The 72,089-nt window shown below is 41.6% G+C and overlaps 1 protein-coding gene across 1 annotated transcript; it reads left to right on the top strand.

Annotated features, from left to right (window-relative positions):
• The first annotated feature begins 22,330 nt into the window (after window positions 1–22,330).
• On the top strand, window positions 22,331–49,777 carry LOC111953933 (V-set and transmembrane domain-containing protein 2A). Its single transcript, XM_023973416.2, has 5 exons — window positions 22,331–22,617; window positions 23,769–23,938; window positions 46,492–46,542; window positions 46,827–47,157; window positions 49,613–49,777. The coding sequence occupies exons 1-5, from the start codon at window positions 22,539–22,541 to the stop codon at window positions 49,687–49,689; spliced, it is 708 nt and encodes a 235-aa protein (XP_023829184.1). The 5' UTR covers window positions 22,331–22,538; the 3' UTR covers window positions 49,690–49,777.
• Window positions 49,778–72,089: the final 22,312 nt, after the last annotated feature.

Genomic DNA, 72,089 nt, shown 5'->3' with positions numbered 1-72,089 from the left:
CAAGAACACAGTGGCCTCCAAGACTCTTCCTAGAGCTGGCCGCCCGGCCAAACTGAGCAATCGGGGAAGAAGGGCCTTGGTCAGGGAGGTGACCAAGACCCGATGGTCACTCTGACAGAGCTCTAGAGTTCCTCTGTGGAGATGGGAGAACCTTCCAGAAGGACAACCATCTCTGCAGCACTCCACCAATCAGGCCTTTATGGTAGAGTGGCCAGACAGAAGCCACTCCTCAGTAAAAGGCATGACAGCCTTTTGCAGTTTGCCAAAAGGCACCTAAAGGACTCTCAGACCATGAGAAGCAAGATTCTCTGTTCTGATGAAACCAAGATTGAACTCTGGCCTGAATGTCAGACGTCACGTCTGGAGGAAACAAGGCACCGCTCATCACCTGGCCAAAACCATCCCTACGGTGAAGCATGGTAGTGGCAGCATCATGATGTGGGGTTGTTTTTCAGTGTCAGGGACTGAGAGACTAGTCCGGATCGAGGGAAAGATGGACGGAGGAAAGTACAGAGAGATCCTTGATGAAAACCTGCTCAAGTGCACTCAGGACCTCAGACTGGGGCGAAGGTTCACTTTTCAACAGGACAATGACCCTAAGCACACAGCAAAGACAATGTAGGAGTGGCTTTGGGACAAGTCTCTGAATGTCCTTTAGTGGCCCAGCCAGAGCCTGGACTTGAACATCTCTGGAGAGACCTGAAAATAGCTTTGCAGCAACGCTCTCCATCCACCCTGACAGAGCTTGAGAGGATCTGCAGAGAAGAATGGGAGAAACTCCCAAATACAGGTGTGCCAAGTTTGTAGCATCATACCCAAGAAGACTTGAGGCGGTGATCTCTGCTAAAGGTGCTTCAACAAAGTACTAAGTAAAGGGTCCGAATACTTATGTAAATGTGATATTTCCTTTTTTTTGTGCTTTTTTTTGCTTTGTGATTTTGGGTATTGTGTATAGATTGATGAGAAAAACAACAACAATTTAATACATTTTAGAATAAATCTGTAACGTAACAAAATGTGGAAAAAGTGAAGGGGTCTGAATGTTATTTTCTACTCCCTATACTGTATGTAGCCATGTTATTTTTTACCTGGTATTCTTATTCCTTATTCACTCTGTATTTATTCCTTGTGTCACTATTTCTAAGTAAGTAAGCATTTCACTGTTAGTCTACACCTGTTGTCTGCAATGTGTTTGACAAATAACATTTGATTGAAACAAAGCAGACTCATTTTTAGGCGGCTGAGGTGTGATCGGAGGAGTGCAGTAATACAGTACAGTAGGGGTCGGCAACATTTTTTAATTTTTTTTTTACCGATATTTATTATTGGTCTAAAAAGACTGTAAAATCACCAGGAATTCTGCAAAAAAAAGGAAACCTGTTCCCAAATATTCCCATGAATAAAAAAAGAGACATGATGGTGTCTCAATGTAATCATGGTATGAAATTATTGTCTTTTTCAAATAAGATATATTTTTGTGGTCAATTTGTAGTGTACAAATTATAATTATGTTCCACCCCCCCGACCATCCACTTTGACAAAAATCATGCCTCACCTGAATCTGGTGGCTGCCTCCCCCTGCTTTACACAATGCCAGTGCCTACTCAAGTAGATACACATGGATTTGGATTATAATTTGCATCTGTTTTTCCTCCCATCTGTATTGACTCGTCGTTCAGTCATGAAGGAACGGTATTGTAGTTCAATGAATCAGATAATCACTCCAGTTATCTATCAATGAGGCAAACGAATACAACTCATCCAATTTGTCGCTACTCAAACACAGGTTCAATCCCCTTAACTGTCATGTGGAGTTCACCATGTGCGTTTCAAATCAAATAGAATCCAATTTCTTTTCCAGAGCTTTGGTTTCTTGAAATAATACAACACTCAACTTGAAGGACTAATGACTGTACAACAGTGATGTGGGCCTATGCTGACCCTGTTCATCAACAGTGATGTGGGCCTATGCTGACCCTGTTCATCAACAGTGATGTGGGCCTATGCTGACCCTGTTCATCAACAGTGACTGGAGTCAGGAAAGGCTGTGCGCGTCATTGATTTGAGTGGATTTGAATGGATGGATGGGTAGTAAGGCATGCATACCCTGGCGCCTTTCCTGAGGTATTGATGTAGTTTTAGCAAATTTAGAGATTTTTTGCCTAAAAACCACCAGAATCATTGATAAAAAGACAATATAACAATATTTTTTTATATAATTGTACTTTTTATTTAGCTTTTCACAACAGTTAAATTTTTTTTTTTTTTTTAATAATCACAGGTTAAGCACTGCCTACCCTACCTACTCTGACTGCACGTCACTGCTGTACAGGGAACGCAATTGACCATCTTTGAGTGTGTTGTCCATTTTATTTCTGACGAAGGGCAGAACATGTGGGTGCACCTGCATAGGGGACTTTAGGAAACAAACATTTCATTTCAGCCAAGGACAAGATGGTCCTCAGGCCTTTCAGAGCAGTAACTGAAAGATACTAAAGATCATCCATTCCCTACAGATTCAGCGATAAATTGATTTAACTTGGACATGGAAGTTGACTTGTTGATACGTTTACTCGAGTTAATTTCACTTAACATGTACATGGTATTCAGAGTTCGATTGTATTCTGCCATGTTAATAACTTACTTGAACTTCAACAAAAGATAGAAGGATATTTTATTTTCTAATGAAAATATACTTTACTTTTACAAAGATGTAATTGTATTTTTATTTGCATCAAACCTGGGTCATTTATGTTGTTAGGAAGATGGCTTATTACTGTATGTTTCATGGTGTATCTATAGATTCTGTACTTAATTCACTCTCTATGAGCATGCATTTGAGACCACACAGTAAAAACCCTAGGGAGAATAATAATGACACATTTCCTTTCACTAATTAATGCTATATGTCAAAAAACTGAAATAGCTATCATCATACAGAATATGTAGCCTATGTAGACAGATTGAGACTCTTATTGCATTATGAATTTAAAAACAACACTTTGCTTCCATTTGAGCTTCACTTGATAAAAAAAAAGCAGCATTTACATGATATTCTCTATTAAGACACACCTCTTGTGAAACACTTCACATTGAAATCCGGAGTGGTCCTGATGCAATATTTATAACGGGACTTTGTTTGGCATTCATTTTGATCTTGAAAGACAAATAATAAATAAATATATGTTCCGGAACGGTGCATAATGCATGACAACAAGAGCAGATCAGAGATGGTGGAGGGGCTCAGGCAGTTGCAACTGAAGTGTAATAAAAATACTATATCTCAGCTAAGGCTGCTAAGGCTCCATGGCCTAGTGGGATTCACACAGTGTCTTTAATGCTGCAATGCTTGTACTGGTCTAGTCTTTTGATATAAAGATCAGGTTCTGGCCAATGGATATTACAAAATTGATTATTAAACAAGTCTGCTTTGTGGTCAAGGATGAAAGATTTGGCTTGCACTTGTATTGATATGTCCTACCAGTGACATATCAATTGCTATACTTGAGAGTGAAACCCTGATTTTCAATTACATAACTGTAACTCCATTCTGTCAGGTGGTGTCAGCCGTTTGAATTTGTGTTTGTGTCGTGTGTGTGCGTGTGCGTGCGCGCGTGTGTGTGTGTGTGTGTGTGTGTGCCTGTGCCTACGTGAGTATGTGTGTGTCAATACTAGTCAATTTCAGGTATACAAAAAAGTGCAGAGATTGTGACGTTTATGGTGATACTTCACCAAAGATGGTTTCAAATGAAGATTTCGCATGGAAGCCGTCTTCCATAAAATAAAATGGTTAAAGTTCCGGTCTGTATAAAGGGTAGTTACTAAGCCCCCCTCCCCCATCCCTCCTGACTAGCGACCAGGCATAGCGTGCTACGCGTAGCGTGTTACGCTAGCACAGACCTCACACGAAATAATTTTTCTCCTAATCTCCTCAAATGTCAATTTGGGCTCAAAATGCTCAGAACACTTTGGGTTTGTCATGAAATCTCCCAAAAAGTACTCCAGTTACTGTGTGGGGGGAAAATCTGTAATAGTCGATCAAATCCTATGGCTCTCCCATACGCAACAATGCAATAACAGCTGGATCTGGTCACCTTAATTCCCTCCTCCCTCTCGCCCTGACCCGAAATGCCCGCCTTGCCCACCCGCCCCCAACCAGAATAAACAAGCCTATGAGATGTTTCGCTTTCTATACGTGTCTGACTTTACCAGGCCCCCAGTGTCCGGTCGGGAGCATGAAGTCACAAGCTCTGCTGGTCGGCAACCTAACGGTGCCAAATCAAATCAAATCCAATTTATTTATATAGCTCTTCTTACATCAGCTGATAAGCCCTGGTCTGCCCTAGAAAGCCTATGTAAATTATGATCGCCACAACGGCCGAAGAAGAAAAAATGTGACTGCTGTTTTGGGCTCTAACGTGTTAATTAGTTTGATCCCGAAGGTGAATTATTTTCAAGTTCGCTACAAATCGAGATATTTAGTTAAATAGGGATCCATTCTGACTACTACATTTGTCGTCACACATGCTGGCACAGACCAATCACAGGCCGACAGGCTACGAGTAGGCTCGCGCCCTAATGCCATAGACATTAAGGTTGACTTTCTCAGGCAAGATGAAAAAAGACTAGTCAGGGCCACTTTCACCATGATCCTTTTTGGTGCCATTCAGTGGTGCCATTCAAAAAAAATTGGTGCCATTCAGCCCCATCCAGCAAAATGGTGTGCTTCCAATTCAAATAATTCCGGCTTCATGCCCCATCGGGAGTTTTCCAGAGGAATATGGAAAATACTGGTTTTAATGTCTACCTTGACACTTCCAAGTTTAGCCCTTTATCTCAGCAAAAGCACATTGAATTGTGTTAATGAATTGCATCATGCTGATATCAACATGTCATTCAGCCGTGAGTTACATTCAGAGGTACTTGGTCAAGAGAGCATTTAAAGTGGTTTTTGTGCTCCAAATGACATTTCTGGATCCGTCCAAATGTATTTGGGTCTACAAAAAAGATATGTAAGACTCATATTTTGACATTTATGATTCTATTAAGTGGAAAAATGCTTGATGGCTGTACCATTGCAGAGGCTAAAGCCATTAATTGTTCAAGGTTCACCTTGTGGTAATAGAGCAATGTGGTCACTTAATAGAACTGCAAATGTCACAGCAGTAAAATTGGGAAATTATTTGGGCCAATTAAAATAACTGAATTATTCCTGTCTGTAAATTAGATTGAAATATTGAACCCCGGAGGAGAAGAAGTTTGATTTATTTGTGTGTTAATAGCTTCACGAGCGTAGCCACATGGTAGCAATGATCAATTCTAGTCAGACCTGTGTTACTGGACTTGTTCATTGAAGTCTGCCAAATCCCAGACAGAAGCAATACTGCTTGATCATTTGAATGGTAGATTGATTTGGTGAGTGAAGATTGTGTGAGCAGGCTAGTGTGAGGTAGAATCCAGGTACTCTATAGCTATATTGTAGAATATACCGATTATAGTTAATTGACAGCGAAGGATGTACATTTTTTGGTTTGTTTGTTTTTGTATCACTTTTGCTTCCCAATTCCGTGTATCCAGTTGGTATTTACAGTCTTGTTCCATCGCTGCGTTTCCTGTACGGACTCGGGAGAGGCGAAGGTTGAGAGCCGTGCGTCCTCCGAAACATAACCCAGCCAAGCAGCACTGATTCCTGACACAATGCCTGCTTAACCCAGAAGCCAGCCGCACCAATGTGTCGGAGGAAACACCGTACACCTGGCGACCGTGTCAGTGTGCATTGCGCACGGCCCGCCACAGAAGTCGCTAGTGCGTGATGGGACAAAAACATCCCTGCCGGCCAAACCCTCCCCTAACCCGGACGATGCTGGGCCAATTGTGCACCGCCCCATAGGTCTCCCGGTCGCGGTCTCGAACCAGGATCTGTAGTGGCACAGCTAGCACTGCCTTAGACCACAAAGCCAATCGGAAGGCAGGATGTTTACTTATTAACCAACATTGTAACGTAGACGCGGGGAGTCAGAAAGCAGGTGCAGATGGTGAGTTTAATAATAATGAACATGGAGAGTTACAAAAACAAGAGAAGCGTTTGGACATGAAAACTGAACCAATACTGCCTGAAGAGTGATGCTAGATAAAGGGGGAGTAATCAGGGTAGAGATGGAGTCTAGGTGTGCCTCATGATGGGTAATGTGTGCGTAATGAGGGTTGCCAGGACCGGTGGTTAGTAGACCGGCAACGTTGAGTGCAGGAGAAGGGGAGCGGGAGGAGACAGTACATCCCAAATCCCCCCTCGCCGCCGCGTAGCTCCAGCCGCAGGACGACGTCGGGCCAGGAGGATGGCCCCGGGGGTGAGGAACGGGTCGGTCCGGATGGTGAAGGTGGAATTCTCAGATGATGTTGGGATCTAGAATGTCGTCCACCAGAACCCAGCACCGCTCCTCTGAACCGTGCCCCTCCCAGTCCGCCTGGTACTGGTGCTGACCCCCCTGTGTCGTGGGGTACGGCATCAGCCAGGGTACCAGGAATCACCGGCCTGAGGGAAAGATAAAAAGATGGTGAGATGGGGAGTTGTAGTCTGTAAATTACCTCGTTGACCTTCCGAAGGACCTTGAATGGCTCCACAAACCGGGGACTCAGCTTCTTACAGGGCAGGCGGAGCGGGAGGTTTCTGGTAGATAGCCAGACGCGGTCACCAGAATGGAAAACGGGAGCCTCACTGTGGTGGAGATCCGCCGAATCTTTGACGGCGTACGGCGCGCTGGAGTCTCATGTGGGCATCGTTCCATACCTCTTCTGCATGCCTGAACCACTTGTCCACTGCAGGAGCTGCGGTCTGGCTTGGAGTCCACGGCGCAAGGGCCAGGTGATAACCCAAAACACACTGGAAGGGAGTCAGCCCGGTGGAGGAGTGTCGCAATGAATTCTGGGCGTATTCAGCCCAAGGAAGGAGTCAGGCTCACTTTGCCTGCCAGTCCTGGCAGTGACTCCTCAGAAACCTCCCCAGCTCCTGTTTCATCCCCTCCACCTGCCCGTTAGATCGAGGTTGGTACCCGGAAGTGAGGCTGACCGTGACCCCCAGCTTCTCCATGATAGCCTTCCATACATGTGATGTGAATTGGGGGCCACGATCGGAGAGACGATATCCTCCAGAAGACCATAGTGCTGGAAGACCTGCTGGAACAGTGCCTCAGCGACCTGGAGAGCAGTAGGAAGACCAGAGAAAGGGACGAAACGGCATGATTTTTAGAATCCGTCCACAACCACTAAAATGGCGGTGAAACCATCAAAGGAGGGGAGATAAGTGACGAAATCAAAGGACAGATGAGAACAGGGACGCTGAGGCATGGAAAGGGGAAAGAGTTTAACTGCTGCAGCATGCCAGGGAGATTTAAATTGAGTACATACTGAACATGAGTTGACATAGTGTGCTACATCCTGCGCCAAAGTGGACCACCAGTATTTCTCAGAAAGGGATTGAGTGGTGCGGGTGATACCTGGGTGTCCAGCCACGAGGGATGAGTGCCCCCAGGTCAGCAATTGATCTCTGATCACCGTGGGGATGTAGATGCGCTCCGGAGGGCAGATGGCAGGAGCGGTCCTATCGTCATAGCCTGGCGGATGTCCACATCTACGTCCCAAATCACGGGACAAACGATACGGGAGGCCCGATTGATGGGCTTGCGGACACTCACAAGACCCTCCACCAACGTGGAACCACAGGGTGCAGGAAAGCAGGTCCTCCGACATCAAATCAAATTATATTTGTCACATGCGCAGAATACAAAAGGTATAATAGACCTTACAGTAAAATGCTTACTTACATGCCCTTAACCAATAATGCTTTAAAAGAAGTTAAGAAAAAAATAAAAATCAGTGTTAAATAAAACAATTGAAAATAAAAGTAACAAATAATTAAACGGCAGCAGTAAAATACCAAGTAAGGCTATATACAGGGGGTACCGGTACAGAGTCAATGTGCAGGGGCACTGGTTAGTCGAGGTAATTGAGGTAATATGGACATGGAGTTAGAGTTAAAGTGACTATGCATAGATTTTAAACAGAGCGTAGCAGCAGAGTAAAGGAGGGGTCTAGGTAGCCCTTTAATTAGCTGTTCAGGAGTTTTATGGCTCGGGGGTAGAAACTGTTAAGAAGCCTTTTGGACCTCGACTTGGTGCTCTGGTACAGCTTGCCGTGCGGTAGCAGAGAGACCAGTGTATGACTAGGGTGGCTGGGGTCTTTGACAAATTTTATGGCCTTCCTCTGACACCACCTGATAAAGGTCCTGGATGGCAGGAAGCTTGGCCCCAGTGATGTACTGGGCCGTACGCACGACCCTCTGTAGTGCCTTGTGTTCAGAGGCCGAGCAGTTGCCATACCAGGCAGTGATGCAACCAGTCAGGATGCTCTCGATTGTGCAGCTGAAGAACCTTTTGAGGATCTGATGACCTTGGTCGACACCAAGGAACATGAAGCTCGGCCTACCACTGTTGTGTCATCGGCAAACTTGATGATGGTGTTGTAGTCATGCCTGGCCATGCAGTCATGAGTGAACAGGGAGTACAGGAGGGGACTGCGCACGCAACCCCTGAGGGGCCCCCATGTTGAGGATCAGCGTTGCGGATGTGCTGTTCCCTACCCTTACCACCTGGGGGCGGCCCGTCAGGAAGTCCAGGATGCAGTTGCAGAGGGAGGTGTTTAGTTCTAGGGTCCTTAGCCTATTGATGAGCTTTGAGGGCACTATGGTGTTGAACGCTGAGCTGAAGTCAATGAATAGCATTCTCACATAGGTGTTCCTTTTTTCCAGGCGGGAAAGGGCAGTGTTGAGAGCAATAGAGATTGCATCATCTGTGGATCTGTTGGGGCAGTATGCAAATTGGAGTGGGGCTAGGCTTTGGTGCTGATGTGAGCCATGACCAGCTTTTCAAAGCACTTCATGGCTATAGACGTGAGTGCTATGGGTTGATAGTCATTTAGGCAGGTTACCTTAGTGTTCTTGGGCACAGGGACTATGAGGGTCTGCTTCAGACATTTTGGTATTACAGACTCAGTCAGGGACAGGTTGAAAATGTCAGTGAAGACACTTGGTCAGCGCATGCTCGGTGTACACGTCCTGGTAATCCGTCTGGCCCTTCGGCCTTGTGAATGTTGACCTGTTTAAAGGTCTTACTCACATCGGCTACGGAGAGAGTGATCACACAGTCGTCCGGAACAGCTGGTGCTCTCATGCATGTTTCAGTGTTACTTGCCTCGAAAGGAGTAATTTAGCTCATCTGGTAGGTTCGTGTCACTGGGTGGTGGTGCTTCCCTTTGTAGTCTGTAATAGTTTGCGAGCCCTGCCACATCCGACGAGCGTCAGAGTACGATTCAATCTTAGTCCTGTATTGACGCTTTGTCTGTTTGATGGTTCGTGATTTCTTATAAGCTTCCGGGTTAGAGTCCCGCTCCTTGAAAGCGGCTACTCTACCCTTTAGTTCAGTGAGGATGTTGCCTGTAATCCATGGCTTCTGGTTGGGGTATGTACTGTACGTAAGGTCACTGCGGGGACAACGTCATCGATGCACTTAAAAAATATATATATTTTACCTTTACAAGTCAGTTAAGAATAAATTCTTATTTTCAATGATGGCCTAGGAACAGTGGGTTAACTGCCTGTTCAGTGGCAGAATGACAGATTTGTACAATGTCAGCTTGGCGATTTGAAATTGCAACTTTTCTGTTACTAGTCCAACGCTCTAACCACTAGGCTACCCTGGCACCCCGCTTAATGATGAAGCCAGTGACTGATGTGGTGTACTCCTCAATGCCATCGGAAGAATCCCGGAACATATTCCAGTCTGTGCTAGCAAAGCAGTCCTGTAGCTTAGCATTTGCTTCATCTGACCACTTTCTTATTGACTGAGTCACTGGTGTTACCTGATTTAGTTTTTGTTTGTAAGCAGGAATCAGCGAGATAGAATTATGGTCAGATTTGCCAAATGGAGGGCGAGGGAGAGCTTTGTACGCGTCTCTGTGTGTGGAGTAAAGGTGGTCTAGTTTTTTTCCCTCTGGTTGCTCATTTAACATGCTGATAGAAATGAGGTAAAACTGATTTGAGTTTTCCTACATTAAAGTCCCCGGCCACTAGAAGCGCCGCCTCTGGATGAGCGTTTTCCTGTTTGCTTATGGCCTGGTCCCCAGACAGTAATCCTCCTCTTTGACCAGGAGATGGTTTCCTGTTTCCTATGCTTATCTACACATTTCCTTTCAGACCAGTTCCAAGTTTTTGAAATCCACACTTTAGTCCCGCTTCTGCATATTATTGTGTTACCTTGCCAGGCATTTTGCTTTTAGACGTGCCGGAATTCATACGTAAAGCAAAGCCTCAATCTGCAATGTTTGAAGCTGTGACAAATGGTTGGGCTTTACGAGTGTCTCACCAGGGGTAATTATCAGCCATAGCATAACAATCAGATAGTAGCCGGGGAGCGAATCTGGAGCCAGGAATTAGATATCTGTAAACATATGAGGAATATAAGTAGAGCTGTCACAGACATTATCTGTAATAACCTGTAATTCATACTATCAATCACAGCCTTCCCGGTGTCATAATGATGACATCACCAAAGTCATAAACAGTTATACTCGCTGATTGCTGACTACCTGATCGCTGACTCTTAAGGTGCAAATAAAAAATGTATTCAGTGTCCATATTAGCACAGTCACTTCAGTTACTATGCATGTCACTTTGAAAGAGAAGATCTTACTGTACAACAGCATCATTATGGTCTGTATGACACAGATCCCCCCGGTACTGCTGCTCATTCCGTTCACCAGCTCCGGAGGTCTATGTCACCGGCCTTCTAGGAGTCACTGACCTGGATTCATTACCACCAACCCCGGACTGTCTTGTCTCATTAAGCACACCTGGTTCCTATTCCCCCTGATTACTATATATGTGCCCTCTGTTCCCCTTTGTCCTTGTCGGTTATTGTTCCATGTCAGGTGGTCTTGTGAGTACCTGTGCTCTATTGTATCGGCTTTCATGTTACTGTGTATGTAGTACAGGTCTCGTCCCGTGTACTAGAGGTTTATGCCTCGCTCTTTGTTTGGGTTGCATCCCGTTGTTATATATTATGTGTTTGTTTTGGGCTTTGTCCCTGTCATGATCAATGACGTACTCTATTTTGGGTAGGCAATTTTTTTTTAAACTATTTCGTATTCGTGCGCCTGTCTCCTATCCTTATACAATGTGACACTGTATGTATGGCGATACAGCATCATGGAGGTCTATTCAGTTTTGTAAGCTAGTTGATAGTGTGACAATATTACCCATTGTGGTCCCTCTAATCAGTTTCCCCATCACTACAGAGATAACACTGTTTGCAAAACACTGGACCTCAAAATACAAGTCACTCGGCCTCAAAATAGCAGCTCTGTCCTTACAGTAAGCTGGGTTAATGACGCAGATGAAATGGCCATTCTTGTTCACATAAAGAGTCATAATGTCATGGCCTCTACATAGCCGCCCCCTCAGTCACAAAGCAAGCAATACTAAGTTAGCTTAATTTAAGCTAATTGTGTTGATTTAAGAGGAGACATTTGATTTAATTATGTCTTATCAGGCATTCTATCTTCCAAAAAGTCTATTTAATTCAGTTTTAATCACACGGCCAGCGCCTAGGGTTTTCATCACTGCATTTATCTGCGTGCAAATCTATTTTTCTCCTCTAGCCACAACATGGTGGGCTAATCCCTATTGTAAATCAGGTAATTACCATTAATTAGCCATTTATGCAATCATTTCCATTTTGACATTAATTACTGCATCACTCAAGCCACAAGTGAGTAAAACAACGCATAAAGGCATCCCTTTACTTTATGGCGCCCATTTACTCATCACATCATGTTTTAATGATACCAGGGGCTGCTCTTTCATATAATTTACAACTGGACCTCTTCAGGGATAATACAAAACAACCAATGATCCTCTTGCACTCTCTTGTGTTGTGAATGATGTGCATGCATTGTGTTTTACAGATTCTGTTACCATTGGGATGATGGTAGTGTAATTAGGCCTACTCTCCTGTACGAACACTAACTAACTGTTAGCATAGAAAAAAGCACATTGAACAATGCAGAGAAAGAAAGATCATCAGGGTCTCTCTAATCATGTCTGAAATGTTGAACTACAGAGGGGAACACCATCTTAAGTTGTATTCTATTGACATACCCTAATGTATTTGCCAGAGGTAGCATTAGCCTTTCAGTTCTCTCTTAGTATTTGGAAATGTCCCCCCTCTACCCAGGTGATGGAGCCATGCCGTATACAGGATGCCAGTGAACTCTTCCTCTATTTACTCATACTCATTTTACAGGGCCCACTAATGAGGATTTCTATCCAAATAAAATGATTTCTTCTTGGCGTTGCTCTTGACGCAACCTCCTAGGTAACGATATATAGGGAAACACAGATTATATCTTTCCTTTAAGTCGTCTCTTAGGAAAAATTATTCAATTGAGACTACCCAGCAACCCAAATTGGTTCTTCGTATGTTCCAGGAACATTTGTTAGGTCGCAGTGCATGTTCCCATCATCAAAAACTGTCCAGTCGTGGGGATGATTATAGAATGTTTGTATAAAACATTTGCCCGATGTTGCAAGGACATTCCTAGAACACATGTAATCGATTCTTTAAAGGTTACCAGAATGTTTCATTAGGTTGTGGGAACAGTCTGGTGAGAACATTGTGGGGACAATCACAAAAGATATGTTCCCAAAAGACAAACAGTTGTGTGGATGATTCTACGTTTCTTTTAGGGTACAGAGAACATTCATCTGATGTTGCATGAACGTTCCTAGAACACATTTCATCTGTTCTTTAAAGGTTTACAGAATACTTCATTAGGTTTTTTAAGCCAGGTCTTTAATCCTCTGCGCCACTATGGAAGCTCTCTTAAGTCTTATTTTTTCAGTATATAGCCATGCCAGTATGGTCAATCAGGAATTCCATGCTTCCTTTTTAGCCTTCTTAGACATAACCAACCCAGGGAAATACTGGTAACTGAGTTATTCACCGTCACTTCACCCATCCTCTTTATATGCTGCATACTTCTGGGTCCATATTTACAAAGTATCCAAGACTGTGAGCGCTGATTTAGGATCACTTTTACTTTTCAGATCATGAAAAATAAGACAGGCGGGACCATATGAAGCATCTCAAAGAGGGAATTATATTGGGTGAGTTTTTTTTAAATTTTAGGTTAAAATACCTGGCTTGGGAACCAAACATTGCTGGTTCAAACCCCACATATGCAGGTTGTCAACATATGAAGTGTAAAAAATATGAATCGTTTTTTTATGATTAAATGCTGCATGTTCAAACGTCCTATTAAAAAAATTGAAATGCCATGTGTATTTTTTTAAACTAGGCAAGTCAGTTAAGATCAAACTCTTATTTACAATGATGGCCTACACCAGCCAAACCCGGACAATGCTGGGCCAATTGTGCGCCGCCCTATGGGACTCCCAATCACAGCCGGTTGTGATACAGCCTGGATTCGAACTAAGATGTCTGTAGTGACGCCTCTAGCACTGAGACGCAGTGGCGCAGCAGTCTATATCACCTTGTAGTGGACCTACAATACCGTCCTTAAATGTGAATTGACATTACATAATGGGGATGTATTCCAAAAATCTTTCTTACGATATAAGGAGCACCTTAAATGCAACTTGCCATTATATAACAGGGATGTATCTCAATAGGCTTTCTTATGATTTAAGGAGCTACAAATGTTGTGGTAATATTAGGTAAAAGTTCAATGTTCTTGAAATGTTCTGAGGACCTCCAAGACAAGGTATAATTTATATTGCATGAACATCAATGGAAAATTATGTTAAAACTAAAACAAATGTGCTATGAACGTCATTAAAACGGACTTATTTGGAAACTGTGGAACATTTTGCAATATTGTAGGAATGTTCTGTGCAACCTATGTGAATATCACAATAATATTCTTGCAACACCCCAGATAACTCCCATAACTTAATGAAATACTCTGGGAAGCTTTAACACTAGAACCGCCAAGACAGTCAACCTGACCATTTTGTAATGTCAATAACTTTATTTAAATAAGAACCTTGAACCCATCTGCCCTGACTTTTCATAAATATGCTTATTTTACACTAGCAGTACTTTCAGATATACTGTATTTCATAAAATACAAAAAAAAGCTATTATTATAAATACAAAATAAATAAAAATACCCAAACCGCAAGACACGCGGTCAATGATGTAAATATCAGAAAATATCAGAAGCCTAAATATCAGCATAAGCACCACATGTGCTTGTGAATAGTGAAAATCAGCACAAAAGCAATAATGGCATTATAATGAACATAAGTGTCGATATGACAGTAGTCAAAAATAGTATATTACTGTCAGTTATTGGACACATTATTTGTGACCTCGCTTGTGCTTACAGTAAGTTGTGCATCTATACGCAACAGTTGGATGTCATTTAGCTGTTATCCCTTGTCCTAACAGTCACCACTGTCCCGTTCACAACACTTCATACAAACAAGTCGCTTGCACCTGAAACAGGTGGCATGGATTCTGTTCCGAATGCATCTGCTCACCTTGCAGTTTCTCCTCCCTGGGATCTATGCGCAATTTGGCTCGCACAATCGCTCGTGTGGAATCCTTGCAGCAGCCTTGGCCCTCATACAGTATGTCTCTCACGTAGCCTGTGCCAGACTCATGATGAAGTCTCTCCTGCTTATGATGTTGTTCGTGCAACAACACGTGTGCGTTGATAGAAGCCAAGTCAAGCATGTTGTAGAACACAGCAACAGGCCATCTGCGAGTTCTTCGTTCCACCTAATACAGCCATTCCATCTGATCCGAAAACATTATCAGACACTCGTTCAATTGCTGCCCGATATGGATCCTTTCCCAGATATGGAAAGCTGTTCAGCATGAATCAGAATAATAATCATCAGAGCTGTCATGATCCATTTCTTCCCCGCCATCTGAGTCATTTTTATTCAGATCTTGTAGCATGATCCATTCGTCTTGCTATTGTCTACTCTAGTCTTGCCATTGTAAATTACACACACTCTCCCTGTGTAGCCTACTCCAAGGAGTCCTAGAGTAGACTAATAAAACTGCTTGGATTCGCTGTACTGATATAGGGTACACCGTTTTGAGATCATAATTAGAATAGATAAATAGAATAGAATGGCCCGCCCTGTTCTTCATTCACAATTGGTGATCACATAATTATGCATCTTTCGTTTCCCCTCGCTCATCAACTCACCCATTCTTCCCCTTTCCTCCCTATCATACTATACTTCATTTATTTAATCTGTTGTTATATGTGTGAAATTAGTTTCAGTATAGTTTAGGTTTAGTTTCGAGGCAATTATCGGGGTGATTATCAACTGGGCACAGCACATTTAGCTATCGGGAGAAGGAGAAGAGTAGGCTGGGGGAAACCATTCAAGAAATGACATGCCCTCTGTCGTGACTTACATTAATCTGATGATTTTTATTTATTTAATCCACTATCTATGTTTAATTGTTACCCGATTAAATTAACCATGTAACAATGAACTAATTAGGAATTTGGGGCACCACGGTAGAAGTTGTTTAACGTGTTACCATCTCCCGAATTAAACTATAGAATATATATGTTTGAAGCCCTTTTACACAGACAGCTACAGCATGTTCATGTTTGGTTATAGTCTGGTGAGTTTATCTTCTTCACCCTGTGTTGTTTCAACCATTTCCCACATGTAGCTAATGCTCCACATTTCCTGGTCTGGTAGGGGAGGTTATCTTCTCATCTAGTGTTGAGGTTGAGAGTTTCTGAGTTTCTAACCATTTTAACGTGTTGACCACGGTCTCACGTCTTCTGGTATGATATGTTCATTCTTACCCATATCCTTTTAAGCACTCTGGTCGAAAAGGGCGGTTCCAAAACGCTGACAAGCTCTCTGACCTCATTTGGGGCGTGGCTACTTAACTTCTCCAGGGTATGTGGGACGGTAGCGTCCCACCTCATCAACAGCCAGTTGAAACTGCAGGGCGCCAAATTCAAAACAACAGAAATCCCATAATTTAAATTCCTCCAACATACAAGTATTTTACACCATTTTAAAGCTACACTTGTTGTAAATCCAGCCAAAGTGTCTGATTTCAAAAAGGTTTTACGACGAAAGCACACCAAACGATTATGTTAGGTATGAGCCAAGTCACAGAAAAAGACAGCCATTTTTCCAGCCAAAGAGAGCAGTAACAAAAAGCAGAAATAAAGATAAAATTAATCACTAACCTTTGATGATCTTCATCAGATGACACTCATAGGACTTCATGTTACACAATACATGTATGTTTTGTTCGGTAAAGTTAATATTTATATAAAAGAATCTGAGTTTAGGCGGGACGCTACTGTCTCACTTGACAAAAAGCCTGAGAAAATGCAGAGCGCCATATTCAAATTAATTACTATGAAAATTACTATAAAATCAAACTTTCATTAAATCACACATGAAAGATACCAAATTAAAGCTACACTGGTTGTGCATCCAGCCAACATGTCAGAATTCAAATAGGCTTTTCGGCGAAAGCATACGATGCTATTTTCTGAGGATAGCACCATTGTAAACCAAGAGAGATAAGCATATTCCAACCCTGCAGGCACGACACAAAACGCAGAAATAAAAATATAATTCATGCCTTACCTTTGACGAGCTTCTGTTGTTGGCACTCCAATATGTCCCATAAACATCACAAATGGTGCTTTTTTTCGATTAATTCCGTCGATATATATCCAAAATGTCAATTTATTTGGCGCGTTAGATCCAGAAAAACACAGGTTCCAACTTGCTCAAACATGACGACAAAATATCTCAAAGGTAACTTTGAGATATTTTTTAGTAAACTTTACCCAAAAATGTCAAACTACTTTTGTAATACAACTTTAGTTTTTTTTATCGTTAATAATCGATAAAATTGAAGATGGGATGATCTGTGTTCAATACAGGATTAAAACCAACCGTAGCATGCCTTCTGGTGATGCGCTTCTATCTCACAGGACACCTAGATTGACTCGACTTCAAGATGGCCGTATTTCTTCATTACACAAAGGAATAACCTCAACCAATTTCTCTAGACTGTTGACATCCAGTGGAAGCCGTAGGAACTGCAAGCAAGTAGCTTAGAAATCTGGTTTCCCAATGAAAACCCATTGAAAAGAGAGTGACCTCAAAAAAAGGTTTGTCCTCGGTGTTTCACCTGCTAAATAAGTTCTGTTATACTCACAGACATGATTCAAACAGTTTTATAAACTTCAGAGTGTTTTCTATCCAAATATACTAATAATATGCATATCTTATTTTATGAGGATGAGTAGCTGGCAGTTTAATTTGGGTATGCTTTTCATCCAAACGTGAAAATGCTGCCCCCTACCCTAGAGAAGTTAATGGAAAACGTATCATCAAAACTATGATCTTGTTAGAAAACTAAAACCACAATCCTATCTTAACAAAAACTTCTCTTCATCCTTGATATTTCCTACACAACATAAAGGATGTAAAGCTGACATACACAGTGTGAAAGATCTTCAAGTTACAATAATTTCGTTATAACATTTTTATACCATTTTTAATAACATCACAAAATAGACATTCATGTTCCATAGACCATCTCACATCATTCCCCACATCCGGATGTTTAGAAATGTTGTCCCAGTGTTCACTTTTGGACGTCAGAGTTTTTGGGCTGCAAAATGTCTCTGTAACAAAAGTACATCCCAATCACCACTCCTGAAGACCAAAAAGAGTTCCCTGCATACAATTTACGACTGGTGTGAGGTTTCATAAAATCCCACATCAATCCCTACTCCCTTCTGTGAGTGAGAGGGGTCTGGTGGACGTTGATCCATTGTAACCTGATCTTTGGATCCTCACAGGAGAGTCATGACACCTCCTAAAACTGGTTATAACTCCAGTTCTGTTTGTGATATTAAGATTCTAACAACAACAGTGTGTTATATTGACTCATGTAGGAAAAGTCAAGGATGAGGGGGACATGACTTTAAAAATGGCAGAGTAATTCATAAATTTTCATCATTCATCAACTGGACAGTTTTGTGTTTTGGAAACATACAGTATATTTTGTGATGGACCCTAATGTTCCCACCAGACTGTTCCCACAACCTAATGAAACATTCTGGGATCCTTTAAAGAACAGACGATAAGTGTTCTGGGAACATTCTTCATTTTTTTTCTCTCCCCAAATGGTAGTTACAGCCTTGCCCCATCACTGCAACTCCTGTACGGAATCAGGAGAGGCGAAGGTCGATAGCCATGCGTCCGCCAAAATACGACCCCACCAAGCCACACTGCTTCTTGACACACTGCTCGCTTATCCCAGAAGCCAGCCACACAAATGTGTCGGAGAAAACACTGTACAGCGGCAACCAAAGTCAGCATGCATGTGCCCGGCCCACCACAAGGAGTCACTAGAACGCAATGGGACAAGGACATCCCAGATGGTTTGGCCAGCTGGGCCAATTGTGCAACTCCTCATTGGATCTGTAGTGATGCCTCTAGCACTGCAATGCAGTGCCTTAGACCGCGAGCCACTCAGGAGGCCCTGGGAACATTCCTCTAACATCAGATGAATGGTTTTTGCATCCTAAAATAAACATTGTAGAATCCTTCACACAACCGCACAGTTTTTTGGGGTTTTGGGTACATATTGTATCTTTTGTAATGTTCCAACCAGACTGTTCCCACAACCTAATGAAACATTATTGGAACCTTTACATTACAGACAAAATGCATTCTGGGAACGTACTCATGTACGACTGGCGACAGGTACAGTTGAAGTCGGAAGTTTACATACACCTTAGCCAAATACATTTAAACTCAGTTTTTCACAATTCCTGACATTTAATCCTCGTAAAAATTCCCTGTCTTAGATCAGTTAGGATAACCACTTTATTTTAAGAATGTGAAATGTCAGAATAATAATGGAGATAAATATTTATTTCAGTTTTTATTTCTTTCATCACATTCCCAGTGGGTCATAAGTTTACATACACTAAATTACTATTTGGTAGCATTGTCTTTAAATAGTTTAACTTGGGTCAAACGTTTCGGGTAGCCTTCCACAAGCTTCCCACAATATGTGGGGAAACTATGGCCGATTCCTCCTGACAGAGCTGGTGTAACTGAGTCAGGTTTGTATGCCTTCTTGCTCGCACACGCTTTTCAATTATGCCCACAAATTTTCTATAGGATTGAGGTCAGGGCTTTGTGATGGCCACTCCAATACCTTGACTTTGTTGTCCTTAAGCCATTTTGCCACAACTTTGTCAATTTGGAAGACCCATTTGCGACCAAGCTTTAACTTCCTGACTGATGTCTTGAGATCTTGCTTCAATATATCCACATAATTTTCCTGCCTCATGATGCCATCTATTTTGTGAAGTGCACCAGTCCCTCCTGCAGCAAAGCACCCACTCAACATGACGCTGCCACCCCTGTGCTTCACGGTTGGGATGCTGTTCTTCGGCTTGCAAGCATCGCCCTTTTTCCTCCAAACATAACGATAGTCATTATGGCCAAACAGTTCTATTTTTGTTTCATCAGTCCAGAGGACATTTCTCCAAAAAGTATGATCTTTGTCCCCATGTGCAGTTGCAAACCATAGTCTGGCTTTTTTATGGCAGTTTTGGAGCAGTGGCTTCTTCCTTGCTGAGCGGCTTTCAGGTTATGTCGATACAGGACTCGTTTTACTGTGGATATAAATACTTTTGTACTTGTTTCCTCCAGCATCTTCACAAGGTCCGTTGCTGTTGTTCTGGGATTGATTTGCACTTTTCGCACCAAAGTATGTTCATCTCTAGGAGACAGAACGTTTCTCCTTCCTGAGCGGTATGATGGCTGCGTGGTCCCATGGTGTTTATACTTGCGTACTATTGTTTGTACAGATGAACATGGTACCTTCAGGCGTTTGGAAATTGCTCACAAGGATGAACCAGACTTGTGGAGGTCTACCATGTTTTTTCTGAGGTCTTGGCTGATTTCTTTTGATTTTCCCATGATGTCAAGCAAAGAGGCACTAAGTTTGAAGGTAGGCCTTGAAATACATCCACAGGTACACCTCCAATTGACTCAAATTATGTCAATTAGCCTATCAGAAGCTTCTAAAGCCATGACATAATTTTCTGGAATTTTCCAAGCTGTTTACAGGCACAGTCAACTTAGTGTATGTAAACTTCTGACCCACTGGAATTGTGATGCAGTGAATTATAAGTGAATTAATCTGTCTGTAAACAATTGTTGAAAAAATGACTTGTGTCATGCACAGTAGATGTCCTAACCAACTTGCCAAAAACTATAGTTTGTTAACAAGAAATGTGTGGTTGTTAAACGAGTTTTAATGACTCCAATGTAAGTGTATGTAGACTTCTGACTTCAACTGTAGCCTAGTGGTTAAGAGTGTTGTGCCAGTAACCAAACAGCTGCAGGTTCAAATCCCTGAGTCAGAAAGGTGGAAAAATCTGCTGTTCTCACCTTGAGCGAGGCATGTAACCCCCAACAACTGCTAATGTTAGATAAAAACCTAACTAGAACTTAATGGGAATCTTAGCTAATGTTCTGTAAATGTTCCCGGTTTGCTGGGTAGGAACATGCTATTTCAGTATGACAAACCATGTCTAAGGAGCCTATTAATATTTCATGGTGGATAGAGGTGTCCTTTGTGTGCAGACACAGTGCTCAGGGCAGACTGTCTGTTTCCCTTGATAATCATGGTGACCTAGCCAACCCTTTGTCATTGACTCCCACCAGCATTACCAGTGTATGGCGCTCAAGGCCTTGTAGGCCTCTACATGCTATCAGCATGTTCTGCATGACCAGCTGTCATTAACATGATGACTTCTGGGAAGAGAGAGAGCGACAGACAGAGAAGGTATTATTGTCGAATGCACACTAATGAACGTGGCTGGATGTGAATGTAATTAATTATTGCTAACATCATCACCTTAGAAAAGTGTTTAATTATTTCTGGATGCACTCTCAAAGGAGCTCGTGAAGAATGCTCAGGTTGAGAAAATGGATACTGGCAAGGAGCCAGAGCTGGATGAGCCCCTTTGTGTAGTGTTGCCTGCCCCCCACTGACTATTGCTTAGAGAGAGTGCTGATCATCAACAACAGCAACCATAGAGTATATAACTGGATCTAGGTTTCTATTCAATCTGTATCGCTGAAGCATAATAGATTGTGTGATAGAAATGTAAAGGTCATTTGAAATTGAGCCGACATGTGCAGTGTTTAACATGAATGCAGTCTGCTAATGCGGGAACGTTGCCTTTTAGGTTCAATCACACTGTCAGGCAGAACTTCCACGATATGGTTCGAATAGAGCCCTAAGTCTGATTTCATATGAAATACTGCAGTTTATTGTTGCAATAAAGCCAGAATGGGCTGAGCAGGACTTCAACCAGTGGCCTGGTGGTGACAAGGAAAGCTCCACTCCAACTTTTCCCCCTCTGTCACTACACTGGTGACAGCAATGGGATTATCTCTCAAGTCTGCATTGCAAGTGTACACTTGTCTGCGCTGAGGTTTTTGCGCTGGCCAGAAACACATCCTGGGATGTAAGAGAACTACAGCCTCTGGCAAAAGGTCCGGGTCTTGTGTGCTTGACCGATACTTGCAGAGTTGCTGGTCCAAGCCCTGTCTGAGCTGTCTCCCCTCAATAGCAACAATATTGTTTTATAGCCTCTGTACCAGTTGGTCTGATCTGTGCCTGCTTGAGTCTCCTCTGACTGCATACAGTAGCTATTAAACGTGAGATGGACACACCCACACTCCATACGTAAATACTTCATGCCGCATACCACTTCAGAATCAGATACTGTTATGATGTTGCTTTGAGTGACAGCTCGCTCAGTCTCTTCAATGATTTGGCATTTTTTGGTTGCTGAGAAAAGTGTGGAGCTATTTTCTTCTCCTCACACAAATCTGGACGTAAATGCTAAAACTATCACTGGGTTTCAAAATCGCCACTCCTGCTGCTGTACTTGATAATAATTTCCAATCTATAATGTTTAATATCTTTACGTTTATTTACATTTGAAAGGAATGTGAACAACGGGGTTTACAGAGGTGTAAAGAGGTGTGTAGACTTACAAACATATCCGAAGAGTCTAGCTCTACTTGTCGCTAGAGCACCAGGCACGCAATCAGCACGCAATAGGGGAGCTGGACACTGACGTTGCATCAACAGCCACGTACGGAGAGCTGGGAACAGAGGCTATTCTTTTACATACTTCACAACACCTTGTGCAGAGCGCGCAGTCGTCAGTCTCTCTCCGCAAAGCCCGTGGCAGCGCATATAAAGAACTTCAGGAGCCTTGCTATAGTTCCAGCATGTTACATATTCGGCATTTTGTATCCAAGCATATCCGCATGGCAACAGTTTAATTTGCTGAGCAGTTTTGGAAGATCGTTTTTTCCTCGGCTGATGTGACATTATCCCTTTGGAATGATGTGGACCTCTCATGACTCTATTGGATTTGTTTTCCTGTCCAGTTTATGTATCCAATTTGGATTCTCCTTTGAAGGTAAATTGAAACATATCGTCATAAAACAAGTATATACATTCTTACCTCTCTGGGCTTGTTCTAGGTAAAAACAACCTATAGGTCACATTTGAGTGCGTATAACTTCAGCATTAAAGCTGCAGAGTGCAGACATTAAATAATAGTTATTACGATTGAAACACGTAACGAATGCAACATTCATTATGCTTGGCTATAAAATAAATGCAGAAAAATTAGCTTACCTAGCATTCACCTAACGTTGCCTAAATGAACAAAACGCAACTGTTGATTGCTTATAAAATGGCATCTAGGTATGATTTAGTATTTATTGTAGTTAATGTCTTTGTATAACTTTGTAGAGTCACAGAGCGCGACATGCATTTAAAGTAACGGATATTCAGAAACAGGGTTGGAAAGCAGAGCTCCATTGACAGTTACTCTGTTGACATACCAGTGAGATTCTTGATCTGTCCCTCAGTGGTTTCTGTCTACCTTTGGATCTCATCAAACGAAATATGATACATTTGCACGTCTGCCACTGTCTCTGTAAAGATAATCTGTGTCCCTTGCAAATACTTTTTAAGCGCAGTGAGTCTTGCAGGGGAAAACTGTAGGCTACAGTGAGAGTTATTGTGATGTTCAGAGTGTTTTCATCGATTAAACCAGTGTAACATTTGTCAACACTTCAATATGTATTCAACATATATGCACTATAGGCTATATACTATAACGTTACTGGTCTTATTTTCATTACACTGTGCGCATGAATTTGAATTATAGTTATTGGAGAGTGAATCTGGCAAATATCTGATCATGTTTAATCACTTATTTTTTTCATATGTCAATGTTTGAGAAGGGTATTTTATATGTTAGGAGGCATCCCTTTATTATAATGATGTGATACCCATCGCAGTGACATTTTAGACGCATAGTGGAGCCCCGCCATTTCCCGAGGATTTCGTTCACTATTACGATTACCTACAATTTAATTCTACTGCCATTTGTTGAAAGAATAAGACACATGTATGCCGTACACTATCACAATTTTTTACGTTTTCATATCATAAGTTTGTTAGAAATAGGCTATAGTTGCGGAGAGAAAGGCCTCCATTTCAATAGCCCTACGACCATGGACGCACAGTAATTATACTGACGGTTTCCCTCTCTTTCAGGAAAGTTTACGGATATCCCCTCCAATCTAACAGTTAAAGAAGGTCAAAACATTGAAATGGCGTGCGCCTTCCAGAGTGGAACCGCATCAGTTTACTTGGAGATTCAGTGGTGGTTCATTAGAGCGCCAGAAGAACCGAGCAACAGCGAGGAGGAGGATGATGACGAAGAAGTACGTATGGATTTCACTTGCTTCAAATACCTGTTTAAATGTTGAGGACTTTCTTTACAATATGACGCCATGCCCCTTCACATTGCAATCACATGCCTGCATAGTTGCGCAGTTTCGCCGAAGCCCATTAGGCACAGACAACTCCGTGAATTCTAGCATGATTGGCTTATCATTACCAAGAATAGCATAGTTCCCATAGCCTACATGAAATGTATTATCTGTGATTCTGTCTACCTGTATTTGACTTGGAACTGATTTGGTGTTTTTATCCACTTTTTAAATCCCTATATTATCCTGTAAGACTTACTGTAATAACCTTTGACAACAGATTGCCATAACATGCCGTGGTAAAATAATACTGGTCTGTATCATCTCAGCCTGTCTTTACCAAGTGTATTTAACATTAAGTCAACATGTACGTTTCCCAGGAACCCAGGGCTAATTTAAGTGACTTGGAAATGTAATCTGGAGTATGTATAAGGCCATACGACCACAGTTAAGTGCATTTATGGTCATTTATGATTGCAGGACCCTCAGAGTCAGCATAAAGCTTCAGTGACACATTCTTGCAAATTGACTCATTATATACAGTAAGCCTGAACAGTGTACTTTCTGAGACCCTACTCGACTGGCATTTGTAATGTATTGCTACATTGGATAGCTACCTATGACAGCTTCTCCTTGTGAATAATGATCAGTTACTTTGTATCTGCTTCTTATTATGCTCCCTCTATTCAGATGTCTGGTACATTTTAGGGGAGTTTGGCAGTTTGTCATCACTGACATCAAACAGGGGAATGTTTCCTTTGATAAATGCTCATCTTCCTCGCAGTGAAACCACAATGCATAGAGAGAGCCTGTTCTTGGATATCCACATGGCTTTAAAACAGTTATTACTGCTCCTTTGTTGTCACCCATCATGCCCGCATTGCCAAGGCTTTGATCCATTCGGTTCATCACTCTTAGATGTTGGCTGAAGGAGCTATCGACGCACACCACGGCTTTGTAGCTCATATTATCCAATTCTTTTCATGGCATCTGTTTGAAATGACAAGCAGTGGTTATCTCTTGCAAGGAATGAGTTTCAACAAAAAACATGCTAAGGAGGCATAAAGGAGAACTATAAAAGATGCCATAGAAAACAGTAGAGCTGAGAAAATGAATGAATGTGGAATATGATTTGAAGTCAAACAGACATGCACATATAGACTACAGCGTCCAGTTTAGGACAAAAACATAACAATTGAAACACACTTCATGGGTGGGCACATTGAGTATATCAAAGTGGCATCACAATGTCCGTTCTCTAGCTCTGTGAGCTATAGTCCCAATGATACTATCATGTGCAGTGGTTGATGGTGCTCTGAGCTCTCTGCTTTTCCTTGTTTGACTGGGCTAAGATGGTGGTCTATCCCGCTACTCTGATGTTGAAGAGGGGATTCATCTCCTCAAGTCTGGATCTATCGCTATCCGGTTAATCCACAGGTCCACTGTTTGCTATCAAATCAATTTATGGAGTAAATCTTTACAATCCTGTTCGCCGGTAATTCTATTTGGTGTGGGATTAGGGGTAGCTATAAGCAAACGAAAATGGGATTTCCCTTCAAGGTAACAGGTGTGTCTTCCTAGGTTGTTGAAAAGCCTAAAACCATTGATTGACATTGTGTGCCACAGCCTCTCTCAACGAGATAAGATACGTCTCTCTTTTCTTCTCCGTTAAAGAGGAAGTGTGGTCCAAAGCCTGTGATCTTGTGGTAACACACCCGCTGCAACCACATATGCCTCCCTACTGGAGACCAGGGTTTAATCCCTGTGTCTACTTCTAACCTGTCTCAATAAAATATGAGTCTGAAAGTTGAAGTGTGAAAGTCACAGTAGTACAGAACGTCAGGCTTGGATCAAGGTATAGCAGGTCTTTGTATTCCAAGAATTGTACTATGAATAATTCTGGAATGGCATGATACTGAGAGAATGAGTTTAGACCATTGCAATGTTTAATGAGAGCACATATTTCCTGTTTCAGAAGGAAGCATAAAATCCATAGCTGTACTCAAGCCTCTGGACCTTAGGCTACTATCTCCTTCACTGGCCCTCGCTACTACTGCCCCGAGAGCCTTGTACCCTGTCTGGCCAAGATAATAACATTCAGAGTCAATACAATGCAGAGGCTCCCATCGACCCCAGTCTCATTAAGAGACAGACACACCACTTTAATAGATGGAAGGTTTTCGGGATCACATGATCAAGATGTGGGTGGCGGGGAACAGGTAGTACAGTAGATTAGGTCCTGCTTACCATCTATTTGTCTTTTTCCCTGCTACTTCACCCTTATTACAGTGTGTCAATAACATTACGGATTTCTCATTTGGAATGACTCAATTATTGGACCATGAGTGACTTTAGTTGGAGTCAATTAATTTGAAGGGAAGGGTGATAAAGAGATGGGTGAGAAAAAAACATACAGAACACGTGAGACAATAAGGATGCAAAGGCTCCTGGGAAATAACAAACGCCACATGCAATTTGAAGGGTCTGGCTGAGTATTATAATTATTGGACCAATCAGACAATGATGGGAGGCCATTGCAGGTCATCATAGCAAAATGGCTTCTAGAAGATGAATAAAAACAGAGGCATACATTACCAAATGGCTATCAGCACCGAGTTCTATTAGATACTTATCCTCATGGCTAGTGTGGTCCCAATGGGTGTAAGAAAGTTAGTAGTAATTTGAACAGAGCCATCTGTATGCATCCCATCTGCGGTATCGAGTCCATTGTCACTGACAGCAGCTGAACCAACACAAGGTTCTTCTGGGCTAGTTAATTGATGATTTTAATTGAATAATTTTGACTAATTCCTTTGTTAAATATGTTTAATAATACAGGTCGCCGTTTTGCTTTACAAGTTTTCTCATTTTTGTTGTGTGTATGTAGTTCTTCACTTCAATCCTTTGATGATACTAGCTACCTGAAACACAAATACGGCATGGAGAATCTCCGGAGTAATCTCCTTACTCTGCAAGCTTTAAGAACAAAAACTTGTTATAAATCATTATGACAAGGACCAGCACTAACGAAGGGACATCCCTTTCAAATACTGTGCTGCAAATCTTGTACTATAATAATTGTCTCTCAGTGCTTTTTGTCAACATCACACATTTTCAGCTTTCACTAGGCAGCCTTGGGGGCCACTGAGGTGGCCACAGTAACTAACTAGTGTGACACAGTCAAAGAGTGTGAGGATGTCTCCAGTGTAAAACTGCCATGTGTTAGGTCAGATTAGTTAGACCACCTGGAGGGGAAATTCACGCAGGAGATGGATCGGAGCCACTGGGCAAGTTAGAGGATGTAACAGCAATCTTGTCTTCAACATCCTTCAGAGAATTCCCTGCAGGAACTCAGTGGTTGTCACGCCCTGACCTTAGAGAGTCTTTTTATTCTCTATTTTGGTTAGGTCAGGGTGTGACTAGGGTGGGTACTCTAGTTTGTGTATTTCTATGTTGGCCTGGTATGGTTCCCAATCAGAGGCAGCTGTATATCGTTGTCTCTGATTGGGGATCATATTTAGGCAGCCTTTTTCCACCTGTTGTGTGTGGGATCTTGATTTTGTATTGTAGCTTTTTAGCCCTACAAAGCTGTACGTTTCATTTGTTACTCTTTCTTGTTTTGTGCCGGTTATCATAAATAAAAATGATCAACCTACCCCACGCTGCATCTTGGTTCGACCATCCTTCCAACAAAGATCGTTACAGTGGTGATATCAGTGGATAGGGTTATTGAGTGCAATATCCAATGGTTGCATGACTCTGACCAGTGTCCATTTATTTATTTATTTATTTGTCAAAAGACACCAAACAGAAGTGAATTGTAGGAAGGAATATGACTAACAGGCTTGCAGAGCAGCACAGAGTGGGATGTCTCCTGGCTTTATGACCATATTTGGTCAGAAAGGAGAAAGACAATTCTCCATGCATGAGGTACATCTGACTAAACATAAGCTTGAGAAGAGGCTTTGTCTGGCATGCACTGCCAGCAGCTTCCTCCAATTCAATTTACTGGATCAGAACAGAACCAGTTTTCTTTGAAGACATCGGGCATAGTGGCTGGACTCACAATTAGAGAATGACTAGCATTTGATCTCGTCCACCAAGTCAACGGGAGACGAAAGAAAGGTGAAAGATCGGCTGAAGGTTTATTCATGTGTGTGCATGCTGTGTTTGCATGTGTGTTTGCGTGTGTGCACTCATAGGTGACCGACTGATGTTGTTGAGTCAAGGTATGAATAGTTGGAGCTGGCATGACAAGTGTCCCAACATGGCAAACATCACTAGAACAAACATAGTTCAAGGACAACACAAAAACCTCTTTCTTTAGAGTTCCAGATATGTTTTCTCTGACAAAGACAGAAACCCTGCAGTATGTGGCATTCTGCTTGTGACCCCTATGACCGTTAGAAACAGCAGCGACACTCAAGCGATATTTCTACCCAGATCCAGATTGTCTGCAGTCATAAAAAGCACAGGGAGGAAAGGGCTTATATGTATCGCGGAGGGACAGGAAATTAAACATGGACTTGGATGATTGGAGGCCCAGGATGCTCAGTTCCAGGGAAGGATTACAGGGAGAAGGCAGAGATGGAGGTGTGAATGTTATATAGGATCCAGAACTGCAGTGCGACAGCATCACAATGAGAATCAGCTCCTATATTTCCTAAGGTGCTGTTGATTGTTGAGAAGCGAGGAGATGTGTTTTTGTCCACTGCATAGGTCAATATTAAAGCATGTATCATACTTGAAGATTCTTCTGATATGATGTACTGTATGTTATGTAATACTTTCATATGGATTTGAGATGTCAATCAGAAGTCTCCTTCAATAGGACAAATACATTTGCATATGTTCTATCCGCAAGGGCAAACGCTTGACAAATAGTTTACACATTTTCAACTGCTGGTCTATGAAACTATTTCTTATTATTGTTCTGATGTCATGATATGTGTGCATAGACCTTAACATTGTTAACCATACATTATACCTAATAACTTATGCATTAAACACACACCAAACTAAGTTAGGACATACAAATATTTCTGGTGTAATATATTTAAAGTCTTTTGGAGCACTTCTAAGAATGATTTTGAATTGAATTATGTAAATTACACACTGTGCACTATATTACAACTGTTTCCTCATATCCACTTGAGGAAAGTGTTGTTGGCACATTACCTAAATGTATTTGTTACTTCATGCCGCGTGGAAAATCATAATGGATTAGCCCATTATTCTAATTACATTATTGGGGAAGGTATTCATCATGAGCCTGTCTAGGAGATCTAAAATAACGTTAATAAGGTTTGAGTGGGTGGGTCTGAGGCTGGAGTGAAGAGTTAAGTAGGGGTAAGGGCCCCTCAGAGTGCTGATCTAGGATCAGTTTGGCCTTTTAGATCACAATGAGTCTGATTACATGGACAGGGGGCGGACCTAATTCTAGATCAGCACTTCTACTTTGAGATGCTTCATGAATATGGGCCCAGCATGTCTCCCTATTAAGAGACTGTAGTGTAGTGGCATCTCCACTTCAAGGTGTGACCCACTGTGGTCCGGTGTTATCAACCTGACTGCTCCCCTACTGTAATAGGATAAATTAAGAGCCCATTGTGGAGCTTTCGCGGATGAATCTCATGGACGTCTGGTGCGAGTGTCAAATAGATGAGTGTCCGCACATAAAAGTGGCTGATTAGATTAAACGTGGCAAATCCCCTTGATGTGTAGGATGACATTGACCATGGCACTGTGCTAGCCTCCCTCTGCAACACTCCCAGATCTCTCTCTCTCTCTACTCTCTCTCTCTCAGTCTCACCGCCCTATCAGCTTCAAATGAACCCAGAGGGAGGGAGGTGGGGAGGGAGGGAGGGAGGGAGAGAGAAAGAGAGAGAGGCAGATAGGGGAGCAAGGGAGAGAGAGAGAGAGGCTCCTATATTCTGGGATAATGGAGCTGTCACACTGTTTTGATTCAGGGCATTGATTCCGTCTTTAATTGCTTATGGCTTCCACTGGATAGTGGTTTTGGGGATATCACAGTAATGTATGGTCGTGCAGAACAGTTATGGCACTGATCACACCGGGATATGTACTCGTATGTGCCAATAATCCTCGTATCAGTTGTGCCCTCGATTGTCTGAGCAAAAGGCCATTTCCTGACATGATAGACTTTGTTGAATGAAAAAGAGAATTGTCTGTGCCTTGTTATTGTTTATGAGTCACACCTGTACAGCCATAACTCTAAATGGACAGGGCACAAGGCAAAAGCTGAAAATAACAGCCATTATCGTCTGGATCATTGTATCCTTTGTGATGAATGGGAAACGTCCAAGAGTATAGACACTTAGCTGGGCTTGGACTGGAAGGTTACACAGGTCATAGCTCAACCCACATCCCCTCTGACACGCCAAAGTCCCTGCACTTTGACTGACTCACACCAGACTGTACTGTGCTGCTATGCACCTGTAACCACGCTGCCAACCAGTCTCTGATGGTAAATGGATTCAGAAACCACCTGGACGAAACAGCAGTTAGCCGTTATGAGCTTCTTTCTTAACAATTTGGAGATGAGTGAGCAACAACAGTTTCGAATTAAGCCCCTAATTAGGACTCCCAGCGAAGGTTTATTTACTGACAGATTATAAAAATGTCCACTTCTACGACCAAGAAGACATCCCGCCACTTTTGATATTAAGCATTTCAAGTTGGGATGCACGATATATCGATGAACATATTGGATGTCTAGTTTAACGCCGATGTGCAAAACCGATGTCAAAGCTGACGTGCATACCTATATAACGTAGGTACATGATGCAATGACGCCACGTAAAATATTGCACTACACGGGCAACACAGAATTCTTAACTTAGCCCACAATGTCTGCTATGTGGATCGAGCAGTCAACAAGTCGAGCAGTCATTTGAAAGAGTAAGAACATTTCAGCGAGACAACTCGAAGGCAAAATCCATTAAAGCCAAGATAATGGAATTCATTGTCTTTGACAATCAACCATTCTCTGTCATGGGTGATGTTGGCTTTCGCCAACTGGTCGAGCACCGATGCACACTACTAAGTGCGCTACTTTTCAGATGTTGCCCGGCCGGAGTTACACAGTAATAGCGTCACTGCTATTAGCTTCATACATATTACAGAACGCCGTTTGGGTCTTTGCGTGTCAAAAAAGATACAGTGCACTGTCAAAGCTGTACAAAAAAGTCTGCAAGCATGCAAACATCAGCCACGAACAATGTCTTTTCAATACCGCGTTGGCATCATTTGTTCGACCGCAACTTCTGGGATAGCTAGCTTTAGCTTAGTACCTAGCTAGCGCCAACACAACCAGCATGAAAACAATGACCAGTAGAAACTGCAGTCATTTTCATTATTCTTAGCAATGATTTAGGAATCATTGTGAGTAAGTATTAGCTAGGTAGCCACTTGTTGTTCACCTATTGAAATTGAACTTCAGTTCATGAAAATAAATAGCTGGCCAGCTACTTAACCCTGTTGCCCAAAACTAAAGTTATAAGCAGCCAGCTAGCTTTAACTGGCTAGTGAAGCTCGACCGGACCGGGTTATGTGCTGTGAATCTAGCCACAAAGGATTAGTTACAATAGTGGAATTTGCGGTTTGCCTTAAAAATTAAAGTATGTCATTGACAGTGATGCAAATGAATACAAATAGTAGAATTATGCCATACTTTTATTTTGAAGGCAACCGCAAAGTCCACTGTTGTGGCTAATTCTTATTGTGGCTAGCTTCACATAGATGGGTCCGACCACCATTAATCAAATAAGAACTGTCTTATAAATGTGGGTTATTTTAGATGATGATAGCTAGCTAACTATAGCTACTGAAACAGATGTCGTTTTGCTATGTTTTTGGGGAAGAACATTGTTTGCATCCATGAGCTAGCTAACTTTTTTTTATGACCAGCACTGTAGGTGTGCGAGACAACTTCACCAGCATCATAGCATACGTATCGATAGATCGTTGTGACATGAAATACGAGTGATAGTGTAATCAATGTGTAATAACTACGTAAAAAATGTATGAATGCGTTAAATTATTATGTGACGTGCAGTCACATTCAGGTCCTGATTGGTCAACAAGCTTAATTGACACGTCAAATAGTGTTATTTGACACGTCAAATAGTGTTAAATAATATATTTTTGGACACGCAAAGACCCAAACGGCGTTCCATATAAATCCTGGTTGAGAATGAAACGACTGAACAAATGAACAACGAAACAGCAAGTAAGTGAAATAAATAGGTTTTGATTGATGTTTTACTGGTAATGGGGAATGCATAAATGCCCCAAAAATAGATTTTTTGTCAGTGTGGTGTGTGTGTAACCTTTACTTAACTAGGCAAGTCAGTTAAGAACAAATTCTTGTTTACAATGACGGCCTACCCCGGCGAAACCTGGACGACGCTGGGCCCCCCTATCGGACTCCCAATCACGGCCAGATGTGAAGCAGCCTGGATTCGAACCAGGGACTGTAGTGATGCCTCTTGCACTGAGATGCAGTGCCTTAGACCGCTGCATCCATGTGTTAACTATTTAACTGTACTAGAATGGTTAAAAGGCTGCTTAAATTTGAAGTATCGGTTATCGGTATCGGGTTTTTTTGGACAAGGAAAATATCGGATTTTGGTATCGGCCAAAAATGTCATATTGGTGCATCACTAATTTCAAGGGTACGCCTCCTCGTTTTTTGACACAAATTTTAAGTCTGACAGAGAAAAAGGCAAAGCAATCATTCAGCAGAAAAAGCAGAAAGTGAAAAGTATCTGTAAATTTGTATCAGTCTTGGAAAGCTGTTGTGTTTTTCTTCGCTCCACAGACCTACACTGTAAAAATAAAAAATATATACAGTACCAGTCAAAAGTTTGGACACACCTACTCATTCCAGGGTTTTTCTTTATTTGAACTATTTTCTACAATGTATAATAATAGTGAAGACATCAAAACTATGAAATAAAACATATGGAATCATGTAGTAACCAAAAAAGTGTTAAACAAATCAAAATATATGTTATATTTGAGATTCTTCAAATTAGCCACCCTTTACCTTGATGACAGCTTTGCACACTCTTGGCATTCTCTCAACCAGCTTCATGAGGTAGTCACCTGGAATACATTTAAATTAACAGGTGTGCCTTGTTAAAGTTAAATATAAAACTGGCTCTCATGAGGACCGCCACAGGAAAGGAAGACCCAGAGTTACCTCTGCTGCAGAGGATAAGTTCATTAGAGTTACCAGCCTCAGAAATTGCAGCCCAAATAAATGCTTCACAGAGTTCAAGTTAAACGAGACATCTCAACATCAACTGTTCAGAGGAGACTGCATGAATCAGGCCTTCATGGACGAATTGCTGCAAAGAAACAACTACTAAAGGACACCAATAAGAATAAAAGACTTGCTTGGGCCAAGAAACACGAGCAATGGACATTAGACCGGTGTAATCTGTCCTTTGGTCTGATGAGTCCAAATTTTTGATTTTTGGTTCCAACCGCCGTGTCTTTGTGAGACGCAGAGTAGGTGAACGAATGTTCTCTGCAAGTGTGGTTCCCACTGTGAAGCATGGAGGAGGGGGTGTGATGGTGTGGGGGGCTTTGCTGGTGGGACTGTCAGTGATTTATTTAGAATTCAAGGCACACTTCACAAGCATTGCTACCACAGCATTCTTCAGCAATACCCCATCCCATCTGGTTTGCGCTTAGTGGGACTCATTTGTTTTTCAACAGGACTATGACCAAACACACTTCCAGGCTGTCTAAGAGCTATTTGACCAAGAAGGAGAGTGATGGAGTGCTACGTCACATGGTTTGGGATGAGTTGGACCACAGAGTGAAGGAAAAGCAGCTAACCAGTGCTCAGCATATGTGGGAACTCCTTCAACTGTTGGACAAGCATTCCAGGTGAAGCTGGTTGAGAGAATGCCAAGAGTGTGCAAAGCTGTCAAATATATTTTGATTTGTTTAACACTTGTTTGGTTACTACGTGATTCCATATGTGTTATTTCATAGTTTTTATGTCTTCACTACTAATCTACAATGTAGAAAATTGTAAAAAATAAAGAAAAACTCTTGAATGAGTAGGTGTGTCCAAACGTTTGACTGGTACTGTATGTTGATTCAAAATACTGTACAATTGTAAAGCATGCAGCTGTGATAGGATTGTGAGTTTGCGCAACAAAATGTTCCCCACACAAACTTTTGATTGTGTGTGCCCAACAACTTTTTTTCTTTGCAATCTCACAAACATATTGTAGCTGGTTGCCTTTAAATTGTACGTTGAACCAACATTTATTTTTACAGTGTACACAGAAACCAATACTGTATCTGTACACAGTTTGGGTTTTCTTAGCTGTTTGAAATTCAAGGTCAATGTCTACTTTGGATAAATAATCTTGGGATTCCTTGCTCTCAGGTGGGAGAAGAGAGAAACCATTTTCAGTGAGTGAAATAAGTCATTTCAATCAATGTGTCAATCATGGAGCAGACCGGATATCTATTTGAGGGGGAGAGGTATCAATCACCCATGCGTGCCAGCTACCAGGAGTGTTAAGCGTTACTGCTCTGTGGTGCCTCAACACCCTCATGTTGACCTATGGTGACAGGTTATATCATGTGGTTGTGTAACGCATGTTAACACATTCTATATGTGGATATACCCCACTGTTAGGTTGGCTTTACATAAAACAAAGCAGTGAAAGTGGTATGATACAATATGTGTTATTGGCATCGTTGAGGGAAATGTGTGTATTTGTTTCCAGCTGGAATCTCTTTAATTTGATTCTATTCAGAATGATTGTATCAATCCCCTCAAAGGGAGTTTGATAATGATTCATCAAAATGACTGATATCAGTCCATGTTACTATACTTTAGTAATTAGTGCACTATTATTATATTGGAGTGCTTGTTTCTCATCATTGTTAAGGCTCTGATATTTTTGGATTTTTGAGGCAACATTTAACCTAAGCCTGCATTGTAGTCTCACTGTTATTGTATTTTATTTTATTTTTTTTGAGGTATGTGATGCCCATTTATATGTTGCATCATATGAGGCCTACTGTATCAACTTCAAAGCATGGATGGATTCCCCCCAAGAATTCTAGATTCTCTCTCTCTCTCTCTCTCTCTCTCTCTCTCTCTCTCTCTCTCTCTCTCTCTTTCTCTCTCTCTCTCTCTCTCTCTTCGTCTCTTCAACTTTCTGTTGCCTAAAAAGGGTCTTTTGCATTTAGAATCAAAGAATCCAGTGAAGCACAGCTTTTCAATAATGCAGTACATTCAGTACCTTCCCTTGGTATGCCAATTGCAAGGAAAACATGGCTTTACCTTTAAACCCTTAAGCAAGTGTAAATAATATTGATTTGAAGTATTCAGGTATTATTGCGTTTGAGGAATTTCATATTACATTTACATTTAAGTCATTTAGCAGACGCTCTTATCCAGAGCGACTTACAAGTTGGTGCATTCACCTTATGATGTCCAGTGGAACAACCACTTTACAATAGTGCATCTAACTCTAAGGGGGGGGGGGGGGGGTTTAGAGGATTACTTTATCCTATCCTAGGTATTCCTTAAAGAGGTGGGGTTTCAGGTGTCTCCGGAAGGTGGTGATTGATTCCGCTGACCTGGCGTCGTGGGGGAGTTTGTTCCACCATTGGGGTGCAGAGCAGCGAACAGTTTTTGACTGGGCTGAGCGGGAAGCTGTACTTCCTCAGAGGTAGGGAGGCGAGCAGGCCAGAGGTGGATGAACGCAGTGCTCTTGTTTGGGTGTAGGGCCTGATCAGAGCCTGAAGGTACGGAGGTGCCGTTCCTCACAGCTCCGTAGGCAAGCACCATGGTCTTGTAGCGGATGCGAGCTTCAACTGGAAGCCAGTGGAGAGAGCGGAGGAGCGGGGTGACGTGAGAGAACTTGGGAAGGTTGAACACAAGACGGGCTGCGGCGTTCTGGATGAGTTGTAGGGGTTTAATCGCACAGGCAGGGAGCCTAGCCAACAGCGAGTTGCAGTAATCCAGACGGGAGATGAAAGTGCCTGGATTAGGACCTGCGCCGCTTCCTGTGTGAGGCAGGGTCGTACTCTGCGAATGTTGTAGAGCATGAACCTACAGGAACGGGTCACCGCCTTGATGTTGGTTGAGAACGACAGGGTGTTGTCCAGGATCACGCCAAGGTTTCTTAGCGCTCTGGGAGGAGGACACAATGGAGTTGTCAACCGTGATGGCAAGATCATGGAACGGGCAGTCCTTCCCCGGGAGGAAGAGCAGCTCCGTCTTGCCGAGGTTCAGCTTGAGGTGGTGATCCGTCATCCACACTGATATGTCTGCCAGACATGCAGAGATGCGATTCGCCACCTGGTTATCAGAAGGGGGAAAGGAGAAGATTAATTGTGTGTCGTCTGCATAGCAATGATAGGAGAGACCATGTGAGGATATGACAGAGCCAAGTGACTTGGTGATAGCGAGAATAAGGTTTGAGGTGTAATAGCGAGAATAGGAGAGGGCCTAGAACAGAGCCCTGGGGGACACCAGTGGTGAGAGCACGTGGTGCGGAGACAGATTCTCGCCACGCCACCTGGTAGGAGCGACCTGTCAGGTAGGACGCAATCCAAGCGTGGGCCGCGCCGGAGATGCCCAACTCGGAGAGGGTGGAGAGGAGGATCATATGTGCCAATGCCACATAAATACGAGTCATTTCTCAAGGTCATGGGTCAATACTTTGCTAAATACTTTGATTGGTCAATGAACAGGTCGTGTGTACTGTACTACCAATCACAGTGTATGATGTACACAACTGTACAAGTTAAGAAGAGACCGGTAATTATAAAAACAAAAAGCTGTAGATATTATGCTATCTCAAGATCTGTAATCCGTCAGTGATTTTGACTTAAATACCTCAATATGTTTTTAATGGTTGATTGATGTGCCAATTAACTTCCATCAAATTGGATAATAGCTTATAGTGTTATTAGACTGTGCATATTAAAGTTAGCTTCATAATTACAGTGATTATTCAACATGAATGTGAATAATGTATTTTAAAACTTTTTTGTTATAAAATATACTGAGGGTCTTTCCATGCCACTTCTTGCCCAGACGTATTAACAACATCAATACCAGTGAAGATATCTATATAGAAAGTGTAGCAGCAGCTTTCCTTCAACATCTATCCATAGAAATCCGGAGGTAGTCTATAAGTTATTTTGTAAGATGTTGTTCTTCCTTGAACTATGTATGTTTGAGATCCCAAATGCTCAGTTTCATCTCCTGTCTTTTTCTCCACTGTGAGTCATAACACACAGCCTCTGCCAATTCTGAAAAGCCAATGCTTTACTTTAACATATTTCTTGAAACTTAATCTTGTGTCCTGTTTCTACACCGGGAGCATCTCAAGGGCTGAGTAGGAGTGTTGTTTCATCCACAAGACTTTTTCCTTTTTTTAATGTTCATTTCATTGAATGCCTTCTAAACAGCACTGAAATGCAGACATTATTACTTTACACTATTTGCAGAGTGATTTATCTCAAACTCTTTTTACAGTTCCTCTGAGAAGGTGATGATAAATTATGCAGATTTAGTGCAAACAGCACAACAATGCAATCGTGAGCTACATGTACAGTATTCCCAGTGGTGGGAAAAGTACCCAAATGACATACTTGAGTAAAAGTAAAGATACCTTAAAAGAAAATGACTCAAGTAAAAATGAAAGTCACCCAGTAAAATATTACTTGAGTAAAAGTCTAAAAGTATTTGGTTTTAAATATACTTAAGTATCTAAAGTAAATGTAATCGCTAAAATATACTAAAGTATCAAAATTACAAGTATAAATCATTTCAAATTCCTTATATGAAGCAGACAGCACGATTTCCTTGTTTTTATTCATTTACGAACATAATTTACAAACGAAGCAATTGTGTTTAGTGAGTCTGCCAGATCAGAGGCAGTAGGGATGACCAGGGATGTTCTCTTGATAAGCGTGTGAATTAGACAATTTTCCTGTCTTGCTAAGCATAAAAAAATGTAACGAGTAAGAGTGGAGTAAAAGTTGTCAAAAATATAAATAGGATACTCCCCAAAAATACTTAAATGGTACTTTAAAGTATTTTTACTTAATGTACTTTACACCACTGAGTATTCCAAACTTGTTTTGTCCCGTCTATTTAAAATATTTGCTATTATTAACACCTTTGCACATTTGGAAGGCTGTTTAGATGACTGAATCTGAATCCTACACTCTCTCTCATATCGGGAGATGCTGCTGTGAAACTATTTTACATGTAATTACCATTGCAGCACCTGACACTTGACCAATTGCAGTGGAGCCTTTGCTGCTCTTTTCATGTGAGAAGAACTCAATAACATGATTTCAGTGACTATAATTAACATTAACAACAGATCTTGGGCCATAACGTCTTGAGCGCCTACTCAAGAGTCAGTGAGGTTCGTAATTAGTGAGCACTTACAAGGCTGCATGGTGTTTTATGTACTCCAACTTAACACACTCTAACGTTATTATCGGGCACTTGATGTTATCACAGAGGACTTGTTTAAAGGTTCAGAGATTTTGTAAATAAAGTTCACTTGTAGTTCCCAAAACACATGTTAAAAACGGCACACTGGAAAATAGTGTCCATATCAGGACAGCCTCAGACAATTAATCAATATTGACCGTTGTCTTTCTCAGTGTGCGTGTTTTTTTTTTTTTTACATGTGTTTTGGACATGTGTGATGTTACTAACCAGGAACTTAAAGAAAACGCATTGCTGTGCACAGGGCTTCTACTTTTTGAATCAAATCAAAGTTTACAGGATGAATATGTATGAACTTTCCAATTTGTAAGTCGCTCTGGATAAGAGCGTCAGCTAAATGACTTAAATGTAAATGTAAATGTATTTGTCACGTGCACATGAAACAGTGAAACGCTTGCTTGCAAGCTTACTTCAGTCATGGTATGCCTTAGTGCCAATTTTTCAACTGATTGAAAATAGCTGCTAATTAACCTTTGCCTGTTGGCTGTAGTCAAATGACCAAATCACCTTCTAGTGGCCTTATGGGTGAAACATTATTAAACATTTTAATAATTTCATAATTAATAAACATATATTTTTTGGAAATCCGGAGTTTCTATGTCAAACGTTTTGTTATATTTCAGTCTTCTGTGATATATATAAAGTGTAATAGTGGGATGCACACTCAAAATAATTGAATACATTTCAACTCCATATCTAACATTGTACAGGTGTCTTATTTTATTTAAGCCCATAACCATGTGTGTGATGTGTATACTTTTGTTTCAAAGTAGATTTGTTTAAGACTACTAATAAACACTCTGTGTGACCCTGATTTAGCTCACTGCAGTAAAAGGTTTTAAAGATCGAATCCACATTTGGGGAAACAGCACCATTTTCACCCAGCGCATTTGTTATCGTCTTTGAATTGTTGATGTAATGGAGGAGAAATGGAGGAGAGGAGCACAGTAATCCCCCATTGTGACATATTTCATTACGCCCTACGGCATCTTCATCTCGTCCCGCTACTGGACGGAGAGCATAGGGTTTCACAATACAAAATGGAGGAGCATAGTATCCTGTCAGAAATCACATTTATTTTGGAAGATTGAAAAACATGACCTTTATTTAAGACAGGAGAAACATTGTTTCAGGTGATAATAAAACATGTTTCGTTTAGTTACTTTTTCCTCAACTTTCCTCAAGTCAAGCTAGTTTACAGAGCAACTAGCTATCTAGATAGCTAAAATGTAGGATAGGTTGAAGATACTGTAGCTAGTGACCTCCACCCAATAGTTATCATTAAAAAAAAGTGTCATTACCATCACAATAAAATATAACGGGAGGCAACAGTGAAAATATAATTGGCTTAACAGCCAATGTGTATTATTTAACATTAGGCTACTAAAATAGTACTCACTTATAGGAATGCGTAATTGTCCCATACGGCCATTGCCGAAAACCACATATTATTTTCTTGCTCTGTGGTTTGGTAACTTCCTGTTATATTGACGGACTCTGGCTCAGTTGTTTTGCAACTGAGCCTTCAACCGCAAGGGGGCGCTGCGATACCATTCCGTTGTGGACGGTCCCCATTGAAATGAATGACATCAGGCGTAACGCAACGGACTGCTTAGATGTAATGTGAATGGGGCTTAAGTGTAGTAAAAGAAAACGCAGTACACATTCTGCTATTCTATCTCGAGTGCAAGGGGAAAAGAACAGTGTTAGTTGTTTGTAGTAACTAGTTTGTTGTTGTAATATCCAAAACTGACGTGGCAGTTCCACCAATTAGAGACTCAAGTGTTACCGAAAGTGAATCTACATCCAAGTTGATCGTCTTTCATTTGGTTGTTGGCTTGGGCAGGCTCTAGTAACGCTATCGTATCGTATTGCTCCTCAATTCCTCCGACAGTGAGGAGGGAATAGCTTGTTGAGCTCAAGGGGCTTAGGCCAGAAGGATGAGAGGGCGAGTCTAGTTGTTTATTTATTTATATGTGTAGTACAATGTACAACCAAAATATATCAAAAGTGAGAAGTGGTGCGTTGCAACAGTAGTCTGTAGTCCCCGTGCAACATCTGTAGTCCCCGTGCAGGTGAACATAAAAACATGAAAACATTATATACGAAAGGACAACATACCTAATGTACATCAGCCATTTAAAAGCATAAAGGACATAGAGACATGTTTCAACACGTTGTTGCTGCTGATCTTATGACCTGATTTGTTTTTAAATCAAGGCTGCCTCTGATTAAATGTAACACAAAGGCCTATAGATAATAACATGAGGATCATAACAGAAATAATGAAATAAGCCAGACAATCGTAATGATGAGTGGAAGTGCAGTAGGTCTATACAGAATTTCAACGTAGATAATACCATTTGGTTGCAGGGACCTGGGCGGCCCCTTGCTTTTTACACAGTAATTGTGGGACTCATTTTACAAGAAGTCAATTTCAGTTTGCATGAGAAATAGCAGTGTGTCACAGTGGAGGGTTTTTGTAATAAAGAGACAAGAGATTGAAATTGAGATACTCCAAACTGCTGAGAGTGTGTCGAGCTCAGAAGGCAGCCAGGCGTCGAAAATGAAATATAAATGAGAAAGCAATGGCTCTTTTGTTTCTTATTGTCACTTTAAACTTTTGCATCAATGTCAAAAGACATTCAGTCAATCTAAAGAACGCTTGTAAATTAAACAGAACACATTCGCAGGCGAAGGGGTATCATTATTGATGAAAATGGGCATTCTAAGACTACAAGTCTATTTCCCATTTGAAAAACCAAGCTGTTCAGTTCCTCTCAAGCTACAGATAGGCTTACGCTTGTGTACATTTGTATAGATTTCTCTCATTATGAAATCAGCACATTTCCGTGACAGTTAAGTGTCTGATGACACACAACGGCAGTCTGCAAGTGGCCTATAAATGTCTATTACACTTCATGATAAATGTCTGGATTCTGAAATAATATCTGAAATTCATTATTTCACAATTAAGTAAATTGCATTTGTTTGTACAAGGCTAAATGACTAATGGAGTTCGACAGTTAAATGCCCAGCATTTTTATGGTTCGCAAAGCCACTGTAAACTCACCAGACCCAATTGGGATAAAGCACCCCATAAACCTGTGATCCAGAACTGAACTGGAGAGACAGGCTAGGCATACTCCAATCTCTTTCTGCTGGATCTATTCTTTGGTTATTGAAGGGTAGATGAATGTCAAGAGTATTTAACATTCTATGTCCACTTTAAGAAATACATGATGTCTGAATACAGAGGGAAACCATGTAGGCAGATGTGAATGGATGTCTTTCTTTTAAGAAGATGATCTAGCCCAGGTGACATATATTGTTTAATCAGGGCGCAGTTTGTAAAGAAAAATATTGAGATAGATGACTTTGGTGAAATCCATGGGCAAAAGCCCCACCAATTGCCTTCACATCACCACAGTATTAATTTCATCACCAAAAATAGTGGCAAAAATATTCACCAAGCACCTATTTTTCAGTGACACAATTCTCACGAGACTATAACTGACTAAATAGACCCAGAAAAAAAACTATAACTAAACTTAAATTATTTTTCAGTTCACTAAAACAAGTCGAGACGAAATTGTCTCTAATCAGACTACTAAGTGGACTGGACAAGAGTTTTTGGAAAGATTGAGAGCTATTCAGTGATGAGCACAATTAATATTAGCAGCACAGATGTTCTGTGTAGGAGTGGGAAGGATGTGCCACAATCGGCGCACACAGCCTATCCTACATCAACTCATGAGCTGCGGGGGAGCAAGCGATGAGTGTGTGCAGACAGGCTCCACTCTGGCTCCGCCTCTGATCATACACATTGCACAGGGGACTCTCTTGCTTCCCCGTAGCTAACCAGTCAGCACCAGCCTTCTAGTTAGATACCTTTTTCCTGGTTAAGAAACACAAGCTGTTTTAAGAAATTAAAAACAATAGCAGAATTAAGTTTAACAGTAATACAACGATCTAGCTATGTTTTTCGCTCCCTTGAGTATAGAAACGTTTTGTAATTTGTAGTCTCGCTCATCCCTACTGAATTTCATAGCCAGGCTCTGTAGCGAACGTACTAGCCAAGTCTCCCACAGCTTGATTCTAGCCATTACCGTTCAAAATATATGTTTTTTTCTCTATGTTATTTTTCTTTCTATCGTGCATTGGCGGGCCGCATTTTACATTCATTAAGCATAACGCGGGCTGTTCTAAAAGTATGCTACTTGCGGACCGGAGTGTTAACCATATCAAACACCTGAAACAGATTTTTCTGCAATCTCAAGATATAATGCTTATGCTTAATTCTATGTAAAAAATATTGTTACTTTTCCCGCATATCTAAGCATACATCTTGAACTGCCTGTATCCTGACTGGTGGTAATTTTTTTTTAAGAAACTAAATATGCTTCTCAGCATCTTTGCTCAAATCTAAGTAAACTATTGAAAGGAATGTGAGTCTTATTTGATACATTTAGTAATTGCTTGCTTTTCTAAAGTCTTTATCCTACTCTGTTTATCTTATATCCTATTGCCTAGTCACCTTACCCATATACATATAGTACCTACCTCCATCACTCCAGTATCCCTGCACACTGTAAATATGGTATTGAAACTGACCCTGTATATACAGTAGTATGCTTACTTACTTATTGTGTTCTTCATATTTCTTCTTATTTCTTGTGTGTTTCTTCTAGTATTACAATGTTATTGATTATTGCAATGTTGAGTTTTTATTTTGCAAGAAAGGCAATTCACTGTACATTCAAACTTGAAACTAACAACCTTGCCAGCAGGCATGCCAGCTAAGATAGTTAGACAAGCTAGCTACTCTTGATTGATAGCCTGAAATGGCTTCTTGGTAGCTAGGTATGACATTGGGAAATTGGGAACCTATCTGGACTAGCTAAAGCCAACTTCAACTTTATTATTTTTAACAGGACAAATCTGATGGGGAACATGCCCCTGTGCCCCCTCTGTCTTTAGGCTACACCTTGTTCAGTCATGTTACCTCATTAGCTGGTTATAGCTAACAACCTGGGGCACGTTCAGCAGGACACAACATTTTGGAACGTTCAGATAGATGTAGAACAAACATGCCTCTCTGGCAAATAGAATAAAAAATAACGTAGGTTCTATTCATGGAATTTCTATCAGAAACGTTTTGCAACTGAACGTTGCCCTGGTAACATAACCAGTAGTCTATGGATAGAAAAATGTTTATTGACTAAATCCCTCTTGCCACTACACTATATCCGACTGGGTAACTTTATATTGAGTTAATGTGGACCCTAGTGACTTAGACTTGAGCACTTGGACCAGGACTTGAGCACGGGGACTCGGACTTCAACCATAGGGACTCGTGACTCAACCATTGGTAACTCGGACTTGGACTCGGATTGAAGCATGGAGGACTTTGGACTCGATTTGGACTCAAGGTTTAGTGACTCGACTACATCACTGGGCAAAACAGTCATCAGCCCCGTTCTACTTTTGGACATAAATGTGGCCGGGGTGTCTGTGGAACGGTGATAACAATTGTGATTGTGCTTCTCTCTCTCTCTCTCTCTCTCTCTCTCTGCACTTGTGTGAGTCTGTTTGTTTTGTATGTAATATGCAGTATCTATGTAGGCTGAATTCAGAATTTACATGGCCAGATAATTTTTATATATTCTTATATAGGTTTGTCATACTTTTACTGTTGGGAAGAGAATAGGATGTTATGCCAAAAAATATGTTGGTAGGGCAAGGCTATGTATGTTTGTGCACATGGAAGTCAGTGATTTATGTTTACTAGTAGGTTAATGAGGCAATACAAATGTGATGTGAATAAATGTGGAAGGGCATTTAGTTGACTAAAATGGCCAACTGTTCTCATCATTTTGACAATAACTAGACTAAATCATTATTCAAATGACAAAAATGTGACTTAATGATATTTTTAGTCAAAATGACTGATTAGAATTACATCTAAAAAAGAGTGGCAAAATGACCACTGCACCACATTCAACTTTGTCTTGGCAATTCAAAAGAGAATGGTCTGTCTGAGATGGTGAGGGTAAAATGTTAACTTTTGTGCCTTTTGTGTCTGACATCTGTGAAGATTGATGACGGCAGAAAAAGAACAAACAGTCAATCTGTCTGTTATTAGCATTGATCCGAATTGGAAAAATGTATTATATTGTAAGTATTGGCTTCTCTGAAGTAATGATGTACTTGACACAAAACACTCTCGTTCCGGTTTTCTTAAGTAGCTCCTGTACTTTTCCAGCCTTATTTTAAGTCTCCTGTGGAGCCGACAGCTTTTATCCCCTCTGTAGCTGTTTCTTTCATGGACTGGTTTAAAAGAGGCTCTGCTGTTAACAGACTTTCCCAGGAATAAGTCCATTTGAAATTCAATGCCTATTCCATGATATAGGCTTTGGGCTGAGTGTTTGCTATAGTGCCAGAATACTGCCACCAGAGCAAGCACATGGGCACATTTTACATTTTTAGCAGACACTCTTATCCAGAGAAATTGTGGTCAATTGCCTTGCTCAAGGGAACACCAACAGATTTTGAATCTAGTCAGCTTGGGGATTCAAACCAGCAACCTTTCGGTTACTGGCCCAGCACTCTTAACCTCTAGACTACCTGCTGCTCAACCTAAAGCTGGGTCACTTTTTGATGGCTTTGTGTTTTAACTTCTTTGAGAGTTTCTTATTTGAACGTTTGTTTTGGGTAAAGCCTCCAGACAGTTAATTATGTTTCATAAGACTATAGAGAGAACATTTTTAAAGATGATGATGATTTATAATTATTGCTTGTTCAGTGCCATTTATGAGGAAAAATGTGTCAATTGTCAATTTGTCAAAGAGTATAATCATTCTGTTTTCGAACTGCTTCCTTTTACTGAATATCACTTTATTTTATTGATTCTTTTCACAAAGCTTTTCATTCATTCTAAATGTACAGAATGGGGAAGAATATGGGATTTCATTTTCTTTCAATTTAGTCGATCTTTCGTTCAATTGGAATGTTTTTGCTCCTTCCATCTGGGATAAACTGTTTATTGATGTAGCTATCAATCATTTATAGCCATCGATGAATGATGCTGCATTTACACCTGAAATGTACTTTTGAGGAATGCCAGAGGCTTTTTGACTATTTTTGCTTCAGTGACTGTGAAGACTAGACTGGTATAAAAATATAACTATTCTATAATTTTTTTACAGTGCCACACTCTTACATGCTGACCAGACCGCTGGTGCATGTGCATCCACATGCGCCATCGCGCGCATGTTGCTTTTGTCCACCAACACCAGACGCGATCAGGACACGCAGGTTGAAATATCAAAACAAACTTTGAACCAACTATATTAATTTGGGGACACGTCGAAAAGCATTAAACATTTATGGCAATTTAGCTAGCTAGCTTGCTGTTGGTAGCTAATTTGTCCTGGGAAATAAACATTGGATTGTTATTTTACCTGAAATGCACAAGGTCATCTACTCCGACAATTAATCCACAAATAAAATGGTAAACCGAGTTTGTTTCTAGTAATCTCTCCTCCTTCAGGATTCATCTTCTTTGGACTTTATATGGCGGTTGGCAACCAACTTTAAGGTGCATTACCACTACCGACTGGAGTGTGGACCTCAGTCCATCTTCCAATCACCCACATGGGTATATGCTCCTAAAAACCAATGAGGAGATGGCACGTGGGTATATCTTCCGGGACTTGCAGCACATCAAGCGTCACAAATAGAATCAAGTTCTATTTTAGCGCCTGGCTTCACAGACGCTCATTGGCGTGCGCAAGCAGTGTGGGTGCAATGATTGAATAACATGTATGTATTTATTTTGCCACCCTCGCGCACACAACGCGAGCAGTGTGGTCAGCATGTTAGAGTCTCGTAATGCATTGATGTCTCCTTTTCAAATGTATCTTCAGCTTTTTTAAGTGTATTTTTATTTTCTCCGTTTTCTTAGATGGAAATGATACCAGAGCCTGATCCAGACGATGAAGGGACTAAAATAAGTGTAAGTTATTGTATGTACAGAGTTTTTACAGTGTCCATACTAGGGCAACATCACATTTCCTAATATGGACACCATAAGTATGGACACATAAAACCATCACCATTACAACTATTTCGCTACACCTGCATTAACATCTGCTGAACAGGTGTATGTGACCCAAAAAATTTGTTTGATGTTTCTAATGTTGTGTCAATACATGGTTGTTTGTACTGAACCACTAGTCATGTGGATGGGATGTAGTTGCTCCTGCATCGTTCATTGAACATCTCTTTATCTCCCTACAGACGGTGAAGGTACAGGGAAACGACATCTCCCACAAACTGCAGATCTCCCGGGTGGGGAAGAGTGACGAGGGCCTGTATGAGTGCAGAGTCACCAACGCCAACTATGGAGAGCTGCTGGAGTACAAGGTCCAGGCCTACCTGAAGGTGAACAGCACCCGGCCCCGCATCAGACCGGTCAAGAAGACATCCCCCCTGTCCCACCTGACAGCAGATAAGAAGCCCCGCAAGACAGGCTCCACAGCAGCACAAGACGGCATGAGTGCCGACCAGAGGGTCCGCTCTACCTCCAGCTCTCAGACTTCATCAGCCAAGACAGTCAAACACAGTTCAGGTGAGATAACGGCGCCAGAGATTCTGCTTTGGTTTTTCATATAATTTATTTTTCCTTCAGTAGGGTAAATCATCAGCCAATCCATCTAACTATTTGTATCTTTTTTTCTGTCTTTTATTCTGCCTGTATGTCAGTTTGTCTGTCTGCTTGTCCATCTGCATGTTTCTTGTCTGTCTGCCTTCAGTCTGCTGTCCGCTTGTCAGTTTGTTCCACTTTAAAGCAATTCCCCCATGTAGTTAATCAAAAAGACACTGAAGGACACTGTAGCGAGTGAATATTACAATTGAATGTGGAAATACAGCAGAAATAAACCCCCAGACTGCAGTTTGTGATTATGAGGCAGAGGCGCACCAAGTTATGCTGACAACCATGTGGCGCTGAATGCTCTGTGCGGTGTATGACACTGATAAATGTTCCTCTATTGCTCCCCCTGCGGTCTTACCTTTACTGAGCACTGTTATGACTGGAGGACAGTTACATTGCTGCAAATGCAGGTTTTTGGTCGATGAACAACAATTGTCAAACAATTGGATGAAATTAGACCTGTGAGAGTAAAACGATTTTCCACATTGCCTTACCTGTAAACGATGGCAACTGTTAGCCGAGTAGGAATTAAGTGCATGGTGGTTTGCCTGCATTGCGTTCCTGTGCAGAGAAGACCAATGTGTCAGGTCTAGTTACCTCACAGTCTGCATATATTGGTTTTGGCACTGTTGGTTTTTCAACGCTTTGGGTCACTGAAATGAAATACAACAAATGTCCCAGAAGTGATATGTACTGTACCAAAAGGCCTTCAACTTTGTTTAAACTGTGTGGCAAGTCGCCAACCAGTTCTGGAAAATAACTGCTTTCATACCATCTTCCCAAAGTGCTCCTGCAACTTCCAACACAGAAGAAGGAATAACCCTGTCCTATCAGACATGGCTGAGTGGTGAACGACACTGAGAACAGGGAGAATTTGTGAAACACGGGTGTATGACATCGAACCTAGCTACTGTACATTCAGATGTCACGAAATCCCAGCTGGGATTTGCTACACAAGTCAGACTGTGTTATCACATTTTTTTTCAGTAGCCCACCACTAGCTCCATCATGTAGGCAGATAGATGGCGCCAGGCCAGCTCTCTCCCTATGGCAGCGGCATATGCCTGGGTGACACACCCACCCTCAGCAGGGAGGTCACTCTACCTTATATTTCAAATCTGTATTCCATTAGACAAAATAAGGAGTAAACTGGAGACTCAGGCTGTATACTATTGGTGGTGGATCAGGTGACTTTACTCTGTGCAATGTAAAGCGATTTGAGTCAGTACTTGCACAGCAACAGTACTTGGTTTGGTATTTAGTAGTGTAGTACTCATGTTGTAACCTAAATATTTAGTTTGTTTGTGGCAAATGATAGGTTTTGTAAAAAGTGTTTCCTGTGACATTACTTTTTCAGTATTTATCGAAGAATTGCATTTAAGCTATATTCAGGGGTTTGAGTATGTTTTAAGGTGGGGCTCTCATGGATGGTGTGAGAGATTCACTGCAGGTCATCAGAGCTGTGTCTATCGGCATGTAAACCTAGTCCAGCCTCCCAGGCTGCGAGCTGATTCATTATTCTCCATGCAGAGGATATTTTGGCCTAGCGTTATTGCTGCTCCTCTGTGGCAATACTGTTCACTTGATCACCCCGGGCCAAATGAAATCTGGCAGGGAGGAACAGCGGGTTACAGGCCTCCGTCTTTTTCCTCCTCCCGATATTGAGCTTGGCCGAACCATAGTGTCCCCAGACAATTCTCCTCTTAGAACATTGCTGTGCTTGGTCTGACGGAAAAATCCAGTAAATGTCACCATGATTTAGGGAATATTTCATTTTCCATTTCCTTAATGCTGCCTTTGTTTCGTAGGATTATATTTTTTTTGTGCCTCTTTTTCAGTCCCGGGCAGGTACCAGAAAAAGTTCATTAGGGAATCTGGTTTCTTTTGATTCTTTTAGACCTTAAATTCTATTTTAGCTTGTGTGTTACAGGGAGATTAAACAGAAGAAAATCTTGCGTCAATATACAGTAGAGTATTGCCATTCAGAATATCTCCTTATCTCTCCCTACTGTACTATACGTTCTGTATCATTATCCTTTGGACAGAAATGCATCGATGCCTTTTTCCTGTGGTCTTGATCTTATCAATTCAAGGACAATGTCCCTGAGAAGCAAATGAACCAAATGCGCATAAGACTGCCAGGCTTTTCAGTATCATACAGTTGTCAGACGGTGATGCTCAAACATATATATAATGCTTTTTTTTGTATTCCATATGCATATTTCATTTAAGAATAAGATCATTCCATAGGTGCACAATGTATAAAATGTTTCAGACTAGTGCCATGATAGCTTTTGCACATATTTCTCCGCAGCAGTACGTGTTAAAGATAAGAACTGTATATGTCCTGACTGTATGCCTTCATTCACAGGTACTAGGATAGCTACAAGCTACGGACTTGCCATCCTGATTCTTGGCGTTGGCTTTATGAGGGATACCTTGCTATAGTTTCAAGAACTGACTCTTCCTCCCAGTATCACTATGTATGGCCTATTATTACCACCAAGCAGACAGCACAGTTGGCCCTTTTTTTCCCACCACTACTCTGCACCCAATGAATTCTTATTACCCATTGTACACAAGAGGCACCTTCTCAAAGGCCAGTGGCGGGATTACCTGTTGTGCCAATGTTTCTTCAGCACTCCCAACAATTGAAACAAAATGGAAACCGACAGTGTCTACTTGGAATATCTTTCACAAATACTTTTATTTTGGTTTCCTGCAATACAGTTATTGTGTCAAAGTAGAAAAAAAAGGATCTATATTTGTGTAATATATGAGTATATAATTGTTTTATTTCCAACTCCTTGAACTGTTTATAGCTTACATTCACTATGTTGATCATGTAACTACATTGTACAAGGGTATTCATGCCCCACTCAAAACAAAATAACTACTAAAATACAACAAAATGATGTATAGGCCTAGTTGGATTGCTAAATTAGGGCAACTCGACATTGTATTATTTTAAAATCTGCATATGTATAATCTGCAACTACAATTCTTGAACTTTGTTATTATGGATCTGTTCTTATTCATTCTCACATTCTTTACTTTTGTACGGTATTTCCTTTGGAATATAGAAATAATACTTCCATCTCTTGTAATTTCCTGATGTGCAACAGCTTCACATGTTATGAAGCATAATAATGTCAATGTTTATATGTGACTGTGCCAGCAGACCATTCGTTTAAATTTGGCTGCACTAATATTGTAAAAAGCCATTAAGAAATGGAATGCTTCACTTAGAGCACAGCTCTAATATTCAAATATGCTCCATTACCGAAAAGAAGAATCTAGGTACTGCTGTAGCCTAATGCTCAGGGGCATTATCTTTGTGTAAAGAATCTCACATTAGCCAAGAAGAGTTCTTATGCCATTTGATGGTGCAATGATGCCCCAACGGTATCTATAGTATACGCTCCTTATCTGTAACACAGAGATAAGGACGAGGAAACAGTTTAAAGGTCCTGTGATTAAGAAAATGGTTTTAAATTGTTCTCGCTCTTGTCCATTCTCAATGTTCATCGACACAACGCTTTGACAATCTGACCTCTTGTTTCAGAACCCGTTAGCAGAAGTCATGGATTCTACTGTTATACTAAACTGTTAATATATATAGAAGCTTTCTAAATGTCTACCTGCAATGTTCCATAGACATTCACCACTTGGAATCATTTCTATTCACTATATGGATGCACCTATTTTAGGTAGCGTCATTGTTAAGTGCAATGACCACTGGACATATTATGCCACCATAGCTACTGTATGAATAGGTGGTATTGGTAATCGTGCAGCAATAGTGCTTCAGATCTGCCTTTCAGTTGAGTTGAAGAGGGTATCCATAGACTAAAGAGAGTCTCCATTGTAAAATGTATCATGCGACCAAAGACAGTGGCTATGGCCATAGAATATTGACTTTCACCAACATCGATCTCTTTGCACATTGCGTATACTGTAGCCTAGTGTTCTCACATATTGTGCCCCTTTATTCCCTATCTTTTTACAATCTCAGAACGAGGCGGACAATCTGCCCAGATTCACAAAGCACCATCTGTCCATTTCTTCAAATCGTATTTAAAATAACAGCACTTTGGATGGAATAATTATATGTATTGGCAGTACATACACATTCCTGGGGCCACTAAGAAGCAGGATTTTGCTTAAGGTCTCCACCGTAAACAGTCTCCAGTCTTCTGTACACGCGCTGCTGAACTCAGTGAGGGATCTTAACCTGTTGATACAGCAGTTGGAGTTAGCTGACAGAGCAAATAATACAGAAGAATCCAGCTAGAGACATATCCTGATCAGCAAGTCTTGTCAGGGTACAAAATGTGTGGGCTATATACAGTATTTAATCTGCGCTGGTTCCTGGGATGAGAACAGTTAATCTAGCAGAGCTGTGTCATGCTGCTTAACCTCAAATCAATATTAGGCTAAAGTCCATTGAGTAAAAGTTATTTTATGACTATTATGACAAATCCTAACTGTTCAGTTTTGAGGAAGACGATTTTGAGAACTTGAGTTTATCACATACTTCTCCAAGCAGGTAAAATGGATAGCATATTTGTGTGCACAGTAAAAGAATGCCTTCAGTTTATCAAATCCCTGTATAAAATTTTAAAAATGAAATAAAAAATCTGTAAAACTTGTAAAGTAATCAGCATGTAACCTTTTTTATCCAAATGTTTAAAAGCAGAGACAAGTTATGTTCTGTATTTGTAACAATGTTGTCATATATTCGTTTTGAAGCACTAACAACAGGAAATGGAATTTAAAAACAACTTTATTGACAGTCTGTTAAGGAGGACCACTTGCCATGGCAGTACACACCTGTTGCAAGGCCTATTGTACTTCAACAGGAAATGGAATCACTACAGAGTACAAGGTCAAGCAAAGTGGATATATAATTTAAAGGATCGACAACAGTCGTTTGATAAGGGAATTGCAACGTCTGACAATTGTGGTGGCTAACAAGCAACGAAGTCTCAGCCCATCAAACAAGATACTATATTATGACATTTGAGCAACTCAAATCCATGGATATTGTTTCAGAAATGACAACACAGCAGTTATGGGTTTTTTATGACGCCGATGTCCATTATTTCAGCTTCACATAGATTAATTGTTTCCTTATTACGCATCATCTCAATGCAGTCTTATCTGTTTGTTGAGCTGTCAAAAATGTTATGACCTGTAATTTGAATTTTATTTGGTACTGTGTGAAGCTTCTGTACTGGAACGTTGCAGCAGTTTGTATTATAATGATATCAGAAAAATATTTAAATAAATCATTTTCACAGATGGGATTCAAACACCGCTTCCTCTGCTGGATTCCATCTGTTAAATCGGTAACATATTATGACTTGACTTAGTGAGTACATTGGATGTAGTTCACTGGGCGATCATAGTGTGGCACATAATGGGGCACATACTGCGCATTCAACCATTCCGAGTGGATATCAGGACAAAGCTTAACGCTGTCTGGTCATAACACCCCTGAAAGTTTTAGAGAGGTCCAAAACAGAAAAAGTATCTTTACCCTGGTTGCAATTATAACAACTAAAATGTTTTATCTAATAAGATAGCAATGATGCCAACTGGATATTCTTCTTTTCAATTAGTTGTGTCTATTGGCTCACAACACCATCTGTGCCATTGCTATTATTAAAGTCTGCTGTGGGAGAAACTGTTTTCTGCACAGGTTGCGATGTTGTTATAACTATACAGTGTACCTAATATGGACACATGAGTACGCATGTCCTAATATGTACACTGTACAGCTATAAAAACATCATTTTTGATAGAAGAGATCTATCTGGAGTTACTGTATGCAAGATTGTGTTCACCCTTGTATCATAGAAATGTAATTTAGTAAATAGTTATCAGAGTTATGAGGGGGTGATCAAACATAGATTCCCGTGTTCCTGCTAAAGATACCCACAAATTCTCTACAACGACGTTGGAGGCGGCTTATGGTAGAGAAATTAACATAAAATTCTCTGGCAACAGTTCTTGTGGACATTCCTGCAGTCAACATGCCAATTGCATGCTCCCTTAGAACTTGAGACATCTGTGGCATTCTGTTGTGTGACAAAACTGCACACTTTGTGGCAGTTGTTTGTGGCCTTTTAATGTCCCCAGCACCTGTGTAATGATCATGCTGTTTAATCAGCTTCTTGATATGCCACATCTGTCAGGTGGATGGATTATCTTGGCAAAGGAAAAATGCTCACTAACAGGTATGTAATCAAATTTGTGCACAAAATCTTAGAGAAATAAGCCTTTCGTGTATGTGGAACATTTCTGGGATCTTTAATTTCAGCTCATGAAACATGGGACCAACACATATAAACATGTTGCGTTTATATTTTTGTTCAGTGGTAGTTTGAAAATAAAGATGATAAATGTACTTTGGTGCTAACGTTTTACTCCAACTTATTGAATTTGACAATGGTGCATGCATGTCACCTACTCAGAGAAGACACAGGTATTTGTGTGCATTGTCGTTGATTGCAGAACTGGGCAAGCAGAGATGCAGTGTAACAGCTTGGTATTACTGGAGGCCTGTAATCGTACGTGTTGATTTGAATTCAGTCTCTGCCTAAGTACACTGTGGTCTAAATGCAACTTTACTGCCCAGAAAAAATTGCTCTCACATGTCATCCAGTCATCCTTTTGAAGCATGTGATAAAAAAATATAAATACATTTAAATTCAAATTTGAAATTTGCTACTGTGGATATAATCAGGTTTGTTTAATCATTAGATTCGGAATGAGAAAATAAGAACATTTAGCAAGGACGGTGCCAGCCATTGGGCCCATGGGTGGAAATGCTAGATGAACATCAATGCAAAATGATGCCTGGCTTGTGTTTGTTAATTTGGTCAGCACCAAGTCTGTTATTTATGTGGAAATGATTGCAACCCAGCCTCCAGCACTTTAATCGTGGTTCGGGCTCACTATAGCTCCACAGGGAAGCATGGCTGGGAAAATTATTATATGAATAAATCTGGGGATGGCAGCACATTCACATTCAGTCACTGGATTCCAAAGTGTATTAATCTGATAACAAATATACTATATTACAGCAACGTGATCATTCCCTATGTAGTCTGAGAGTGTAGGATGAGGTGAAGATTAAAATAGTGATAAAGAAACGCCTGGGAGAGTACAGTATATAATTTATTTAGTTTGATAATAAAGATGATAAATGTACTTTGGTGCAAATGCTTTACTCTAACTTACTGAATTTGACAATGGTGCATGCATGCCACCTACTCAGAGAAGACACAGGTATTTGTGTACATTGTCGTTGATTGCAGAACTGGGCAAGCAGAGATGCAGTGTAACAGCTTGGTATTGCTGGAGGGCTGTAATCGTACATGTTGATTTTAATTCAGTCTCTGCCTAAGTACACTGTGGTCACAGGAAAATGATCTAATCGCAACTTCACTGCCCAGAAAAATTTGCTCTCACATTTCATCCAATCATCCTTTTGAGGAGCGAGATAAAAAAAAATACTAAATTTGAAATTCTAATTCAAAATTTGCAACTGCGGATGCAATCAGGTTTGTTTAATCAGAGAAGATTCGGAATGGGAAAAGAAGGACATTAAGCAAGGATGATACCAACCATTGGCCCCACGGGTGGAAACGCTAGATGAACAACAATGCAAAATGATGCCTGGCTTGTGTTTGTTAATTTGGTCAGCACCAAGTCCGTTATTTATGTGGAAATGATTGCAACCCAGCCTCCAGCACTTTAATCGTGGTTCAGGCTCACTATAGCTCCACAGGGAAGCATGGCTGGGAAAATTATTATATGAATAAATCTGGGGATGGCAGCACATTCATATTCAGCAACTGGATTCCAAAGTTTATTTAGTTGATAACAAATATACTATATTACGGCAACGTGATCCAGTGGCAGTCGGTGGCGTTTAAGATGTGGGAGGACAATAAAACAATTTATGAGCATGGCCTTATTTCTATTACAGCATATTGAATGACTGTCATTCATATTCCATTCACCCAGCTTAATGTAACATCGATAGGTTTAAGCTACTACATGATACAATTTTTTTTCCTATATCCATCATGAGGTTGCTACAACCTAGCTTATGAATGACAGTTTACAACATAGGTGCACAGGTTGAGAGAATAATTTGAATAATCAAGGTGACAGATAGAGAAATATTCATAACTGCCTGGCACACTCTTGTCTACAACTTTCTGATCTAAACATTAGTCCAACAGTTGCAAACGAGAGCTAGTATTGGACACATGTTTATCCATGTTTATCCATGCGTCGTTCAGTTTACTTCTGTTTAAGAAACTTTTTCAACAGAATCGGCGGAATGAATACACCTCTGATCACACGAAAACACAGTAAACTTTCAAAGCAGCTGCATACAAACAGCATGAACATTTTGCTTGTATATAATTCCTTCTTGCATCTAAATGCTGTCCTCCTCTCACTTTTTCCCTTTGCTTTTGGACTTCAGTACACAACACATCAGCTTTCTGTGACCAGGCAAAAAAATACTTTCTTTTGTCAGAAAGCAGTTTAGCACTGGCAGGCCCCGGTGGCAATACATTTTTAAAACCAAAAGCTTACATTGACTTTGAAGAGTTCCAGTGTTGGCTAGTCATAGCCAACGAGCTAACATAGCATCCCTCTCTGATTGAGCCAGGTGTTTCAATAGGCTAAACTAGCGAGCTGCATTCGCTAGCTAAGTGAAAGTGAAAAAAATACAACTAAATATAGCTAGCGCTCTCTCTCTCTTGCTTCTCCTTTATTTTTAAAGAAATGTATTTGTTAAAAACTGTTCAACTATTGTCTTTCTCTCTCTTTGAGTCAACTACTCACCACATTTTATGCACTAGCTAACTGTAGCTTCAGTACTAGATTAATTTTCTGATCCTTTGATTGGGTGGACAACATATCAGTTGATTGGTCTGATAGGTAGAAAGACGTCCTTCGGAAGTTGTCATAATTACTGTGTAAGTCTATGGAAGGGGGTGAGAACCATGAGCCTCCTAGGATTTGTATTAAGGTCAATGTACCCAGAGGAGGATGGAAACTAGCTGTCCTCTGGCTACACCATGGTGCTAACCTACAAAGTGCTGTTGAGGCTACTGTAGACCTTCAATGCAAAACAGTGTTTTTAAATCAATTATTTGTTGACATGTAAATATATTTTGTATAATTTTATCTAAAAAGGTTTACTTAAAAAAAAAAAATCACTGAGAAGGATGGTCCTTCCCTTCCTCATCTGAGGAGCCTCCACTGACGTGATCATTCCACATGTAGGTCTAATGGGTCTGTCTATTCCATATTGGGGTGATATGGCAAAAGGAATTTCATATCTTCTTACACTAAAAGAAGACACGTAGGACCGAAGCCTATCTTGAGAAGTGCAGGTAAACTTTCAATACATTTTCTATTGACAACAGTGCATGGATGCATGTGGAACTTGCATGCTATAGCATGGGTGTCAAACTCTGGCCCGCGGGCCAAATTTGGCCCGTGGGGTAATTATATTTGGCCCGCGAGACAATACCAAATTACTACTAGAGCTGGCCCGCCGGTATTATACAGCGCATTCACCGCTAATACTACGAATCCCATAATGCTCTGCTGTTGTTTTCGCGCGCCAATCAGGACAGGACCCAGAAACGCCCTCTCTAGTCATAGCAACATAGACGCTACAACTGTCAGCGCGCTATCCCTTCCCAAAAATGGCGAAAAGAAAGGCAGAAAACAGGAGCTTTCTGGACAAGTGGGAGGCAGAATATCTGTTTACATATGTAAAAGACAAACCTGTTTGTCTTGTTTGTGGAGTCAACGTGGCTGTAAGTAAGGAGTACAACATTAGACGACACTATGAAACGAAACACCATGACAAATACAAGGACATGGACATGACTCAAAGGAGCCAGAAAGTAGAGGAGATGAAAAGAAGTTTGGTTTCACAACAGAATATGTTCAAAAAAGCCACATCACAAAGTGAGGCTGCTGTAAAGGCTAGTTATATAGTGGCAGCAGAGATCGCAAAATCAGCCCGGCCCTTTAATGAGGGAGAGTTCGTGAAAAAGATTAGATCAGTGTGCAATAATTAACGTTTTCTTTGTGCACTTTTTCTTGCTACAAGGCATGGGCTTGAATGGTTGATTATTAGCCAGTGGAAAAAGTTTTAAAAAGTTTATTTTGGTATTTAAATCAGAAGGCTGCAAATAGAAAAGAGGCATACGATTTTTATTAAAATTMTATTTATTTAATAAATGAATGCCATTGATGTGTTTTTTCATTTGAAATTCGATTTTGCATGTCTCCACTATTAAATTATATATTGTATGGTAATAAGCGATGCTTGTTCCATATTCAATGTTAAAGCAAAACTTGTTTGGGTCCATATTAAAAGGTTCATTTGTTCAATGTTGGCCCGCGACTTTGTTCAGGTTTTACATTTTGGCCCACTGGGTATTTGAGTTTGACACCCCTGCTATACTGTATGCAATGATTGGACTCAATTCAGAATTGAACTGAAATTGACTCATAAATTCAAATTCAATTGTTGAATTTGAAGTGAAGTAGTAAGAAGTATACATAATTGCATTTCAAATTCGAATTAATGGAAATATAATTGAATTCAGTGAAATTCAATGAATTCAAATACTTGTATTCTATAGGTTTAGTCCATACAAATACACATGCATACCATATATTATTGAAAAATTGATTTTCAGGACAAACTTAAAAATAATAATCAAGGGAAACAAAACATGTATGGGAATATTCTAAATTATTATTTTTCATTAATCACTTAAATTGTGTTCAATGGGAAAAATAGTACATTTCCAAGAATGCAATAGAAAAAGAAGCCCAAAAAATAAAATTGTTGTCGAAATATAATTGGCTAATCTAAGCACTAAGGTTAAAAGAGTATATGAACATTGTTTCCAGAGAAAAGTTATACAGTGAACAAAAATATAAAACGCAATAATTTCAACGATTTTACTGAGTTGCAGTTCATATGAGGAAATAGGTGAATTGAAATAAATTCATTAAGCCCCAATCTACGGATTTCACATCACTGGGAATACAGATATGCATCTGTTGGACACAGATATCTTTTTAAAAAGTAGCGATGTGGATCAGAAGTCCAGTCAGTATCTGGTTTGACAATCATTTTGGCCTGTGTAATGTTGTCCCACTCTTCAATGGCTGTGCGAAGTTGCTGGATATTTGTGTGAACTGGAGCGCGCTGTTGTACACGTAGATCTAGAGGATCCCAAACATGCTCAATGGGTGACATGTCTGGTGAGTATGCAGGCCATGGAAGAACTGGGACATTTTCAGCTTCCAGGAATTGTCCAGGAAGAGATTCTTGCGACATTATCTGCATTATCATGCTAAAACATGAGGTGATTGCGGCGGATGAATGGCACGACAATGGGCCTTAGGATCTCGTCACGGTATCTCTGTGCATTCAAATTGACATCGATAAAATGCAATTGTGTTCGTTGTCCGTAGCTTATACCTGCCCATACCATAACGCCACTGCCACCATGGGGCACTCTGGTTGACATTCCTGCAGTCAGCATGCCAATTGCACGTTCTCTCAAAACTTCCGACATCTGTGGCATTGTGTTGTGTGACAAAACCGCACATTTTAGAGTGGCCTTTTATTGTGCACCTGTGTAATGATCATTCTGTTTAATCAGCTTCTTGATATGCCACACCTGTCAGGTGGATGGATTATCTTGGCAAAGGAGAAATTCTCAATAACATTTATGTTACATGTTGCGTTTATATTTTTTGTTCATTATATATTCTTTGGTATCTGGAAGTATGACCTGTCAGATTAAATGAAACTCATATTCTATGACTAAGTGGAATTTCTTTGAATTTCAAACTCAAATTTAAATTCTACATCCTGTAGGGTGTGGCCAAATTCAATTCAAATTTCAACTCATGAGTTAATTCCAAAATTCTGAGTTGAGCCCAACCCTAGTATGCATGCTTTTCATAGGTTAGGATTTACTACCAAACAGGGTAAGCAATGAGACTGAAACAGATACGGGTTGTTGGGTAGTGCAAAGCAGCATCCACTAACAATCCCCTTGTGGCATGTTGAGAGAGTAACAAGGCATACATGTAACTCACTACTGCCCTGCCCTTTGGCCCCATGACTTAGGGTCATTGAAGAAAAGGAGAGAAATGTAAACAAGACGTCTCACTCAAAAACATTGTGAAGTAATACAAAGCAATCCAATGACATTGTCCTCTTCCAACCCTGTTTTTATCTATCTTTTTTCCGTCTTTCTCTGTCACGCCCTGACCGTAGAGAGCTTTTTATGTCTCTATTTTGGTTTGGTCAGGGTGTGATTTGGGTGGTCATTCTATGTTCTTTTTTCTATGTTTTGTATTTCTTTGTTTTGGCCGGGTATGGTTCTCAATCAGGGACAGCTGACTATCGTTGTCTCTGTTTGGGAACCATACTTAGGTAGCATTTTCCCACCTGTGTTTTGTGGGTAGTTATTTTCTGTTTTGTGTTTCTGCACCTGACAGGACTGTTTCGGTTTCGTTCATTCTCTTTATTATTTTTGTTTAAGTGTTCAGTTTCAATAAAAAGCATGAACACTTACCACGCTGCGCTTTGGTCCGATTATTCCTCATCCAACGACGACACCCGTTACATTCTCTCTCTTTCTCACATGCACGGGCATGTGCCGCACACAGAGAGAAAGATTATTTATTGCATTATTTATTTGTTTCATTAAATGCAATCAATTGATTGTAGCATTGGTGTGTGGCTCTTTAATGGCACTTGCAGAAATTATTATCTTTAATAAAGGTTCTTTAACCTTGTGTGATTGTTTTATTCTATATGAGGCTCGGGGGGAGGAAAACGTGTTCAAATGTATCAGTCGATGCTAAGCAACCCTTGCAGGTTCAGGATGTAAGAACCCTCAGGCTTTAGGGGGAAAGCGTATTGCCATATCTACTGAAAGAACAGTGAGAAGGCTTAGAGCAATACAAACCATAGAACACACAGTAACCATGTGAATGATCCTTCTGTACATAATGGGTTAGATAAACAATAAAGGATATCACACTATTTAATATGAGTGTCAGATGCAAAGGGTAGGTGGGTAGGGAATTATATTGCCTTGAGTGGGTGTATAATATTTAATAGAGCCAAGAAAATAGTGTATATGACAGTGGATCTGTTGGCCTGCTTTGTTCAACTATGGAATGAGGGGTAACTATTTAACTGCTTTGAGCTAATGTCAATAAACACATTAGTTCCAATTCATTTTGAAGCCGACAAAACCAGAAGCAAAACTATCATACAGTTCAAAATGTTTAGTACATGACAGCAAAATGACTTGTTCTGTTCGCCTAATACAGCAAAAGGAACTATCGCCCAGTGAAACCAGAGGCAAGTAATATGGAGTTACCTTTGAGCACAACTGCATTCAAATCATCCCAGGCCCCCCATGGGGGCGAAACAACCACACACCAGAGGATGTGAGAGTGACAGGCTACAGTCAAATTAATTCAAGTTGTTTTTAGGGCATCTTAGTCCCTGGTATGAATCAGTGGCATGAATGCACAATGGTAAAATGTGTAAGCCTGACTGCACGTACTGTACAATGACTTGAAAGTCATTATTGTGCTACAGGGCTCTGAAAAGGTTATCTAGAATCTTCGACTTTGCAATGCAATTTTGTGTGATGAAAAAACACAGCACCATTTCTTCTTTCCTCTCAATCCCAATCCTCAATAGAAACGGATTCCACGTTAGCATCGATATTTAGTGATTCAATCTGGTAAAATATGTCAAATCCATTGAAGACATAATTATAGGTTACAGTAAATGATCAATGCTGCAAGTGGATTCATTTTGATCCTGTCATAAGGCATGGAGTACTTCACTGTAACTTAATAAAATGATTCTGCACGTTGCCTAGACATAATTAGGGGATTATTTATTGGTTATGCAGAAAATGTATGAATGGCAAAGCTCCTTGTCAGTCTCACATACTGTATGGCCTAGTCTCCTCTTTTGATCATTCATTTATTTTAAAGATATGATAGCTGACGCTAAGGACTTTTCATTGTATTCTGCAGAATCTTCCTAGCCCTGCATTGCAATAGATGTCATGTGCCAAGACAGGGGACAGCCCAAGTAATATAAGCTGAGAGGGAGAGTAATATATTGTAAGCGGTTCAATCACGTCCTTCTGCAGGGCTAAGTTATAACCTGCATTATGAAGCCATTTAGCCCAGGCCTCCTCTTTGGTTAACTTTAAGGATGAGTCAAGCTTTAATATACAGCACATCAAGCTATCGACTGCAGAAAGTGAGCAATGTGCAAATCACTAAAAGGAAATGGGTACCCTCTGAGCGTAATTATAGAAGGACAGTTATTGACATTGGCATAGTCACAATGCAATGACTATGTAATGATTGTATGACCCAATAGCTGATTATCATTGACGTTTTAACTTTTTTATTTGCTGGCAAAATACGGCAAGGCAAATTTTACCCCAGGTGTATGATTTTAGAAATGCAATCAAATGTACCTAATCCTTAATGAATATTAATGCTAATCATGAAAACACATCTACAATTGACAAATTAATTGTAAAAAACACTCTTAAATTTAGATTAAAATAATAACTCCCCAAACTCTTTTAATCTTCTAAAATGGTGTAGCCAGTAACACATACATTAACAGTAACACCATTAACCTAAGATATGGTAAGACTTGTTTCTCGGCATTGACAGTGTCCAAGGGAGACAAGACTGTGTAACCAAAAAAATGACTGACTCAGAATTTGGCTTCAGGGATATCGTCTAATTAACATTTTAATGAACATAAAATATTGTTAACTCTAGGCCATTTTCAGAACCTCATCTCAGACAGACTCATTACAGCAGTGTTAGCTCGTCTCAATTGGCCCAAAAAGAGCTGCAGTAAAGATGTCATCTTCCTGGTCTGTGATAACTACAGTCCAATTCATTGACATTGCCATTAAGAGGGCAACAACAATAACATTTTACAATGCTGCAGTAGAAGCAATCAAGGGTGAAAAGTGTACGGCTCATCTCCAGGTAATGTGCATACCATATCAATACTAGCTAAGACCATTCTTGGTGGTGATTCTTGGTGTATTGCTGGAAATACAGCTCAGAGTGCCCAGACAGACTAATGACAGCTAACCAGAATATTTACCAGATCCTCAAAACGCGGACAGCAATCAAGAGGACACAGAAAACCAGAGGTAATGTAGTTGACTAAGTATAGACACAGAATGCAACAGGCACCCATTCATATGGTTTAAGGTTACTGACATCATTGTTAGTTATCAAGTCTGGACACTGCTACAGTATATTGAATTCAAGGCTGTTTATATGTAGTATTCACAATAGCATCTGGGAGTTGGAAATTATCCTTTTAAGACGTAGGACTTCCTTTTAAATGAATGCTATTGGTGCAATTATTTGTTTTGAGGCCATGACAGAGAAATCTATAGAGGAAATACGTACTTGCAAGTGAAAGTCAGTGGTATTGATTTTGAATCTAAAGTACAGTGCTTTACGGCAGACCAGCTCTTCAAGATGCATCACTGGTCATTGAGGAATGGCCGTGGAGCTCATTTGAGCAAAACTATTGTTTTGCCAGCAACCAACTATACACAAAATTCAATAAGTTGTTTGTATTTGTTGGGCTAGGGAAACTATTCAGAATATCCACAGCAATGGTTTAGAATACATGTCGCTACACAATGATATTTGCAAGTCACTGGGGGTAGCAGTAGTGTTGGTTTTTACGAGAATAAATAAGTTGCTGGTGATTCAAATCTCACAGTAGAGCATCGTAAATACAGGATTCAAACTCATAAAAGTAACCTGCCAAACTTTTTGTATGAGGCAGATTCTGAGAGAGGCTGACATCTTACTTGACTAGAGATCAAAGGAATGGCAGACAACATATGTCACTCCTCCTCCTAAACTCTGTCAGACAAAACAGCTTTCAGTGTACCCTCTTCTAATCTACCTGAAAATCACATGCTTGATGATACTGTACATGAGAGCATTCTAGATGAAATGATTGACCTCTGCTTTGCCCAATAGTTAAAGACATTAGTAAAAAAAAAAAAAAGAAAGATAGAAAAAAGTGTGTTTCTTTGCAGCCATTTTCTCTGAAGAAGTTTTGGAGAACTGACACCCTATTAGGAGAAGGACAAAGGACAGGGTATGTCCAAAAATGGAGACCGCATATTTGAGCCATCATAGATTTTACAGTGTTTCTGTATTAATCCAATACTCCAACTTGGCAAACATTTTATGACATCTGCACAACATAGACAGCGCAGAGCAGAGCACAACTTTCCTAATGAACATGTGTACCAGGAAAAGGGGAAGTGTGGGGAAAGTTGAGGGAAATGTATTATTCTGCATTAATGAAGGACAATGCTCGGCTAATTAGACTCGGAGGCAACCGTTGCTGCTTTATGTATTTCCGTCTGTTTATGATTGAGTTCATCAGAGCTCGAGCTACTTCTTATGCTCTGATGGTGTTTGAGAAAGTAGAGGAAGGACTGTATGGTAGAATAGCAAATCAGCTGAGGAAAGGGGAAAAAGGAGTACACTCTATGTTGCAAGATGTTTTTTCCACCTCTTTAAATCAAACCAGGATATGCAGTACTATGTTGGAGAGTGAGAGTGCAGAAATATGCAACTTTGATCAGGATAGGCTCGGACAGGTGTTTAGCCATGTAATTAGGTGGTATATGAATTCATAAATATGCTAAGTTTGTTTTGGTTTTTGCACATTTGATAATGTGATGATTCACCCTTCTACAGTGAATACCGTAGTACAGAACAACACATTAGTTGGCTGCTCAAGTACCTAATCAATGTACTTTAAATAAACTTTATTCCTATAGCATACTTGATGTTACTGAGCATTAGGGAAACAAATAAAGTCTACCATTCTGTTCCTTGTCTTCTTCTTTTTAAGTGTTAAATCATTAATAACTTTAGTCTCAATGGGCGGTTTAAACAAGTTTACAAGATATTACATTAACTTAGATAAATAAAGACACAAATTAAATTACTTCACAGTTTGAACAAAACAATTTCCATATTGCACGGTTGAAAAATGAGCCATTGACTGAAAGTGTTGCCATTTTCAATGAGGGTAATTATACTGAGAACAAACCGCTGTGCAACAGATGAGCTATTTGTTTTAATGCTCTCCTTATTTCTCCCTACTGCTGTGTCTCTTCAGCCATGTGTCGTCGTCTGAGCAATCACACCCCTGAGGATTTCAGCCACTAAAAGAGGGCACTTGCATAATAAAATGGGCCCTCTCCTGACCCACAAAAAGAGCTCATCGCCCACTCATACTGTGAAAATGCTATAATCCAGACACTATGATTTGTTTATGAAAATAATGGCAAAATATAACATTTCCCTCATTCCCAAGACATTCGGTATATGCCATGTTCTGAAAATAGTGCAGCCCAAATCCGGGCGAGGTGTCTGCCTAATAATTGTCCCAAGTCATTGATCTTGAGTAGGCACAAGTCAAGTATTGGGGTATGTTGCGTGGCTACTGCACTTCGATTTTGTAGTTTAGCAGATGGTCGGGGGGCTGGAACATAATTACAAATAATTTGTAGACTGCAAATTGACCTCAAGAAGCCTAAACAGATATAATATTTGACTGAAACATAATCATTAGAAACCTTGCTTACGTTTGTATACGATCACACACACACTACATGACCAAAAGTATATGCTCACCTGCTCGTCGAACATTTCATTCCAAAATCATTCGTATTAATATGGAGTTGGTCCCCCCTTTGGCGGTATAACAGCCTCTACTCTTCTGGGAAGGCTTTCCACTAGATGTTGTAACATTGCTGCGGGAACTTGCTTCGATTCAGCCACAAGAGCATTAGTGAGGTCGGGCACTGATGTTGGGCGATTAGGCCTGACTCGCAGTCGGTGTTCCAATTCATCCCAAAGGTGTTCGATGGGGTTGAGATCAGGGCTCTGTGCAGGCCAGTCAATTTCTTCTACACCGATCTCAATAAACCATTTCTGTATGGACCTCAAATCAAATCGTTTTTTGTATTTGTCACCCCGAATACAACAGGTGTAGACCTTACAGGGAAATGCTTACTTACAAGCCCTTAACCAACAATGCTTTAAGAAGTTAAGAAAAATAATAATCATGTGTGAAGTAAAAAATAGAAAATAGAAAATAAAAGCAACAAATAATTAAACAGCAGCAGCAAAATAACAAGCAAGGCTAAATACAGGGGGTACCGGTACAGAGTCAATGTGCGGGGGCACCGGTTAGTCGAGATAATTGAGGTAGTATGTACATGGAGTTAGAGTGACGATGCATAGATTATAAACAGGGAGTAGCAGCAGCCCTAAAGAGGGGTCTGGGTAGCCCTTTGATTAGCTGTTCAGGAGTCTTATGGCTTGGGGGTAGAAGCTGTTTAGAAGCCTTTTGGACCTCGACTTGGTGCTCTGGTACCGCTTGCCGTGCGGTAGCAGAGAGATCAGTCTATGACTATGGGTGGCTGGAGTCTTTGACAATTTTTAGGGCCTTCCTCTGACACCGCCAGATATAGCGGTCCTGGATGGCAGGAAGCTTGGCCCCAGTGATGTACTGGGCCGTACGCACTTCCCTCTGTAGTGCCTTGCGGTCGGAGGCCGAGCAGTTGCCATACCAGGCAGTGATGCAACCAGTGGGATGCTCTCGATGGTGCAACTGTAGAACCTTTTGAGGATCTGAGGACCCATGCCAAATCTGTTCAGTCTCCTGAGGGGGAATAGGCTTTGTTGAGCCCTCTTCACAACTGTCTTAGTGTGTTTGGATCATGATAGTTTGTTGGTGATGTGGACACCAAGGAACTTGGTCCTCCGTTTCCTGCAGTCCACAATCATCTCCTGTGTCTTGATCACGTTGAGGGAGAAGTTGTTGTCCTGGCACCACACAACCAGGTCTCTGACCTCCTCCCTATAGGCTGTCTCATCATTGTCGGTGATCAGGCCTACCACTGTTGTGTCATCGGCAAACTTGATGATGGTGTTGGATTCGTGCCTGGCCATGCAGTCATGAGTGAACAGGGAGTACAGGAGGTGTTTAGTTCCAGGGTGCTTAGCTTAGTGATGAGCTTTGAGGGCACTATGGTGGTGAATGCTGAGCTGTAGTCAATGAATAGCATTCTCACATAGGTGTTTCTTTTGTCCAGGTGGGAAAGGGCAGTGTGGAGTGCAATAGAGATTGCGTCAGCTGTAGATCTGTGGGGGGGTATGCAAATTGGAGTGGGTCCTTTGTGCACGGGGACATTGTCATGCTGAAACATAAAAGGGCCTTCCCCAAACTGTTGACACAAAGTTGGAAGCACAAAATTGTCTAGAATGTCATTGTATGCTGTAGCATTAAGATTTCCCTTCACTGGACCAAGGGGCCCGAACCATGAAAACAGCCCCAGACTATTGTTCCTCCTCTACCAAACTTTACAGCTGCCACTATGCATTGGGACAGGTAGCGTTCTCCTGGCATCCGCCAAACCCAGATCCGTCCGTCGGACTGGTGGATCGTGATTCATCACTCCAGAGAACACGTTTCCACTGCTCCAGAGTCCAATGGCGGCGAGTTTTACACCACTCCAGCCGACGCTTGGCATTGTGCATGGTGATATTAGGCTTGTGTGCGGCTGCTCGGCTACGGAAAGCCATTTCATGAAGCTTTCGACAAACAGTTATTGTGCAGACGTTGCTTCCAGAGGCAGTTTGGAACTCGGTAGTGAATGTTGCAACCGAGGACAGACGATATTTACGCGCTATGTGCTTCAGTACTTGGAGGTCCCGTTCTGTGAGCTTATCTGGCCTACTACTTCGCGGCTGACCCATTGTTGCTCATAGACGTTTCCACTTCACAATAACAGCACTTACAGTTGACCAGGGCAGCTCTAGCAGGGCAGAAATGTGAAGAATTGACTTGTTGGAAAGTTGGCATCCTTTGATGCTGCCACGTTGAAGTTCGCTGAGCTCTTCAGTAAGGCCATTCTACTGCCAATGTTTGTCTATGGAGATTGCATGGCTGTGTGCGATTTTATACACCTGTCGGCAACGGGGGTGGCTGAAATAGCCAAATCCACAAATTTTAAGGGGTGTCCACATACTTTTGTATATATAGTGTAATTCTCTATTTTGCGTGGAAATACTTTGTAACAGATTTCCAAAATTACAGTAAAATCACTTGGAGCTGATTTGCTGGTGTTTTTACAGTGTTTTATGTCCGACAATAAAAAATTATGCCAAAAATATATTTTGTGGGCTCAGAAAATTTGAGGGAACAAATATAATCACCGCGGGCAAAATTCAGTCCTCGGCCGCCAGTTGGGGAACCCTGTTCTTAGTAAGTGTTCTCAGTGACTATCCTCTCTGGACTGGAGGGGTTTATTTTAAAGCAATAGTTCCCTATAGGAATAAATAACTCATGCACAGGGGTACAAACATCCCCCGGGGACATGGGTGGTTGAATAAGGCTTCAATCTGCAAGCTGGGGTTCACTAGGGGCAATGATAATCGGAACACTTGAGAACTGCCCAGCACACTGTAAACTGTCCACTTACAGCCTAGTGGACATTTTGCATTCAATTAAAATAAAAAAGTACTGGTATAGAATTATAGGAATCATCCCACTATGTACAGTCAGACAGATACTGTTGAAATCAGAAAGGGAACACTAATACAAATCTATCTTTGCAAAGGCTTCTGTGGTTTGTTTGCTGTGTGGTTACCTATTCTATGTCTTCTATGTCTATTCTATGTCTTCTTTGTAAGTTCAAGTGCTTACAAGGTAATGAGATGGAAGAAATTATCTGAATTATGATTAGAAAGATGACTGGGATATTCTTCCTAAATCCTTTATTTTTCAACACTGAAGGACTACTTCATTCATTTATTTCAATAAGACTACCGATAACATCTAATCCCAATAGTGTCTATGCCGACAAAGCACTACAATAAAGTAGGAACATTTTCGGTTACTTGTTTTACACCTTGATGTCACACCCTGATCTGTTTCACCTGTCTTTGTGATTGTCTCCACCCTCCTTCCCCATTATTATGTGTATTAATACCTGTGTTCTCTGTCTTGTTTGTCAAGTCAACCAGCGGTTTTGTGTCTCAGCTCCTGCTTTTCCAGTCTCTTTTTTTTTCTCGCCCTCCTGGTTTTGACCCTTGCCTGTCCTGACTCTGAGCCTGCCTGACCACTCTGCTTGCCCCTGAGCCCGCCTTCCGACCTGTACTTTTGCCCCACCTCTAGATTATTGACCTCTGCCTACCCTGACCCTGAGCCTGCCTGCCGTTCGATACCGTTGCCCCACCTCTGGTTTACTGACCCCTGCCTGCTTGACCTGTCTATTGCCTGCCCCTGTTGGATTATTAAACCATTGTTAATTCGACGTTGTCTGCATCTGGGTCTTACCTTCATACCTGATAGTACGAACTGGCCATGACTGACCCAGCAGACCCGGGCCAGCTGCGTAATGCCATCTCCTCCCAAGGAGCCTCCATTGGTAGGCACGAGAAATTGCTTCATGGTCTTATGGAGGGTGTCCAAACGTTGGCTGAGTGCCATGACCGGGCGTTGGACATGCTGCTGAAACAATTCCACGGGTGGTCTGTGGGTCAGCCTGCCAAGGTGGTAACCCCACCACCCCTCAGTAACTCGGGGGTTAGCAGTGCCGCCCCACTGGCCACTCCATCTTCCCGAGAGCCCCGTTTACCTCCCCCGGAATGCTTTAATGGAGAGCGGACCACCTGTCGGGCGTTTTTTTAATGCCCCAATCTCCAGGCGAGAAGCTGCCCGGAAGCTAATCCAGTTCCAGCAGGACGCCCGCGGAGTGGTCGACTATGCGGTGGATTTCTGCATGTTGGCAGCGGAGAGTGCGTGGAACCAGGAAGCACTGTTCGACATGTTCCTGCACGGCGTCTGGGAGGAGGTTAAGGACAAGCTTGCAGCTCGGGACTTACCCACAGATTTTGACTCCCTCATCGCTTTGACCATCCGCATCTATGGGCGACTGCAGGAACGACGGATGGAGAGGAAGTTCGATTTCGCTCGCACGTCCAGGGATTCCACCTCGCCTCCGAGTCATCCCGGAAGTCCCCAACGGTCCCGTTGCCGAGAGCACCCGAGGTATCCCGACCTTCCTCGAGAGTCACCGAAGACAGCCGAAGCACTGTTTCCCAAGCCTATCCAACAAGAATTTTGCCAGCGGAATGGCAATACAGGCAACACATCGCACAGAACAAGACTCCTCGGCAAGCTCCGGCAGGTCTTCTCCAACCACTGCCTGTCCCTCACCGTCCCTGGTCCCATATATCCCTGGATTTTGTCACGGGTCTCCCGCCGTCTGATGGCAACACTGCCATCCTGACTGTGGTTTTCCAAAGCCGCCCACTTCATTCTTTGCTCTGCCACGGGTCTCTCACCCTTCGAGTGTTCCTTGGGATATCAGCCTCCGCTCTTCCCCGAGCAAGAGGAGGAAGTCAGTAATCCCTCTGCCCAGATGTTCATCTGCCGCTGTCGCCGTACCTGGAAGAGAGACCGGGCCGCTCTGTTGAAGACCACTTCCAGGTATAGGCGACAAGCGGAACGCCACCGGACCCCTGCTCCACTCTATCGGCTCAGGCAGAGGGTATGGCTCTCCACCCGGAACCTGCCCGTCTGGGTGGAGTACCGTAAATTCTCCCCATTTCATCGGCCCGTTCCCCATCTCTAGAGTCATTAGCCCCACATTAGCCCTTTGTCTTCTGTTTCCAGGCCCACCCCTCCTCCCGTCTCCTCCCGTGACTTCCACCGCCGGCACCCCGGTCAACCAGGTATGCCCCCAGGTAGGACGCCAGGTGGCGCCACTAGAGAGGGGTACTGTCACACCCTTCACCTGTCTCTGTTTGCCTGTTCTCTGTTTGCCTGTTGCCAGATCGTCTTGTTTGTCAAGTCAACCAGCGTTTTTGTGTCTCAGCTCCTGATTTTCCCCGTCTCTCTTTTTCTCGCCCTCCTGGTTTTGACCCTTGCCTGTCCTGACCCTGAGCCCACCTGCCGACCTGTACCGTTGCCCCACCTCTGGTTTACTGACCCCTGCCTGCTTGACCTGTCTATTGCCTACCCCTGTTGGATTATTAAACCATTGTTAATTTGACGTTGTCTGCATCTGATTCTTACCTTCATACCTGATACTTGAATCCAAATGTAACAATACTTTCCTAATTCAATTGTGTAAGAATATGAATCATCCAATTGCTTGTAGATATTACACATATATGGGGATGGGTGTCACGCCCTGACCTTAGAAATCCTTATTTATTCTCTATGTTTGGTTAGGTCAGGGTGTGACTCGGTGGGAGAATCTATGTTTTCTATTTCTTTGTGTTTTTGGCTGAGTATGGTTCCCAATCAGAGGCAGCTGTCTATCGTTGTCTCTGATTGGGGATCATATATAGGTTGTCATTTTCCGTTTGGGTTTTGTGGGGAGTTATTTTCTGTTTAGCTGTTTTGTTGCCTGACTGAACTGTGCGCCATCGTTTTTTTTCTGCTTTGTTATTTTGTTGCGGTGTTCAGTTTATTATAAATCATGAATGCCTACCACGCTGCACCTTGGTCTCCTGCTTCATCCGACGAGTGCCCCACCACAAAAAGACCAAGCAGCGTGGTCAGGAGGAATGGACGTGGGAGGACATCCTGAATGGTAAAGGATCCTGGACGTGGGAGGAGAACCTGGCTGGGAGGGATCGCCACCCATGGGAGCAGACGGAGGCAGCAAGGAGGGAGCAACTATACAAGGGGTCACAGCTAGCACGGAAGCCCGAGAGGCAGCTCCCCCCAGAAATTGGGGGGTGGCACACAGGGAGATTGGCGGAGTCAGAGTTTAGACCTGAGCCAACCCCCCGTGCTTACCGTGGGGAGCGTGTGAATGGTCGGGCACCGTGTTATGCGGTGATGCGCACCATGTCTCCAGTGCGCAGTCACAGCCCGGTGCGCTATATTCCAGCTCCCCGCAGTTACCGTGCTAGATTGGGCATTCAGCCAGGACGGATTGTGCCGGCTCAGAGCTCCTGGCCTCCGGTGCGTCTCTTCGGTCCAGGATATCCTGCGCCAGCTTTACGCAAGGTATCCCCAGTTTGCCAGCACAGCCCAGTTCGGCCTGTTCCAGCTCCCCGCACATGCCGTGCTACAGGGGAGATTCAGCCAGGATGCGTTGTGCCAGCTCTGCACTCCAGACCTCCAGTGTGCCTCCACGACCCAGCATATCCTGCGCCGGCTCTATGCACTATGCCTCCAGTGCACCGTCATAGCCCAGTGCGTCCCGTGCCAGCTCTCCACACTCACCGAGCTGGAGTGGGTATCCAGCCAGGACGTGTTGTGGCAGCTCACCGCACCAGGCTTCCAGTACGTCTCCTCAGTCCGGTGAGACCTGTTACAGCTCCACGTACGAACCCTCCAGTGATGATCCATGGTCCAATGCCTCCAGTGACGATCCATGGCACGAAGCCTCCAGTGATGATTCATGGCCCGGAGCCTGTAATGATGATCCATGGCACGAAGCCTCCAGTGATAATCCATGGCCCGGAGCCTCCAGTGATGATCCATGGCACGAAGCCTCCAGTGATGATAATGGCCCAGAGCCTGTAGTGGTAATCCATGGCACGAAGCCTCCAGTGATGATCCATGGCCCAGAGCCTGTAGTGATGATCCATGGCAAGGAGCCTGCAGCGACGGTCCCCAGTCC

This window comes from Salvelinus sp. IW2-2015, linkage group LG27 (assembly GCF_002910315.2).
Source record: "Salvelinus sp. IW2-2015 linkage group LG27, ASM291031v2, whole genome shotgun sequence".
In the NCBI taxonomy this organism is placed as follows: Eukaryota; Metazoa; Chordata; class Actinopteri; order Salmoniformes; family Salmonidae; genus Salvelinus; species Salvelinus sp. IW2-2015.
Note: the sequence above shows the minus strand (reverse complement) of the source record. Positions and strands in the feature narration are given on the sequence as shown.

Excerpts from the sequence above, each read along its gene's own strand:
- LOC111953933 (XM_023973416.2), top strand. The coding sequence starts at position 22,539 with ATGATGTGGACCTCTCATGACTCTATTGGATTTGTTTTCCTGTCCAGT. Across the intron at positions 22,618-23,768 it reads ATTTGGATTCTCCTTTGAAG|GAAAGTTTACGGATATCCCC; the intron begins GTAAATTGAAAC and ends CCTCTCTTTCAG. Across the intron at positions 46,543-46,826 it reads ATGAAGGGACTAAAATAAGT|ACGGTGAAGGTACAGGGAAA; the intron begins GTAAGTTATTGT and ends ATCTCCCTACAG.